This window comes from Lolium perenne, chromosome 5, assembly GCF_019359855.2.
Source record: "Lolium perenne isolate Kyuss_39 chromosome 5, Kyuss_2.0, whole genome shotgun sequence".
Lineage (NCBI taxonomy): Eukaryota > Viridiplantae > Streptophyta > Magnoliopsida > Poales > Poaceae > Lolium > Lolium perenne.
In genome coordinates, this window is record NC_067248.2 from 83513606 (window position 1) to 83585226 (window position 71621).

At 43.6% G+C, this 71621-nt stretch overlaps 3 protein-coding genes, 2 long non-coding RNA genes and 1 other non-coding gene across 6 annotated transcripts; 3 read left to right on the plus strand and 3 right to left on the minus strand.

The window, feature by feature from the left end:
- Nucleotides 1-512: 512 nt before the first annotated feature.
- LOC127304977 (small nucleolar RNA R71) lies at nt 513-618 on the minus strand. The gene has a single exon (XR_007853640.1). It is a non-coding gene; the product is annotated as a small nucleolar RNA R71 (small nucleolar RNA).
- Nucleotides 619-30461: 29843 nt separating this feature from the next.
- LOC127298018 (uncharacterized) lies at nt 30462-32015 on the plus strand. The gene is made up of 4 exons (XR_007849561.2): nt 30462-30587; nt 30671-30746; nt 31579-31611; nt 31697-32015. It is a non-coding gene; the product is annotated as an uncharacterized lncRNA (long non-coding RNA).
- Nucleotides 32016-37197: 5182 nt separating this feature from the next.
- Nucleotides 37198-41304, plus strand: LOC127300711 (uncharacterized). Its single transcript, XM_051330868.2, has 2 exons — nt 37198-37449; nt 41020-41304. Exons 1-2 carry the CDS (start codon nt 37288-37290, stop codon nt 41101-41103), a joined length of 246 nt encoding a protein of 81 aa, XP_051186828.1. The 5' UTR covers nt 37198-37287; the 3' UTR covers nt 41104-41304.
- An 8590-nt stretch (nt 41305-49894) lies between these two features.
- Nucleotides 49895-51096, minus strand: LOC127303774 (uncharacterized). Its single transcript, XM_051334478.1, has 2 exons — nt 50906-51096; nt 49895-50381 (listed from the first exon to the last, which is right to left on the minus strand). Exons 1-2 carry the CDS (start codon nt 51094-51096, stop codon nt 49895-49897), a joined length of 678 nt encoding a protein of 225 aa, XP_051190438.1.
- A 5826-nt stretch (nt 51097-56922) lies between these two features.
- LOC139831535 (uncharacterized) lies at nt 56923-57863 on the plus strand. The gene is made up of 3 exons (XM_071820831.1): nt 56923-57195; nt 57298-57581; nt 57665-57863. The coding sequence occupies exons 1-3, from the start codon at nt 56923-56925 to the stop codon at nt 57861-57863; spliced, it is 756 nt and encodes a 251-aa protein (XP_071676932.1).
- Nucleotides 57864-67333: 9470 nt separating this feature from the next.
- On the minus strand, nt 67334-68140 carry LOC127300712 (uncharacterized). The gene is made up of 3 exons (XR_011745969.1): nt 67971-68140; nt 67754-67864; nt 67334-67639 (listed from the first exon to the last, which is right to left on the minus strand). It is a non-coding gene; the product is annotated as an uncharacterized lncRNA (long non-coding RNA).
- Between the last annotated feature and the right edge of the window lie 3481 nt (nt 68141-71621).

Below are 71621 nucleotides of genomic sequence, written 5' to 3' on the forward strand. Positions count from 1 at the left end.
AAAAAACCTATGGAACCTTATTTGCATGCTAGTAGCAATGTTATTAGTATGAATGCAATTACTGCTAATGCTATGGAGAAGTCTAAGCTTGGGGAAGCTAGTTTTTGTGATCTTTTTAGCTTCCCATCTTTAGGGGAGAGAATTTGCTCTGATAATACTTTATATCCCATATGCGATAACTCTAATGATGCTTGTGATATTTTAAATCCACCTACTGAAAGTATTCCGTATAAAATACCCATGAAAATTATTGAACGTGTTGTGGATAACCGCTATGAAGGGGATGGAACTGTCCATCCTGGAGATCATTTACTCTCTTTGCATGAATTATGCGGGTTATTTGAGTGTGCAGGTATCTCTATGAATGAAGTGAAGAAGAAATTATTCTCTATGTCGTTGTCTGGTAAAGCGGCGCATTGGTATAAACTGCTGAACGATGCGCATTCTCTTGATTGGAAGGATATTGTGCCTCTATTTTATTCTAAATTCTATCCTCCAAGTGAAATTCACAAAGACCGAAACCGAATATATAATTTCTGGCCTCATGATGGAGAGAGTATTGCCGAAGCATGGGAGAGATTGAAGTCTTTTATGCTCAAATGCCCCAATCATGAGCTTCCTGGTAATATTATCATTGATAATTTCTATGCAAGACTTTCTTTTCAGGATAAAACCTTGCTGGATACTGCTTGTTCTGGATCATTTACGCGCAATAAAGAAGAGTTTAAATGGGACCTTCTTAATCGGATTCAGGAGAACGCTGAAGATTGGGAGAATGACAAAGGTAGAGAGTCAGGTATAAATTATGATTATGAATGCATTGAAACTTTTATGGATACTGATAAATTTCGAAATATGAGTGCTACTTATGGTCTTGACGCTCAAGTTGTTGCAAATCTTTATAAAGCTTTTGCTTCTCACATTGAATTGCCTAGGAGGAATTTTGATAAGTATCATGAACCTTTTAAAGACGCTTGCATAAAGGATGAAACTGTTATTAATGATTGCAATGAACATGTTCAAACTTCTGAAAATGCTATTTCCTATAAGCATGTTAATTTTTGTGGAATACATAGACCTTATGGAATTAATCAAATCGAAGAAGAATATTGTATCCATCATAGGAATGAAAAAACTAGAAAGTGGTCTAGAGCTCTAGATGATCTTGGAGAAAAAGTGTGTGCCCTCTATCCTTTTATTTGTGAACTTTGCCATAGAGTTGGTCATTTTAATTTTCAATGCTCCTCCAATGATAATTCAAACCCCATGAGTGCTGCAAATTTGTATTGTGATGATGAAATTATTCCTAATCAGCATGATGAACTTACCCTATTTTTGAAGTGTGAAGAGTTATCAAGAAAAATTTCTTTGTTAGATATTAACGATCTTGATATTGATGATGTCCTGCATGGGTGTCTTTCTTATTGCATTAATAATTGCCATACAAATACTTACATACAGAATATTTTAGAAGATGACACTTTGCCAAAATATGATAGGACCGCTGTGTGTTTCAAACTTATTAATGAAAAGGGGGAATCCTCCCAAGTTTCTTCTATTGTTTCTGGAAATAAATCAGGTTCTGTGGAGAAGCCTCCCTTCAAGCCTCTTCCTCCTAAAGAAGGAAACGAGGAGAAGGAGAAGAAGAAGAAGAAAGAAGAAGAAGAAGAAGAAGAAGAAGAAGAAGAAGAAGAAGAAGAAGAAGAAGAAGAAGAAGAAGAAGAAGAAGAAGAAGAAGAAGAAGAAGAAGAAGAAGAAGAAGAAGAAGAAGAATAAGAAGAAGAAGAAGAAGAAGAAGAAGAAGAAGAAGAAGAAGAAGAAGAAGAAGAAGAAGAAGAAGAAGAAGAAGAAGAAGAAGAAGAAGAAGAAGAAGAAGAAGAAGAAGAAGAAGAAGAAGAAGAAGAAGAAGAAGAAGAAGAAGAAGAAGAAGAAGAAGAAGAAGAAGAAGAAGAAGAAGAAGAAGAAGAAGAAGAAGAAGAAGAAGAAGAAGAAGAAGAAGAAGAAGAAGAAGAAGAAGAAGAAGAAGAAGAAGAAGAAGAAGAAGAAGAAGAAGAAGAAGAAGAAGAAGAAGAAGAAGAAGAAGAAGAAGAAGAAGAAGAAGAAGAAGAAGAAGAAGAAGAAGAAGAAGAAGAAGAAGAAGAAGAAGAAGAAGAAGAAGAAGAAGAAGAAGAAGAAGAAGAAGAAGAAGAAGAAGAAGAAGAAGAAGAAGAAGAAGAAGAAGAAGAAGAAGAAGAAGAAGAAGAAGAAGAAGAAGAAGAAGAAGAAGAAGAAGAAGAAGAAGAAGAAGAAGAAGAAGAAGAAGAAGAAGAAGAAGAAGAAGAAGAAGAAGAAGAAGAAGAAGAAGAAGAAGAAGAAGAAGAAGAAGAAGAAGAAGAAGAAGAAGAAGAAGAAGAAGAAGAAGAAGAAGAAGAAGAAGAAGAAGAAGAAGAAGAAGAAGAAGAAGAAGAAGAAGAAGAAGAAGAAGAAGAAGAAGAAGAAGAAGAAGAAGAAGAAGAAGAAGAAGAAGAAGAAGAAGAAGAAGAAGAAGAAGAAGAAGAAGAAGAAGAAGAAGAAGAAGAAGAAGAAGAAGAAGAAGAAGAAGAAGAAGAAGAAGAAGAAGAAGAAGAAGAAGAAGAAGAAGAAGAAGAAGAAGAAGAAGAAGAAGAAGAAGAAGAAGAAGAAGAAGAAGAAGAAGAAGAAGAAGAAGAAGAAGAAGAAGAAGAAGAAGAAGAAGAAGAAGAAGAAGAAGAAGAAGAAGAAGAAGAAGAAGAAGAAGAAGAAGAAGAAGAAGAAGAAGAAGAAGAAGAAGAAGAAGAAGAAGAAGAAGAAGAAGAAGAAGAAGAAGAAGAAGAAGAAGAAGAAGAAGAAGAAGAAGAAGAAGAAGAAGAAGAAGAAGAAGAACACACTATACAATAGGTAACCGTAAGTATGTTGCTATGCCCTTTACCCATATTAGTGATCTTGATTTGGAAGAGCACACTACCTTTGATATTGGAAATCTCTTTGGTACTGATTATGAAAGTAATGATGATAGCATTATTCATGTCCCCTCAAACGATGATATTGAAAGCTCTAAGCTTGGGGATGTTGTGCTTGAAGATCCTATATTTGAGACCTCTATTTTTAGTGAAAATGATGATATTACATATTCTGGTTTAGATAATCGCTATAGAGATGGATATGACACATGTTACAATTATCCTTATGAAACTTGTCATAGTTATGATGGGCTTGCCAAAAACCATTCCCTTAGTATGCAACTTGTTTACCGTGTTCAAATTCTTGATAATGATCCTGCTCCAATTACTATTAATGAGAAGAGTTTTTCTTATGTCAAAAATGATACCTTTATGCATATGAACCATGATAAGAATGTTTTAAGTGATGGTTATATTGTGGATTTCATCAATGATGCTACTGAAAGTTATTATGAGAGAGGGAAACACGGTTCTGTGCATCTTAATAATATTAAGTTTCCCCTCTTTATGTTGAGAATCTTGAAGTTACCCGTGTCTTATCTTCTTATGCTTGTCACTTTGTTCTTCATGAATTTATTTGTGTACAAGATTCCTTTTCATAGGAAGAGGGTTACGCTTAAACTTGTTTCATACTTGCTTTTTCGATGCTCTCTTTGCTTCAACTCTCATCCTTATGAGAGCATCATCATTAAAATTGCTGAGCCTATCTTAATGGCTATAAAGAAAGCACTTCTTGGGAGATAACCCATGTGTTTATTCTACTACTGTATTGTTGAGTCTTGGAAGTTTTTACTACTGTAGCAACCTCTCCTTATCATGTTTTTGTGCCAAGTAAAGTCTCTATGGTAAAGTTGATACTAGATTTGGATTACTGCGCAGAAACAAAATTGCTGTCTGTCACGAATTCGCGCAGATCTCTCTGTAGAAGAGTCAAAAAAATCTGCAAATTTACGTGCGTGATCCTCAGATATGTACGCAACTTTCATTAGTTTTGAATTTTTCCATATGAGCAAGTTAAGTGCCCCTGCAAAATTCGTCTTTACGGACTGTTCTGTTTTTGACAGATTCTGCCTTTTATTTCGCATTGCCGCTTTTGCTATGTTGAATGAGTTTCTTTGTTAAATTAACTTTCAGAAGCTTTGTCCAATGTCCAGAAGTGTTAAGAATGATTGTGTCACCTCTGAACATGTGAATTTTGATTATGCACTAACCCTCTAATGAGTTTGCTTGAAGTTTGGTGTGGAGGAAGTTTTCAAGGGTCAAGAGAGGAGGATGATATATGATCAAGAAGAGTGAAAAGCCTAAGATTGGGGATGCCCCCATGGTTCATCCCTGCATATTTCAAGAAGACTCAAGCGTCTAAGCTTGGGGATGCCCAAGGCATCCCTTTCTTCATCAACTTATCAGGTTTCTTCTATTGAAACTATATTTTTATTCGGTCACATCTTATGTACTCCCTCCGTTCTTTTTTAATTGACTCGAATTTAGTACAAAGTTGTACTAAATACGAGTCAATTAAAAGAGAACGGAGGGAGTACTTTACTTGGAGCGTCTGTGTGCTTTTATTTTCGTTTTGTTATTTGCATTCTTTGAAGAAATTCATGCTTGTGTGGGAGAGAGACACGCTCCGCTGTTGCATATGAACACATGTGTTCTTAGCTTTACTCTTAATGTTCATGGCGAAGGTTGAAAACTACTTCGTTCATTGTTATATGGTTGGAAACGGGAAATGCTTAATGTGGTAAAAGGTATAATGTCTTGAATAATTTGATACTTGGCAATTGTTGTGCTCATATAGATCATGTTTAAGCTCTTGCATCATGTAGTTTAAACCTATTAGTGGAGAACTACCGTAGAGCTTGTTGAAATTTGGTTTGCATGATTGGTCTCTCTAAGTCTAGATATTTTCTGGTTAAGGTGTTTGAACAACAAGGAGACGATGTAAAGTCTTATAATGCTTACAATATGTTCATATGTGAGTCTTGTTGCACCGTTTTATACTTGAGTTTGCTTCAAACAACCTTGCTAGCCTAGCCTTGTATTGAGAGGGATTCTTCTCGTGCATCCAAATCCTTGAGCCAAAAACTATGCCAATTGTGTCCACCATACCTACCTACCACATGGTATTTCTCCGCCATTCTAAAGTAAATTGTTTGAGTGCTATCTTTAAACAATTCAAAAGTTATTACCTCTTATTTGTGTCAATGTTTTATAGCTCATGAGGAAGTATGTGGAGTTTATCTTTCCATCTTGTTGGGCAACTTTCACCAATGGACTAGTGGCTTCATCCGCTTATCCAATAATTTTGCAAAAAGAGCTGGCAATGGGGTTCCCAGCCCCGAATTAATTAACTTTCATAAATTTACAAATAGACACTCCTCCATGGTATGTGATTGTTGGTCGGCACCCGAGGATTCGGTTAGCCATGGCTTGAGAAAGCAAAGGTGGGGAGGAGTGTCATCTAAATAAAACTAAAATAAAAAGGCACTCCTTCATGGTATGAGATTGTTGGCAGGCACCCGAGGATTCGGTTAGCCATGGTTTGTGAAAGCAAGGTTGGAAGGAGTGCCACTCAAAAATAAAATTTCATGGGAGCCGCTCTTTGAAAGTCTGTCTGGCAAGGGGGTTAGAGTGCCCACTACCATTCATTCACAACAACAAACACCGCTCAAAACTTTACTTTTTTATGCTCTCTTTATGTTTTCAAAATAAAAGCTCTAGCACAAATATAGCAATCAATGCTTCCCTCTGCGAAGGGCCATTCTTTTACTTTATTGTTGAGTCAGTTTACCTACTTCTTGCTATCTTAGAAGCAAACACTTGTGTAAACTGTGTGCATTGATTCTTACATGTTTACCTATTGCACTTGTTATATTACTTTGTGTTGACAATTATCCATGAGATATACATGTTGAAGTTGAAAGCAACCGCTGAAACTTATATCTTCCTTTGTGTTGGTTCAAAGCTTTTTACTAAGAATTTATTGCTTTATGAGTTAACTCTTATGCAAGTCTTATTGATGCTTGTCTCGAAAGTACTATTCGTGAAAAGACTTTGCTATATTTTCGTCGTACCTTCATCGTTCCACCTCTCCCGAACGCGCCGACAAGTGGGCCACTGGGCCAGTCCCGAACGCACGGGCATTTTCCTCCATCTCTCGTGCGCCGCTCCCCCACCCTCTCCCTTTCTCGTCCCCCGCGCCGGCTAGGGTTCCGCCGCCGCTCCCTTGCACCCGTGTTGCTGGTCGTTGACCTCAAAAGAGGGATCCCAGCGCCGCGCCATAGAGGCCCCATCACCTCAAGACCGAGCTCTGCCGCCTTCGTGCCCGACTTCGCCGGCTACCATATCCACCCACCTCCACATGCTCCCCTGGCTCCCGATCACTGATAACCCACAAGTATAGGGGATCGCAACAGTCTTCGAGGGAAGTAAAACCCAAATTTATTGATTCGACACAAGGGAAGGTAAAGAATACTTATAAGCCTTAACAACTGAGTTGTCAATTCAGCTGCACCTGGAAAAGCACTAGTAACAGGGGTGATGTGAAAACAGCAGTAATATGAGAGCAGTAGTAAAAGTAACACATCAGCAGTAGCAGTAATATGAAAGCAATGGCACCAGAAAATAGTTGATACTACTTCCAATGACATGTAGAACGAGTATATGATGATGAGAGATGGACCGGGGTTCCCAGCTATCTACACTAGTGCTAACTCTCCAATAACAAGTGTTGGGTGAACAAATTACAGTTGGGCAATTGATAGGATTGAAATAGCATTAAGACATAACATCAAGATTATTAATCATGTAGGCATGTTTTCCATATATAGTCATACGTGCTCGCAATGAGAAACTTGTACAACATCTTTTGTCCTACCAGCCGGTGGCAGCCGGGCCTCTAGGGAATCTACTGGAAATTAAGGTACTCCTTTTAATAGAGCACCGGAGCAAAGCATTAACACTCCGTGAAAACATGTGATCCTCATACCTACGCCTCCCCCTCCGGTTGTCCCAATTTTTGTCACTTTGGGGCCTCGGGTTCCGGACATAGACATGTGCACACAACTTGTAGATACAATCTAAGCAATAAGTATAGGGCTTAAATCTAAGATCATGCCACTCGGGCCCTAGTGACAAGCATTAAACATAACAAGATTGCAGCAACAATAACTTCACAAACTTTATAGATAGACTAAACATAATGTAACAATCCATCGGATCCCAACAAACACAACACCGATTACATCAGATGAATCTCAATCATGTAAGGCAGCTCATGAGATCATTGTATTGAAGTACATGGGGGAGAGTATACCAACTAGCTACAGCTAGAACCCGTAGTCCATGGGGGAACTACTCACGGAGCATGATGGAGGCGGTGGCGTTGATGGAGATGGCTTCCGGGGGCACTTCCCCGTCCCGGCAGGGTGCCGGAACAGAGACTTCTGTCCCCCGAATTGGAGTTTCGCGATGGCGGCGGCGCCCCTGGAGTCTTTCTGGAGTTTCGTCAATCGGTATCGCGTTTTTAGGTCGAAAGGGCTTATATAGGCGAAGAGACGGAGTCGGAGGGGGTACGGAGCCGCCGCCACACAACAGGGCGGCGCCCCCCTGGGCCGCGCCAGCACCATGTGTGTGGCCCCTGGGCCTCCCCTCTGGCCCCCCTCAGGTGTTCTCGGATCTTCCGGGAAAAATAGGATGTTGGGTCTTCGTTTCGTCGAATTCCGAGAATATTGCCCGAACAGCCTTTCTGGAACCAAAAACAACAGAAAACAGGAACTGGCACTGTGGCATCTTGTTAATAGGTTAGTTCCGGAAAACGCATAAAAACATTATAAAGTGTGAGCAAAACATGTAGGTATTGTCATAAAACAAGCATGGAACATCAGAAATTATGGATACGTTGCAGACGTATCAGCATCCCCAAGCTTAGTTCCTACTCGTCCTCGAGTAGGTAAACGATAAAAAGAATAATTTCTGAAGTGACATGCTACCAACATAATCTTAATCATACTATTGCAAAGCACATGAGATGAATGCAGTGACTCAAGGCAATGATCTATATTTGCTAACAAATAGATAACATATAGCAAAACTTTTCATGAATAGTACTTTCAAGACAAGCATCAAAAGTCTTGCATAAGAGTTAACTCATAAAGCAATAAATTCAAAGTAAAGGCATCGAAGCAACACAAAGGAAGATATAAGTTTCAGCAGTTGCTTTCAACTTTCAACATGCATATCTCATGGATAATTGTCAACACAAAGTAATATGATGAATGCAAATAAGCAAGTATGTAAGAATCAATGCACAGTTGACACAAGTGTTTGCTTCTAAGATGGAAGGAAGTAGGTAAACTGACTCAACATAAAAGTAAAAGAATGGCCCTTCGCAGAGGGAAGCAGGGATAAAATCATGTGCTAGAGCTTTTCAAGTTTTGAAATCATATAGAGAGCATAAAAGTAAAATTTTGAGAGGTGTTTGTTGTTGTCAACGAATGGTAATGGGTACTCTAACTACCTCATCAACCATACTTTCAAGAGCGGCTCCCATGAAGGACGTTATTTCTACCAGCAAGGTAGATCATCCCTCTTCTCTTTTGTTTACACATGTACTTTAGTTTCATTTATTAGATGACACTCCCCCCAACCTTTTGCTTACACAAGCCATGGCTAACCGAATCCTCGGGTGCCTTCCAACATTCACATACCATGGAGGAGTGTCTATTTGCAAAATTAAGTTGCTTACTGATGAATCAGAGCAAAACATGTGAAGAGAATTATTAATGAAGGTTAATTAATTGGGGCTGGGAACCCCATTGCCAGCTCTTTTTGCAAAATTATTGGATAAGTGGATGAAGCAACTAGTCCATCGTGAAAGTCTGTCTGAAGTAAATGACAAGATCGAAAGATAAAACACCACATACTTCCTCATGAGCTATAAAACATTGACACAAATAAGAGATAGTAAATTTTGAATTGTTTAAAGGTAGCACATGAAGTATTTGCTTGGAATGGCAGGAAATACCACATAGTAGGTAGATATGGTGGACACAAATGGCATAGGTTTTGGCTCAAGGTTTTGGATGCACGAGAAGCATTCCCTCTCAGTACAAGGCTTTGGGCTAGCAAGGTTTTTTGAAGCAAACACAAGTATAAACCGGTACAGCAAAACTTACATAAGAACAAATTGCAAGCATTATAAAACTCTACACTGTCTTCCTTGTTGCTCAAACACTTTTACTAGAAAATATCTAGACCTTAGAGAGACCAATCATGCAAACCAATTTCAACAAGCTCTACGATATTTCTCCACTAATAGGTTTAAACTACATGATGCAAGAGAAACATGATCTACTTGAGAGCTCAAAACAATTGCCAAGTATCAAATTATCCAAGACAATATGAAGCATTTTCTGTTTCCAACCAAATAACAATAAGTGCAGCGGTTTTCAACTCCGCCATGAACATTAAAATAAAGCTAAGAACACCATTGTTCATATGAAAAAGCGGAGCATGTCTCTCTCCCTCACAAGGATTGCTAGGATCCGAATTTATTCAAACACAAACAAAAATAAAGACGCTCCAAGTAAAGCACATATGATGTGACTGAATAAAAATATAGTTTCAATAGAAGAAACCTGATAAGTTGATGAAGAAGGGGATGCCTTGGGCATCCCCAAGCTTAGACGCTTGAGTCTCCTTGAAATATGCAGGGATGAACCACGGGGGCATCCCCAAGCTTAGACTTTTCACTCTTCTTGATCATATATCATCCTCCTCTCTTGACCCTTGAAAACTTCCTTCACACCAAACTTCTCATAAACTTCATTAGAGGGGTTAGTACTCAAAAAAAAAACTTTAATCCACCTTGGACCTGTAGTGACACATTGCAAGAACTCAATAAAACATTAGCTACAGCTCTCCACGTCTAGAAAGCCTCACTTAAAGTCCACAAGAGACAATGCAAAAAACAGAGACAGAATCTGCCAAAACAGAACAGCCAGTAAACACGAATTTTAAAATGGTACTTCCGTTGCTCAAATCAGAAAACTTAAAACTAATGAATGTTGCGTACATATCTGAGGATCACGCACGTGAATTGGCAGATTTTTCTGAGTTTCCTACAGAGAAATATGCCCAGATTCGTGACAGATAGAAATCTGTTTCTGCGCAGAAATCCAAATCTAGTATCAACCTTCTATTAGAGACTTCACTTGGCACAACAATGCAATAAAATAAAGATAAGAAGAAGTTGCTACAGTAGTAACAACTTCCAATACACAACAAAACAGTAGCAAAATAAACACATGGGTTATCTCCCAAGAAGTGCTTTCTTTATAGCCATTAAGATGGGCTCAACAATTTTAATGATGCTCACATAAGGGTGAGAGTTGAAGCAAAAGAGAGAATCAAAAAGAAAGTTCAAAACACATTTAAGTCTAACCCACTTCCTATGCATAGGAATCTTGTACACAAATAAATTCATGAAGAACAAAGTGACAAGCATAAGAAGATAAAACAAGAGTAACTTCAAAAGTTTCAGCATATAGAGAGGTGTTTTAGTACCATGAAAATTTCTACAACCATATTTTCCTCTCTCATAATAACTTTCAGTAGCTTCATGGATAAACTCAACAACATAACTATCACATAAAGCATGCTTTTCATGATTCACAAACACATAATTTTTATCAAGCTCAGAAATAATAGGATTAAAACTTTCAAACCCACTTTTATCAATAATATAACAAGATGATTGGTCAATCTCAAAAGATATGGGACTCATAGATAAAGTCAAGAACTCTCCAATCCCATTTTCATTAGTAGTACAATTAATATTATCAAGTAACATAGGACCATCATCTAGAGATTTATCATAAACATTTGCTAAGCAAAACTCTTCAGTACCATGCATTTCGGTATCAGGCACAAACAAAGCATTATCATAACATTTTTCGAAATAGCATGGATTATCCTAGATAACAGTAGCATAATTATTCTCACAAGTTTTACTCATAGGTAATATTTCAAAAGAATCCACAGGCATATAACATTCATCCTCTTTCGGTAAGCATGGAAGACAATCAAATAGTGTAAGAGATAAAGAGTTACTCTCATTAGAAGGTTGGCATGGGTAGCTAATCCATTCTTCCTCCTTTTGTTCATCACTCTCCTCTTCTTTTTCATCCAATGAGCTTTCAGGTTCATCAATTTCCTCCTCTTTTTCATCCAATGAGCTTTCAGGTTCATCAATTTCTTCTTCCACTGGTTCCTGCAAATTGTGAGTGCATTCTTCTGCATTAATGAGTCTCTCTTTATAATCAATGATATAAGGATTATCACTGTAGCTTTCTATGCAAAAATTAAGGATGGAAGAGACATAATCTTTAAGGTCCTTACAAACAGCACAAGTTTCATAATTTTTAGACATGAATGATTCTATCTCAGAGGCTCCCATAAATATGACAAATTGTTCTACCTCTTCGAACCCAAAATGAATATAGCTATTCCAATTATAGTTCTTAATTAAAACTTCCTCACTAAAGCCACATTGAAATTTAAGATGTTTAGTATCCTGTTTAGAGCAACAGTTTATATTATGGCGTTTAAGCAATATTTTAGCAATTGTATTTAATTTTTCTATCACAACACTCATAACTTTTCCCTTTCTTGATTCTCTATAATTATTATATAATTCTATAAGCTCCAAATAGGTTGTAGGTTCTCCCATAATAGCAGTTTTTAATTTTTAGGTTTTTCAAATTTTTATGGATTTTTGGGTATATAGGAAAACAAAACAAGACAAAAATAAACTAGACAAAAGTAAACTAAGCAAAACAATACTAGACAGAAATAAACTAAGCACAAATAAACTAGACAGAAATAAACTAGCAAGACAAAATAAAATAAAAGCAGAGAGAGAGGTAGAGTGTACTCCCCAGGTGAACTTATGAGTAGAGCTATGCCTCCTCGGCAACGGCGCCAGAAAATAGTCTTGATAACCCACAAGTATAGGGGATCGCAACAGTCTTCGAGGGAAGTAAAACCCAAATTTATTGATTCGACACAAGGGGAGGTAAACAATACTTATAAGCCTTAACAACTGAGTTGTCAATTCAGCTGCACCTGGAAAAGCACTAGTAACAGGGGTGATGTGAAAGCAGCAGTAATATGAGAGCAGTAGTAAAAGTAACACAACAGCAGTAGCAGTAATATGAAAGCAATGGCACCAGAAAATAGTTGATACTACTTCCAATGACATGTAGAACGAGTATATGATGATGAGAGATGGACCGGGGTTCCCAGCTATCTACACTAGTGGTAACTCTCCAATAACAAGTGTTGGGTGAACAAATTACAGTTGGGCAATTGATAGGAGTGAAATAGCATTAAGACAGAACATCAAGATTATTAATCATGTAGGCATGTTTTCCATATATAGTCATACGTGCTCGCAATGAGAAACTTGTACAACATCTTTTGTCCTACCAGCCGGTGGCAGCCGGGCCTCTAGGGAATCTACTGGAAATTAAGGTACTCCTTTTGATAGAGCACCGGAGCAAAGCATTAACACTCCGTGAAAACATGTGATCCTTATACCTACGCCTCACCCTCCGGTTGTCCCAATTTCTGTCACTTTGGGGCCTCGGGTTCCGGACATAGACATGTGCAAACAACTTGTAGATACAATCTAAGCAATAAGTATAGAGCTTAAATCTAAGATCATGCCACTCGAGCCCTAGTGACAAGCATTAAACATAACAAGATTGCAGCAACAATAACTTCACAAACTTTATAGATAGACTAATCATAATGTAACAATCCATCGGATCCCAACAAACACAACACCGATTACATCAGATGAATCTCAATCATGTAAGGTGATACGTCTCCAACGTATCGATAATTTCTTATGTTCCATGCTACTTTATTGATGATACCTACATGTTTTATGCACATTATATGTCGTATTTACGCATTTTCTGGAACTAACCTATTAACAAGATGCCGAAGAGCCAGTTGCTGTTTTCTGCTGTTTTTGGTTTCAGAAATCCTAGTAAGGAAATATTCTTGGAATTGGACGAAATCACCGCCCAGGGTCCTATTTTTGCACGAAGCTTCCAGAAGACCGAAGGGGAGTCGAAGTGGGGCCACGAGGTGGCCAGGTGATAGGGCGGCGCGGCCCAGGCCCTGGCCGCGCGGCCCTGTCCCCTGGGCCCCTCGTGCCGCCTCTTGACCTGCCCTTTCGCCTACTTATAGCCTCCGTCGCGAAACCCCCAGTACCGAGAGCCACGATACGGAAAACCTTCCAGAGACGCCGCCGCCGCGAATCCCATCTCGGGGGATTCAGGAGATCGCCTCCGGCACCCTGCCGGAGAGGGGATTCATCTCCCGGAGGACTCTTCATCGCCATGATCGCCTCCGTAGTGATGAGTGAGTAGTTCACCCCTGGACTATGGGTCCATAGCAGTAGCTAGATGGTCGTCTTCTCCTAATTGTGCTTCATTGTTGGATCTTGTGAGCTGCCTAACATGATCAAGATCATCTATCTGTAATACTATATGTTGTGTTTGTCGGGATCCGATGGATAGAGAATACTATGTTATGGTGATTATCAATCTATTGTTTATGTGTTGTTTATGATCTTGCATGCTCTCCATTATTAGTAGAGGCTCTGGCCAAGTTTTTACTCTTAACTCCAAGAGGGAGTATTTATGCTCGACAGTGGGTTCATGCCTTCATTGACACCTGGGACAGTGACAGAAAGTTCTAAGGTTGTGATGTGCTGTTGCCACTAGGGATAAAACATTGATTCTATGTCTAAGGATGTAGTTGTCGATTACATTACGCACCATACTTAATGCAATTGTCTGTTGCTTTGCAACTTAATACTGAATGGGGTTCGGATGATAACCTGAAGGTGGACTTTTTAGGCATAGATGCAGTTGGATGGCGGTCTATGTACTTTGTCGTAATGCCCGGATTAAATCTCACTATATTTATCATATCATGTACATGCATTGTTATGCCCTTCTCTATTTGTCAATTGCCCGACTGTAATTTGTTCACCCAACATGCTTTTATCTTATGGGAGAGACACCTCTAGTGAACTGTGGACCCCGGTCCTATTCTTTACATCGCATACAATCTACTGCAATACTTGTTTTACTGTTTTCTTGCAAACAATCATCTTCCACACAATACGGTTAATCCTTTGTTACAGCAAGCCGGTGAGATTGACAACCTCACTGTTTCGTTGGGGCAAAGTACTTGGGTTGTGTTGTGCAGGTTCCACGTTGGCGCCGGAATCCCTGTTGTTGCGCCGCATCACATTTCGCCACCATCAACCTTCAACGTGCTTCTTGGCTCCTCCTGGTTCGATAAACCTTGGTTTCTTTCTGAGGGAAAACTTGCTGCTGTGCGCATCATACCTTCCTCTTGGGGTTCCCAACGAACGTGTGAGTTACACGCCATCAAGCTCTTTTTCTGGCGCCGTTGCCGGGGAGATCAAGACACGCTGCAAGGGGAGTCTCCACTTCTCAATCTCTTTACTTTGTTTTTGTCTTGCTTTATTTTATTTACTACTTTGTTTGCTGCACCTAAACAAAACACACAAAAATTAGTTGCTAGTTTTACTTTATTTACTGTCTTGCTCTCTATATCAAAAACACACAAAAAATTAGTTACTTGCATTTACTTTATCTAGTTTGCTTTATTTACTGTTGCTAAAATGAATACCCCTGAAAATACTAAGTTGTGTGACTTCACAAACGCAAATAATAATGATTTCCTATGCACACCTATTGCTCCACCTGCTACTACAGCAGAATTCTTTGAAATTAAACCTGCTTTACTGAACCTGGTTATGAGAGATCAATTTTCTGGTGTTAGTTCTGATGATGCTACTGCCCATCTTAATAATTTTGTTGAACTTTGTGAAATGCAAAAGTATAAGGATGTAGATGGTGATATTATTAAATTGAAAGTGTTTCCTTTCTCATTAAGAGGAAGAGCTAAAGATTGGTTGCTATCTTTGCCTAAGAATAGTATTGATTCATGGACTAAATGTAAGGATGCTTTTATTGGTAGAGATTATCCTCCCGCTAAAATTATATCTTTGAGAAGTAGCATAATGAATTTTAAGCAATTAGATACTGAACATGTTGCTCAAGCATGGGAGAGAATGAAAACTTTGGTAAAGAATTGCCCAACCCATGGACTGACTACTTGGATGATCATCCAAACCTTCTATGCAGGACTAAATTTTTCTTCGCGGAATTTATTGGATTCAGCTGCTGGAGGTACCTTTATGTCCATCACTTTGGGGGCGGCTACAAAACTTCTTGATGATATGATGATAAATTACTCTGAATGGCACACGGAAAGAGCTCCACAAGGTAAGAAGGTAAATTCTGTTGAAGAAACCTCTTCCTTGAGTGATAAGATTGATGTGATTATGTCTATGCTTGTGAATGGTAGATCTAATGTTGATCCAAATAATGTTCCTTTAGCTTCATTGGTTGCTCAAGAAGAAAATGTTGATGTGAATTTCATTAAAAATAATAATTTCAACAACAATGCTTATAGGAACAACTCTGGTAATAACTATAGGCCATATCCTTCTGCTAATGGTAATGGTTATGGTAATTCTTATGGGAATTCTTACAAAAATAATAGGAGTGTACCCTCTGGTCTTGAAGCTATGCTTAAAGAATTTATTTGTACACAAACTGCTTTTAACAAATCTGTTGAGGAAAAGCTTGATAAAATTGATATTATTGCTTCTAGAGTTGATAGACTTGCCTCTGACGTTAATCTTTTAAAATTGAAAGTTATGCCTAATAATGATATTGATAATAAGATTACTACTATAGCAAATGCCATCCAAGTTAGAATTAATGAGAATATAAGATTAATGGCTGAATTGCGTGCTAGGTGGGATAGAGAAGAAAATGAAAAACTAGCTAAAGAGAATAATGTAGCTAAAGTTTGGACTATTACCACCACTAGTAATGTTAATTCTTCACATGTTGCTGCACCTCCTACTATCAATGGTAAAATAATTGGTGTTGGCAATGCTTCTACTTCTAGTGCAAAGCGAACAAAATTGCCTGAAATTGCTAAAACTGCTGAAACTGCTTGTGATAAAACTGCTGAAATTTTTTCCAACCTTGGGAACAATGATCCCATTGCTGTAGCTCATAATGATTTGGATTTTGATGATTGCCACATCTCTGAAGTTATAAAGTTCTTACAAAAACTTGCTAAAAGTCCTAATGCTAGTGCTATAAATTTAGCCTTTACAAAACATATTACAAATGCTCTCATAAAAGCTAGAGAAGAGAAACTAAAACTTGAAACTTCTATTCCTAGAAAGTTAGAAGATGGTTGGGAGCCCATCATTAAAATGAAATTCAATGACTTTGAATGTAATGCTTTATGTGATCTTGGTGCAAGTATTTCTGTTATGCCTAAAAAGATTTATGATATGCTTGACTTGCCACCATTGAAGAATTGTTATTTGGATGTTAATCTTGCCGATAATATTAAAAAGAAACCTTTGGGGAGGATTGATAATGTGCGCATTACGGTTAACAATAACCTTGTCCCCGTTGATTTTGTTGTCTTGGATATCGAATGCAATGCATCTTGTCCTATTTTGTTGGGAAGACCTTTTCTTCGAACCGTTGGTGCTGTTATTGATATGAGGGAAGGTAATATTAAATATCAATTTCCTCTCAAGAAAGGTATGGAACACTTCCCTAGAAAGAGAATGAAGTTGCATTTTGATTCTATTATTAGAACAAGTTATGATGTTGATGCTTCTACTCTTGATGTTACTTGATTTGCACTTTCTGCGCCTAGCTGAAAGGCGTTAAAGAAAAGCGCTTATGGGAGACAACCCATGTTTTTACTAGAGTACTTTGTTTTATATTTGAGTCTTGGAAGTTGTTTACTACTGTAGAAACCTCTCCTTACCATGTTTTTGTGCCAAGTAAAGTTTCTATGTCAAAGTTGATGTTATATTTGGGATCGCTGCGCAGAAACAGCATTGTTGTCTGTCACGAATCTGGGCGCAAGTCTCTGTAGAAAATTCTAAAAAATCTGCCAATTTACGAGCGTGATACTCAGATATGTACGCAACTTTCATTAGTTTTGAGTTTTTCCATTTGAGCAAGTCTGGTGCCACTTTAAAATTCGTCTTTACGAACTGTACTGTTTTTGACAGATTCTGCCTTTTATTTCGCATTGCCTCTTTTGCTATGTTGGATGAATTTCTTTGATCCATTAATGTCCAGTAGCTTTATGCAATGTCCAGAAGTGAAAATAATGATTGTGTCACCTCTGAATGTGTGAATTATTAATTGTGCACTAACCCTCTAATGAGTTTGCTTGAAGTTTGGTGTGAAGGAAGTTTTCAAGGGTCAAGAGAGGACAATGACCTTTCTTTTACTTTTATTGTTGAGTCAGTTTACCTATCTCCCTCCACCTTAAGAAGCGAACACTTGTGTGAACTGTGCATTGATTCCTACATACTTGCATATTGCACTTGTTATATTACTTTATGTTGACAATATCCATGAGATATACATGTTATAAGTTGAAAGCAACCGCTGAAACTTAATCTTCTTTTGTGTTGCTTCAACACCTTTACTTTGATTTATTGCTTTATGAGTTAACTCTTATGCAAGACTTATTGATGCTTGTCTTGAAGTACTATTCATGAAAAGTCTTTGCTTTATGATTCAGTTGTTTACTCATGTCATTACCATTGTTTTGATCGCTGCATTCATTACATATGTTACAAATAGTATGATCAAGATTGTGATGGCATGTCACTTCAGAAATTATCTTTGTTATCGTTTTACCTGCTCGGGACGAGCAGAACTAAGCTTGGGGATGCTTGATACGTCTCCAACGTATCGATAATTTCTTATGTTCCATGCTACTTTATTGATGATACCTACATGTTTTATGCACATTATATGTCGTATTTACGCATTTTCTGGAACTAACCTATTAACAAGATGCCGAAGAGCCAGTTGCTGTTTTCTGCTGTTTTTGGTTTCAGAAATCCTAGTAAGGAAATATTCTCGGAATTGGACGATATCACCGCCCAGGGTCCTATTTTTGCACGAAGCTTCCAGAAGACCGAAGGGGAGTCGAAGTGGGGCCACGAGGTGGCCAGGTGATAGGGCGGCGCGGCCCAGGCCCTGGCCGCGCGGCCCTGTCCCCTGGGCCCCTCGTGCCGCCTCTTGACCTGCCCTTTCGCCTACTTATAGCCTCCGTCGCGAAACCCCAGTACCGAGAGCCACGATACGGAAAACCTTCCAGAGACGCCGCCGCCACGAATCCCATCTCGGGGGATTCAGGAGATCGCCTCCGGCACCCTGCCGGAGAGGGGATTCATCTCCCGGAGGACTCTTCATCGCCATGATCGCCTCCGGAGTGATGAGTGAGTAGTTCACCCCTGGACTATGGGTCCATAGCAGTAGCTAGATGGTCGTCTTCTCCTAATTGTGCTTCATTGTTGGATCTTGTGAGCTGCCTAACATGATCAAGATCATCTATCTGTAATACTATATGTTGTGTTTGTCGGGATCCGATGGATAGAGAATACTATGTTATGGTGATTATCAATCTATTGTTTATGTGTTGTTTATGATCTTGCATGCTCTCCGTTATTACTAGAGGCTCTGGCCAAGTTTTTACTCTTAACTCCAAGAGGGAGTTTTTATGCTCGATAGTGGGTTCATGCCTTCATTGACACCTGGGACAGTGACAGAAAGTTCTAAGGTTGTGATGTGCTGTTGCCACTAGGGATAAAACATTGATTCTATGTCTAAGGATGTAGTTGTCGATTACATTACGCACCATACTTAATGCAATTGTCTGTTGCTTTGCAACTTAATACTGAATGGGGTTCGGATGATAACCTGAAGGTGGACTTTTTAGGCATAGATGCAGTTGGATGGCGGTCTATGTACTTTGTCGTAATGCCCGGATTAAATCTCACTATATTTATCATATCATGTACATGCATTGTTATGCCCTTCTCTATTTGTCAATTGCCCGACTGTAATTTGTTCACCCAACATGCTTTTATCTTATGGGAGAGACACCTCTAGTGAACTGTGGACCCCGGTCCTATTCTTTACATCGCATACAATCTACTGCAATACTTGTTTTACTGTTTTCTTGCAAAAAATCATCTTCCACACAATACGGTTAATCCTTTGTTACAGCAAGCCGGTGAGATTGACAACCTCACTGTTTCGTTGGGGCAAAGTACTTGGGTTGTGTTGTGCAGGTTCCACGTTGGCGCCGGAATCCCTGTTGTTGCGCCGCATCACATTTCGCCACCATCAACCTTCAACGTGCTTCTTGGCTCCTCCTGGTTCGATAAACCTTGGTTTCTTTCTGAGGGAAAACTTGCTGCTGTGCGCATCATACCTTCCTCTTGGGGTTCCCAACGAACGTGTGAGTTACACGCCATCATAAGGCAGCTCATGAGATCATTGTATTGAAGTACATGGGGGAGAGAATACCAACTAGCTACAGCTAGAACCCGTAGTCCATGGGGGAACTACTCACGGAGCATGATGGAGGCGGTGGCGTTGATGGAGATGGCTTCCGGGGGCACTTCCCCGTCCCGGCAGGGTGCCGGAACAGAGACTTATGTCCCCCGAATTGGAGTTTCGCGATGGCGGCGGCGCCCCTGGAGTCTTTCTGGAGTTTCGTCAATCGGTATCGCGTTTTTAGGTCGAAAGGGCTTATATAGGCGAAGAGACGGAGTCAGAGGGGGTACGGAGCCGCCACACAACAGGGCGGCGCGCCCCCCTGGGCCGCGCCAGCACCATGTGTGGGGCCCCTGGGCCTCCCCTCTGGCCCCCTCAGGTGTTCTGGGATCTTCCGCGAAAAATAGGATGCTGGGTCTTCGTTTCGTCGAATTCCAAGAATATTGCCCGAACAGCCTTTCTGGAACCAAAAACAACAGAAAACAGGAACTGGCACTGTGGCATCTTGTTAATAGGTTAGTTCCGGAAAACGCATAAAAACATTATAAAGTGTGAGCAAAACATGTAGGTATTGTCATAAAACAAGCATGGAACATCAGAAATTATGGATACGTTGGAGACGTATCAGTCACATGGATCTGCAACCGATGGGCCTTCACCGTGGGCGTCGCCGCCTCCACGCAGGGTGCGTCGATGGCCGTCGCCTGGTCTTCACCGCGGGCGCCGCGGAATCCTCACTGAGTGCTATTGGTGGATGATACGTCTCCAACGTATCTATAATTCCTGATGCTCCATGCTTGTTTTATGACAATACTTACATGTTTTGATCACACTTTATGATGTTTTGATGCATTTTCCGGAACTAACCTATTAACGAGATGCCGAAGTGCCAGTTCCTGTTTTCTGTTGTTTTTGGTTCCAGAAAGGCAGTTCGGGCAATATTCTCGGAATTCGGCGAAACAAAGACCAAGCATCATAATTCACCGAGACGGACCAGGACACCGAAGGGGAACCGGAGAGGTGCCAGGGGGCCCCACACCACCTGGCGGCGCGGCCAAGGAGCGGGGCGCGCCCAGGGGTGGGGAGCCCACCTCTGGCACCCCCTCGCGCCGCCTCTTCGCCTATTTAGCCCCTCGTGACCTAAAAACACGATACAGATTGACGAAACTCCAGAAAAGCTCCAGGGGCGCCGCCGCCATCGCGAAACTCCAATTCGGGGGACAGAAGTCTCTGTTCCGGCACCCTGCCGGGACAGGGAATTGCCCCCGAAGCCATCTCCATCGACACCACCGCCATCTTCATCGCCATCGCTGTCTCCTATGATGAGGAGGGAGTAGTTCTCCCCCGGGGCTAAGGGCTGTACCGGTAGCTATGTGGTTAATCTCTCTCTCTATACTCCAATACAATGATCTCGTGAATTGCTTTGCATGATTGAGATCCATATGATGAGCTTTGTATCGCTACTAGTTTATGTGCTACTCATGTGATGTTATTAAAGTAGTCTATTCCTCCTGCATGGTGTAAAGGTGCCAGTGTGTGCACCGTGTGGTTCTTGTCGTAGGCTATGATCATGATCTCTTGTAGGTTGTGGAGTTAATTATCATTATGATAGTATTGATGTGATCTATTCCTCCTTTCATAGCGTAATGTCGACAGTGTGTATGCTATGTTAGTTCTCAGTTTATTTTGCAAAGATCTATTATGCTCTAAGGTTACTTAAATATGAATACCGAATGTTGTGGAGCTTGTTAACTCCGGCTTGAGGGAGCTCTTGTAGCCCTACACAACGAATGGTGTTTGTCATCCAACAAAAGAGTGTATGTAGCACAAATGAGAGAAGTTATTAATTTATTATGCGATCAATGTTGAGGGTGTCCACTAGTGAAAGTATGATCCCTAGGCCTTGTTTCCAATACTGCAAACACCGCTTACTTACTGTTCTACTGCATGTTTACTCGCTGCCATATTTTATTCAGATTACTATTACCACTCATATACATCCATACTACTTGTATTTCACTATCTCTTCGCCGAACTAGTGCACCTATACATCTGACAAGTGTATTAGGTGTGTTGGGGACACAAGAGACTTCTTGTATCGTGATTGCAGGGTTGCTTGAGAGGGATATCTTTGACCTCTTCCTCCCTGAGTTCGATAAACCTTGGGTGATCCACTTAAGGGAAAACTTGCTGCTGTTCTACAAACCTCTGCTCTTGAAGGCCCAACACCGTCTACAGGAAAAGAAGCGTGAGTAGACATCAGTGGACATCTCCATGATCCATCGCGCTGGTGCCGTGAACTATCTAGGTAATATAGGTAAGTATATGTCTGCCCTGGTTCATGTGATTGCAAGATGTGTGGTTTTTTTAAGGGGGGATTGCAGGAGATAGTTTGGTTCGTGTGATTGTAGGACCCTATTTTTACACGAAATACTTGAAGAAATTGTCGACTGTGGTTGTCATTGCTATAGTCAGATTACTTGTATTAGGAAATATGGGGTAGTTTGAATCGATTATCAGATCTGCCGTTTTCTGTACATTATGCCCTACTTGAAACCAATATGCCAACATGAGCCCCATGTAGGCACAGTATTGAATTTCAACTTATTTCTACAATTTAACACCAATAAGCCTCTATTTACCATATGTTAAAGGATGTGTACGTTCCAAGGAATTATAGCTCATCTTAAGTTTCTTTACATTTGAGCACCAGCCCATGTCATACACATGGTAAATGAGTGATCCCTTGAACAATGCGAAACAAGTATATAAGATGCTGAATAATATATAGGGATTTCTATTTTCGTGCCCTCGGCTCCTTAGTTGTACTCAGTTTTCCCCAGATCCTTAGTTTTTCCTCAGTTTTCCCCCCCTTGTCTATAACCCGCAGAAAGAGCTCGGACGGAAGGAATCCCGTTTAGTTGACGTTGGTTGGTGCTGGCAAGTGGGGCCGCTGTTGGTGCCCCGCAGTGGACACGTCTCCACTTATCCAGATCATCGTGGGACCCACAACTTGTCCACGTTAGCGCGCCGGACCCACAGCTTACCCAGGTGACCGTTGCAAAATGGGAGCCCGAGCTAGCCCCGCGCCCGTGCCCGTGCCATTGCTTCCCCTTTCTTTCTCCGCGCCCCATTGTTCTTCTTCTCCGCCAGCGGCAGCCCTTCTCCGGCACGCGGGTGATGTCTAGTTTCTCTTCGACCTCCCGTTCTTCATGGCCGCAGTATGGACCCGTGCCTTTGACAAGATGCCCTGACTGCCCACGCCAGGAGCCTGCAAGCGGTCGATCTGTAAGACGGACGAGAACGGCAACCGTGGACGTGAGTTCGTTGCATGCGAGAGCTTGCCATATAGAGAGGGGGATAAGGTTAGATCTCGCTCCAATTTCTCTGTTTTCTCTCGATTTTCTTGTTATTCCCTCGAATTTGGGATTTAGGGTTCACGTTGTTGTTTTCAGATCTTGAAGAAATGCAGGCATTTCGAGTGGATCGATGTGTACGTTCAGAGGCTTCAGTTGCAGGAATCAATTGGCGCTATTGGGGGGCGCAATTTGGGAGGGGGGGGACTTGCTGTAGAGAATGCGGCGGAGAGAGGAGCCGTTCCGATTAGGGACCTTCCGATTATGCCTAATGCTCCCAATGCAGAACTGGTGGAAGTGAAGGGAGAACTGAAGAAAATGAACAAGCAGTTAAGGCAGCTGATCGAGTTGAAGAAGCAAGCTAATATGATGGCTGGTTGTTTTTTTTGTTGTATAATTACGATCGGATTCTTATCATTGCTCACCAGGCGCTAGAAGTTGTTACAAGGGATACCTTGTTACAAATCCATTATTCAGTTACATGTACTTGTAGTTGTTTTCAAAGTTAGTGTGTGCATTCACCGAAATTACCAACTATATTCCCTAAAAGAAAAGGAAAGCTAAAGATAGTTGATAATTGTTAGAGGGCTGACAAATAATGCAATCCCCGAAATCCGCAAATATGTATGCCTCATGTTTATACCAAAATTATACCACTTTTAGGCCGTTTCAAAATACCAATACTATATCCCAAACTATATTCCCTAAAAGAAAAGGAAAGCTAAAGATAGTTGATAATTGTTAGAGGGGTGACAAATAATGCAATCCCCGAAATCCGCAAATATGTATGCCTCATGTTTATACCAAAATTATACCACTTTTAGGCCTTTCCAAAATACCAATACCATATCCCAAACTATATTCCCTAAAAGAAAAGGACAGCTAAAGATAGTTGATAATTGTTAGAGGGGTGACAAATAATGCAATCGCCGAAATCCGCAAAAATGTATGCCTCATGTTTATAACAAAATTATACCACTTTTAGGCCGTTTCAAAATACCAATACTATATCCCAAACTATATTCCTCATGTTTATTCTCCACCGACAGAGAGAGAGAGAGATGGGTGGCCACGAAGAGAGAGAGAGAGAGAGAGAGAGAGAGAGAGAGAGAGAGAGAGGTTGCTACGAAGAGACGGATGGGGGTACACTGCCCGTTAGATCAGTGGATCAACGGTTCGTGGAGTCGATCCATGTGACAACGGCTCAACCAATCAGGATAAGTTTGGGCTTCTCAGAGCATTTGTGACAGTACTTGAGGGCAAAACTGAGTAGTACTAAGAATCCAAGGGCACATAAATAGTAAATAGACTAAGGGATTCAAACAAAAGAATTACAAAATGAAAAATGTGGGTTTTGTACAATATAATTCATATTGGGCTACATCAAATTATTTGCAATTCAAATATACATGAGTGTGACAATTATGGCATCATTTAGACAAACTATGTTTTGGGAAAGATGTTTTGCAAAGGGGTTTGGGTGGAAAACCATGCATCTTCATAGCTACACTAGTGATTCTGAGAAGTGGCAATTTGTGGTAAAACTTGATTTATATATGTTTGTTAAGGTTTTCTAGGTGGCAGGTTGCGTAGGAAGACTCCATGAGTAGTTGCCACTATGTTTTTATTTTTTTGGATTTTTTTGCGCATGAAATGACTCAATTAGCTATGTTAATCTCATTTGTTGACTCTCTGTTGACCAGCTACTTTAGGGTAAAACTGAGTATATTGCACTTGCCGGTCTAAGTCCTCGAGGGGAAAACTGAGTACAGATAAAATTTCTGTATAAGGCCTGAGGTTATAACTGAGTACACCAAACGTCCCAGGGTTAGACTCGTGTAGCGGTGCACGCTGCAGCCGTGCATAGCGGACGCGTGTTGCGGTACACGCCACCTTCGTCTTTATAGAGCCCCTCTTTCTCTCCCTCGACGCACGTTCTCACTGGCTCACTGCAACCGCCTCTCCTGTCCCATCATCTTCTCCACAACCGAAGAAAAAACACCGAAGAAAACCGCCGGCGATGGAGAAGAATGAGATGCCCATTGTCGGCGCATCGGCCGCCGCCCCCGTCCAGGCCCCTGTCGCTGCTTCCAACGTAGCAGCCGGCGCATCGGCCGCCGCCCCCGTCCAGGCCCCTGTCGCTGCTTCCAACGTAGCAGCCGGCGCATCGGCCGCCGCCCCGTCCGTGCCCCCTGTCGCTGCTTCCAACGTAGCAGCCGGCGCATCGGCCGCCGCCCCCGTCCAGGCCCCTGTCGCTGCTTCCAACGTAGCAGCCGGCGCATCGGCCGCCGCCCCCGTCCATGCCCCCGTCCATTGGGACCCGTACGAACCAGTGCAGTACGACGCGCCGAAGAACCCCTACGACACCACCATCGTCGACTACGATTCGGAGGTAACCCTTTGTTCCCTTGTTCTTATCTCATTTCAATCATTTTGTGTTAGATCTAGCGTTATTACGGTTCGTCTGTTCCTAGTTCAATCCTTTTGTGTTAGATCTTGCGTTATTACTGTGCGTCTCTTCCTAGTTCAATCCTTTTTTGTTAGATCTTGCGTTATTACTGTTCGTCTGTTCCTAGTTCAATACTTTTGTGTTAGATCTGTTCGTCTGTTCCTAGTTCGATCCTTTTGTGTTAGATCTTGCGTTATTAGTGTTTGTGATTTGCTTTTGTTTCAGATTTGTGCCGATGATGATGAATATTTGGGCATCCCTAAATTGATTCAGGGTTTGGTCAGTAAACAATTGGTGTGTACAAATTTGTTGTGCATGATCTTTGGTTTACTTACTCAAATCCTGGATATAAGTGTGTCCAATGTAACTGAGGCTACCTCTTTTTTTCGAGCCCATATTATCATGCATGATTTTTTGTTCACTCTCTGTTCAATCATCGTTGCAATTGACTCCGTGTTTTTTGCACGATCTTTGGTGCTACGTGACAGGTCGAGAGCAGCGACGTCGACAGCGACGACGAGTCCTTCCACACCAAGACTCGTCACGTCCTCAGGAGGCTGCAGGCCGGCCAATACGGTCGCCCCTTTGCTCAAGGCATTTACAAGTGCCCCTTCTGAAACAGGAGGCTCTTCGACACCAACTTCAACACCCTGCTGAACCATGCTGAATCCATTGGCAGACATGGCGCTAGAGTTGGAAGTACCGTGAACGTGCATGCGTACATGGCCAAACACAAAGCACTTGGGATTCACCTGCGCAACCTCCAAGCGAGTCACACGCGCCACCTGGAGGCGTTGAACGTGCCTACTGCACTCTCTGTATGTGACTGCTCTATCTGTAGAGCAGATTAAATTCATGTAAAATGTAGCTTATGTTGGATCTATCGGTACTACATTTGGATCTGTCCTGAATATATCTATGCTATGTTGGTTGCTGTATGCAGCTTATCCTATATTTTCTCTCTGGATTTGTGCCCTAGATTTCCTACCTGATTGGGTAAAAACGAAGGCATAAAGAAATGAATGGCGTTAAAAAACAGAAGGAGAAGCTTCTCTAGATTTGCTACCAATTTGGGCTATCAAATATGAATGAGATCGAGCGATAGAGAGGAAAAAGGTACATTGAAAACTGCTAATCTGGGCGAAAGAGACAGAAACCACTCGTGCCCCCGTCCCGGACCCACACGGCTCCACATGCTACGGCCCTACACGCTACGGCCCCACAAACACGGCCTCGTCCTGTCCCACGCGGTCCCTTCCTACCAGCCCCACACGACGCGGTCCCACACGACGCGACCCCACAAACGACACGACCCCACTCGTCAGCACGGAACGGTCAACTTAACGGATTCCTTCCGTCCGAGCTCCTTCTGCGGTTCAGACAAACGTTTGGGTAAAACTGAGGAAAAACTAAGGAGCTGGGGAAAACTGAGTACAACTAACGAAGCAGGGGTACGAAAATAGAAATCCCAAATATATATTCTATGCAGCTTGACTGATGATTTATAAAGTGCATTCCCAGATTTCCTTGCTGTGAGTCAGGTGGATATGAGGGACACATGTAATCTCAATAGACATCAGTTTTAAAAAGCAATAGTTCCTTGGGCAAGTTCTTTGCTACAACGGGGAACCCACTGATAACACAAGTTTTGTGGAATTTTTTCAGTTATCATGTGCTCATTGGTCTCTACAACTCCTCATGAGTTTTCCCTTTATTTTTGCATGTGAAGCAGAGGAAGGAGAAGCAAGCTTGGCTCAAGGATTTTAACTATGCTGTATTTTGCCCTGGGAACAGCCAATACAAGCATTTCAATAAGGTTTGCTTGATTAAATATGAGATGTTGCTAAATTTATAAAGGTTGAATGGTTTTGCGGTAATTGACACCGAGCTTATCTCCATGTAATATTTAGGTTGCAGTGGTGGTGAAGGACCTACTACTGAAGCCGGGTAAGAATTTCATTTTATATTATTTTCCAAGTAATTTTGAAGAAAACAGAACAAGTGCATTACTCCGTGTGGGAACAATTTGTTGCAGGTGTATGCAAATATATTTTCCTATTATAGCAGTTTCTAAAGCTAGACGCTTCTTGCCACATAAAAAATTAGGATTTGACAAGTTTAATTAAAATATAAATTGTTTCTATTACCTCGGAAAAACCAGCTTTGCAATGGTAAGGATATCTGTAACTTGTAACTAGTCAGTCAGGTGGGGTAGGGATCGATTAATACATCAAGTTCATGTAGTGCTCAAGATTTTAATCTTTTTTCAAGATTGCGGCTTTTAAAGCTTTATATGAACTGGATGCCACACTGAGTCGACCGTGAGGAGGGAGGGATACTATTATCTTGAATTCTTGATCTCATCTTGATCAAGTCTAGGGTGCGTGGGGCTGATGGGGCTGACAACTTTGGATGTTGCCGATTCCCAACTCATGAGCTCCTGCTCAAAATACAAATTGGGAGATGGGATGTGCTCTTACTCTCTGCGTAGGTTCACAAATCACCAGTCACGTATTCTATGCATATAATTCGTGTGCTCGTGGTTGGGACAGAATAATAATTGTCTTTTTATTTCAAGTTTGGCTCATGATTATGCTGAATCAATTGCAGCTTCTATAGGTCACCATCATGTGTGCACATATTTACGTTTCTCTCTGTTGGGGACACTCTTTAAGCGACACCACCTCTGAGGTTAGCTCTAACTTATATTTGCATTGAGGACCATACTCAAATGTCTTCCCATTGGACAAATGATACCTGGATTGTACTACAACTTAACTGACCTTATTTGTATTTTCATTTTATAATTGGTAGTTTTTCTTTGCTAGGGAAAAGTTCTTTCCGTAAAGCCTAATTTTATTAGTACAACATCCAGAAGAAAGCCAAGCTAGCACAGGGTGGTGGAGATATCTTGAATAGCTGCAAGGTAGCCGTAAGGAGCAGCTCATGCAGGTTAACAAGAGTGTGGTTTTGTGTATGGTCCTTTCCACTCTTCTTGTGCAAGAAAACAGAAGCCTGATCACTGTAAGATCGTTGAACAAAGGAAGAGTACCCTGAATCGAGAGAGTTGCTGATTCATTCTGACGCAGTACAAAAGTGGGTATTTATCAGCACTCTACTACATGGTTCTGTTTCTTGTCAAAATTTGCATGGTTTTATATAGTGAAAAGTCTATCACATTCTCGCAATGAATATTAATTTCTTATATGAAAATGCTTATCGCTTGATTAGGCTAAAAGTAGGAACTGAACTATGTCTATGAACCTAGCTTAAGTAATAACATGAAGTCTACTTAATATGGCCGACCTTTGGTTGCTATGCTTCCTATTTGGCATGCAACCACTGGTGAGTTATTTTCTTTATCGATTTTCTCTCTCTCTCTCTCTCCTGGCTCCTTGATCTACATGTACGAGAAATTGACTGATTGGTGGATTGATAGCTGGGCAGACAAAATAAAATCTTGTGAATTCCCTATTTAAAATTTTGTGCTCAGGTTTTTTGTTCCAGACTTGTAACTTATGGTTTGGTACAATCTGACAATTGAAACATTATACCTGGTATTTAGTTAGTTTAGTTAGTTTAGTTACTGAATGGGCAATGCTAACAAATGACCTCTAAAATTTGTAAGCCTAAGGGATTCACTATTTCAGCAAAAGATATCTAAGAAACACGAGAGTAGAAGCTATAGCTTGCAGATTAGATTGCCATTATCATTTAAATTTTCTGAGTAATTTTTTGGTTATTGCCATATTGAACTTGAACTGTTATTAGCTTCAATGTCCCCATTATTATTGCTTGGGAAATGCCGCAATAGTAGTGTAGTGTGCCTCCACACTTGCCCAACTAACTGCATTTAGAAGAGGAGACATCTTGCAGGAAATGGAAAGTACATCAACGTGATTATGTGTTCTCTAAATTTGTTACTGTATATATTTTTTGTGTTTGGGGAATTCAGTACATGCTGGTTTGTAGGATAGCAGTAGGTGATACCTTATTTTAGATCGTTCTATGATACCTGGTATGCAATGCTACATTTGATCAAGACCGTAGCAACTCATATCTGTTGAAGCTTATCATTTTGCATGATTACCCATTTTGTAGCTTGTATGTTTTGTATTCAAGATGCTCCACACAGAAGATGAGTAAAGGGTATTGAGATATTCTGCTGTGAAAATTGTCTCTCAAGGAATCAATTAATTTGCTAGCAGGTATATGTACAAACATCGTTAGTATGGTTCAAGTAGAGTTTTTTGGTGATTATATGGCATTGTTGTTTACTTGATGGAATAAAGAGTACCAACATGAAATAAACTGTGACTTATGTAGATAAGTGGAGTGCTTTTGCATTTTATTTTCATGCAGTTATTTGCTTCCGTACAGTACACTCTTTTTCACTTGAGGCCTCTGAAATTATTTATCTTTTTATATCCTTAAATTAGACATGCCTTTTTTCTTGTGCACGAAGATAGGTCATTTTTTCCTTCACTATTTATGGGGTTGCTTGCCTTTCAGGAAAAAGATATATTTGATGGTGTTTTCGTGCCACATTTTTACAGTTTGAAACATGGATTATATATGAGCCATACTTTGATTTGAATCAGCTCTGATGATTTCCTTGCTTGCATGGATTCCTTCATATGGTTGTAGCATGTTAAATTAACATGACAACGATGCCTTTCTTGTGCTGCTTCTTTGGATGATAATTATCTTTGCTTCTTTAAACTGTAGAAATACAAGACGGATGAACCAGGCTTTTAACTGGGCAGTGTTGCAAACATTGGGAAATCTGGGTTTACGACAGCATGGCTGCCTCCACCACCACAATCATTATCTCAAGAAGTTAAGATTGCTTATCATCGTTGCTTGCTTAACTTCGCCAACGGTTGGTCATGTTATATATGACCGTTAGCATCTCCATAGCAGTCCGTCATTATGAAAAATGACTAATATGATATTGCAGCAATTTTGGATGTGCAGTGATTTTGTTAGCAGGGAATATTGATTACAGTAGTTTCCTATTGTTTTGGTTCTTGAAATAAGTACCTACATGTATCAAGGCCACTCTATGTCAGAATCCAATAAGCACTTACCACATTATGAATGACCTCATAATGTCTCAGGTGTCAGGCAGTTTGGAATTTTGTTCTTTTATGTTTTAAGGTTATGCCATGAGAAATGACTCTTTTCACACAGGAGCGCGGTCCAATTTAAAGAGTTACAAAGTTAATCCTGGCGCCAAGAGTTGTTTGGTCAGTTGAACTGGATAGAAAATTCGTTGCTGCTGTCAACCATCTTGGAATTGACAGTAAGAACTTATCAGTACTTTCTTTGTGTCGTTATTTACTTAGAGTAACTCATGGTACTCACCATGATTTTCTGTTTATGCAGAAGCTGTGCCAAAAGAATACTTGAGCTCGTGAATGTTGAGAAACTCACTAGGGAAAATATTGCAAGTCACCAAAAGGCAAGGCACTTTATTTACTTTCTTGTAGTTATCAGTAGATCAGTACCTTGTCCGTCCCATACTGCCAAATGTAAATCTGTAAATCTCTGTGCTGCAGCCACCAGCTAGGTATTAAAGATAGCAGGGCATACAACAAGTTATACCCAAGAGATAGTTCTGATATATTTGGCACTAGGCATTGTATACCCTGCAAATTTTCATTATGCAAATGGTACAGGATACTACCATATATTATGCTAACCAATTAACATTATTAAGTTATGCTGAAAGAAAGCACCGCTCCCACAATGCTTGCTTAATTCAACAATTAATATTACATGCCTCTTATAGCAACCGATATCACCCCACGGGTGCGGTCTGTAGGATTCCCTCTATAATTGAAGTGTGTTATTATGGGTTTCAGTTAATCAATGAGGGGATGGTTGCTAGGACGTAGCTAACTGGGTAGTATTATTTAAGTTGATCTAACCTCATACTACAAAAGTTACTAATAATAGAGATTTGTTTAAGATAATTTGAGGTAAAAACTGCTAGCATTGTCTATAATTTTCTGGTTTTGCCAAATTTTGATACTGACTTTTGTACCATATAGCCTGATATTTTGTAGCAGCTGGGCTCCGAAACAGAGATGCATAGTTCCTTAAGATTTTGTGCTGCTTGAGCAAGGCACGTCAATATTTCTGACACTAACCTTTTTTTCACTTCTGCACTTCTATGTAATGTGTAACGCTTTCCCTCCTTTTTCTATCTGCAGTTTGTTGTAGATTAGTTTGCAAGATACTCTTTTGGTCACAGGTTTGAGACTTGCTACCAGATCGCTCTTGCCACCAAGGAGGTTGAGGATCCCGAAGCTGGTCGTATTCAGGTCTGTGTATTAGCTTTCTTTCTCTTTCATCATATCATCAATACGTCCATGTGGAATGTGTAAGAACGTGCTTTGGCCATTGCAGGTGATCCATATAGATGAGGCTGCTGTAAGAGAGGGTTTGCCTCTGCAAGTATCTTCTTTGAATGTCATGAGATATTTAGAGATCTTTCGTCACCCTGATACTGCAGGGATATAAGTTTGCTCTATTAATAATTTAATCTTGAAGTCCATTTATGAGCATATGAGGAAAAGAATGATTTAGCTTCAGGTTTTCTTTTGCTTCTCGTGTGTCGAAGTGTCGTTTGTGAGTCCAGAAATCCCGACCGCTTTACTGCTTGTACAATTAAAATCCGCCGTTTGTTCTTTAAAAACTGGTAATTTCAACACTGAACGCTTTTGTGTATTCGAGACCATGAACAGACCATGTTTTAAGGAACAAAAAACCTAAATTTAATTACTATGATTTCATAGGAGGTAGTTTGAAAATTGCGCCATGGTGATGGTTAGCTGATAAAGGTCTCAAATTGTTTCTGCACCATTTTTCGTGTTTGGATTTTTCTTTGCATGCCAATACGGCCCTGCTTTGGAATTGCTTCAGTGCTCATGACCATACCATGCGTAAAACAGAAATGTCTTTGATATGAAATATTTAGAATAAATAGTATGTAATGACTTAGATTTATTTCCAGTAACTTGCATACCAGTGACTTCCCTAAGATCGTAACCTATTTTATGAGGGTTTACTGCTTCATTTACCGCTTATGTGTACCCGGCTGAATGCAGTATTTATAGATGCAGAGTGTTGATTGTTCTAGCACTCTCAAATTATTGTGTATCTTGGACCCTTCTCAGATTTATGCACCCCCGTTGCATTCAGTTATTTGTGAGACCCTTTGTAGCATGAGGTGTTTATTTTCTAAACCTGATTATGCTTTTGATTGTTTGACATAATTTTTGCACCACGTAAAAATGCGACACCAGCGAGGAAAGGAAGCCATGACTAATTTCTTAAGATTTTGTTGGTATGATACATTGTGACTAATGGATCGGCAGAGAAGGAGCTGCTGTTACTAAAAAATAGTCTAGGACTAGAAAATGGGGGAGAAAGAGAATACATACCATAGCTTAGTCGAATTGTAAATTTTCTTACATGTTATATCATATGTGTTGAGGACCTTGTAATATCTCGAATGAGATAAACACCGCAATTATATATTGCTCCTCATAAAGTTCTCAATCTGTGGAATCATATCACCATACTATTCAAACTTCAAGAAATCTATTGCATCCATATGAAGACAAATCACATAACAGGTGTAGTCTGGGTAAAGTATCATAGTGGGATCTTGTTGCATGCAAGGTATGCAACAAGGTAAGTGAGTTACATACTGTGAAGTTCTTCGTGATTTCTGTGAATGGTTCTTCCTATATTATAATAAGCATTCAAAACCATTTGCGGTTAGTGATGATTTGGAGTTGGAGAGTGGTGCTGTTATTGGGGTAGGGGTTACTGGAACAAATGGGAAGAGACACGAGGAAAGGAAGGGGAGCCGGAGAAAGAGCCACAAAAGAAATGATATTTGATCGCAAAGGTGTTTCACTTAATTTTTCTTTTGCTTGCATGTGCTGAAGGGGTTTGAGGAAGCTACCTAAAAAAATTAGCATCCGCATCACCGCCGACGGAGTTTTTTACCCAAAGATTTTCTAAGCCTCTTTTGTATGTTGACATAGCAGGATACGATCTAGCTAGGGTTGTCTCCATATAGATATTTATGAATATCAAAGTGTTGTTTAAACTAATCAGAAAAGAAGTATTCTTTCAGTTATACTTATGTTCACACACGTTTTGTGAGACAATAATACATCCAAAAGGAGTGGCTGTTGAGTTAACATTATGATGGCCTAAAACACAGTTGTGGGATTGACCGCGAAAAATTAACAAGAAGAGCTAGAACTTAAAACCACACAGAGACACAACAATGTTGTCTGTTATTGCTTCGGTGTTATCGTGTTGTATATTATGTTATCCCTGATTTGTTTTAAATTTTCATAGTGAGTTGTAAATTATATATGTACATTGAAAAATAAAATATGAGGACCCGTGGCAACGCACGGGCATTTGTACTAGTGTAAGAAAGAAGAATGTAAAAGTGCTAAAGAAGGAAAAATAAAAGAAATACGTGTGAAAGAAAAAGAAGAAAAAAAAATCCTATCTAAGACCAAAAACTATGTATATGTACACACGAGAAAATAACGATCAGATCATCGAAAAAAAAGATGCTAAACAAAAGAACGACTAAAGGCACACAAATGTTTTCCTGTTATCCGATGTCGCGCTGGTACATACATCAATTACCACGGTGTGCTTTATTAATCACGAACGACGTGGTAGCGCAGTGGCAGGACCAACCTTCTTGTCGTCTCCACCCAGTACCACTTCCCAGCTTTTTCTTTTTTGAGATAAAGTACCACTTCCCAGCTACAAACTTATAGAATATAGCAAAATGTACACTCTATTTCATACAATAAAGCAATTTGTGTACTAATAGCATACATATTTTGGCCGATGAACTAACTATATTGTCTAAATATTTAGGGTTGGGCTAATTTTCTCGGATTATCCTCTTTGTATACCTCGGATAATCCGCAAAAAATGGCGGATAATCCGTATCCGTCGGATAGTATCAATACCATATCCTCTACCATATCCGCCGGATATCCGCTTGATCACTATCCGCATCCGTATCCATATCCGCCGGATTTCTAAAAATGCATACCATATCCTCAAAAACGGATATGGATGCGGATTCGGAGCGGAAATTATCCGTACCATTTACATCCCTACGCACACCCCCCACGATCTAGTAATTTAGTGGGCCGCGGCCCATTGCATCAGGTGAGTTTTTTTCCTTTTTCTTCCTTCTTTTCTGTTTTTTTCTTTTCTGTTTATATTTTTGTTTTTTAAAATCTAACACTTTTAAAAACTTTTTTCGAGAAAAAGTTTTTCATAAAATTTGAAAAGTTTTCTGAAATTAAAATAGTTTTTAAATTTGAACATTTTTGGATTTGAATATTTTTTAAAATTCGAAATTTGAACAATTTTTTAACCCGAATAATTTTCAAAATTGAACATTTTTTGAATATGAAAAAATTTCGAATTTGAACGATTTTTCGATTTGAACGATTTTCATATTTGAACAATTTTCAAATTTTCGAATTTGAACGGTTTTCAAATTTAAACAGTTTTCAAATTTGAACATTTTTTAATTTAAACATTTTTTCAATTTGAATAATTTTTAAAAATCAAAATTTTCGAATCTAAAAAAAATATAAACAAAACCGAAAACAGAAAAAAGAAAAGAAAACAGAAAAAAGAAACCAGAAAAGATAAAAAGAAAAAAGAAAAAACGAGGCTAAACAGCCACAAATGGGCCTGGCCCATACCCGACCAGGAGGTGTGCGGTGGCCGGTAGCCACCGACCTGGTCGGTGTATAGGTTTTGCCAAGGGAGGTCCTATCGATCGCTTTAAGCGATGGAACAGACTCCTATCGCTAAAGGAAACACACCTGGGCCGGGCCCATTCAACTCCGCGGTCGCACGAGCCGTGTTCAATCGCTACTCCATCGATGGATTCAATCGATGTGCTCCGGTTTTTCTGGTGTTTTTTTTTTTTGGAAAAAACAGATTTCAAAATAAAAATGATCAAACTTGACTTCTGGTGTTTTTTTGGACAAGAAATCAGATTTCAAAATAAATGTTTAAATTTGAAAACGGTTCAAATTTGAAAAATGTTCAGATCTCAAAATTGTTCAAATTTGAAAAATGTTCAAATCTCAAAATTGTTCAAATTTGAAAAATGGTAAAATAAAAAAATCAGATTTAGAAACCGTTTAAATTTTTAAAAAGTTCAAATATGAAAATTGTTTAGTTTCGAAAATAGTTCAGATCTAAAAATATTCAAAGTTCAAATTCAAAATTTGTTTGTGTTTCAAAATTGTTCAGATTTTAAAATTGTTCATATTAGAAAAAATAAAACCATAAATAGAAGAAAGATGGAAAAGAGAAATAGAAAACCGGAAAAAAACTGAACAGAAAAAAGAAAGGGGAGTGCTGAGCGTCCCCCGGGGGATCAAATCCCCCGATCCCCCGGGTGAACAGCCGCACGATGGAATTGATGAACGGTCAAACCCGCTTCCCAGCAACCTTCTAAAAAAAGAAAAGCAACCCATGAAAAGGAAACGTGGCATCGTCGTTCTCCCTGTATGGCTGTACTGCCAGCGCTCACATCGTGGCCTCGCTGGAGAAACCCCCGCCGTTCCGTCGCCGGAGAACCGGTCATGGCGTCGCGCTGCAGCAGCCTTCCTCGCGGGGCGTCCTCCTCACCGCTCTGCCTCCGCCCCCCATCCGTGCACGCCGGCGTCGCTCCACCGCCGGCCATGGCCGTCGCCGATGTAGCAGCAGCAGCCTGATGGGGCTTGCAGCAAGTCGATGGTACACCGGCGACCACCGGGAGCAACTCCGCCGCGCCATGGTAGCATCGCCGGCGGCCGCTGGGAGCAACTCCACCTCGCCATTGTAGCAACGCCGACGGCCGCTGGGAGCAACTCCGCCGCGCCATGGTAGCAACGCCGTCGGTCGCTGGGAGCAACTCTGCCGCGCCATGGTAGCAACGACGCCGGCCGCTGGGAGCAACTCCGCCGGGCCATGGTAGCAACGCCGGCGGCCGCTGGGAGCAACTCCGCCGCGCCATGGTAGCAACGCCGCCAGCTCCAAGTAGCAGCACCGGCCGCTCCGTGCAGCAACGCCTCCATGCCGTGGTAGCAACGCCGCCGGCGCCATGGTAGCAACGACGGTCGCCCCATGTAGCGAGGTTGGCCGCCCATTGTAGCAAGCCCGGGGATGGAGCACGCGGATGCGAAGTTGGAGCCGGCGAGGAAGACCTAGGAGACCGCGCCAGTGACCAACCCGTCCGGATCGATGCACCGCTTGAGCTTGGCGCGCAGATCGACGCGGAGCACGACCATCTTCTTGCGGCGCTTGATGACGAAGCCCGCAGAGTCCAAGGGCGAGCGGGAGGGTACAGGCAGCGAGCGGCCAGGGAGGAGCGGGAGCGGGCGGGTATCACGGCAAGCAGCCGGGAGAGCTAGCGACAGTCACCAGCGGCGAGCGGTCGGGGAAGAGCGGGAGCGGGCGAGGCCAGCCAGGAAAGCTTGGGGAAAAATCTGGAGGAAGAAGAGATAAGATGAACGTGGGCGGGGGCCACCAGATGCACGTGGAGTTCAGGGGAGGCGGATGATGAAGCGAGCAATCCCCCGGAGGATTGTGAGCGTTTTCCAAAAAGAAAAACCGGAGATCAACCAGGAAACACAACGACACAGTCAGAACGGGAGAAATACCGGACAAACCAACCCGTCGCTCGGAATGGGCCGGCCCAGAAATACGAACGCCTGCGCGGCGCCCCAGGTAGCGCCCGCTATAAGCGGAGTATAGGGATTGCGTTTTGCCAAACCTCGTCGGCATATAGGTTTCGCCATAAAAAGCCTTCATCTGGCAGTTTTTGGTGGCCCATCAGAGCTGGAGCCCATAACGCGCATCGTGCCCTAAAAGGTTAAATCTCCTCCGCCGCCGAAGAGTTGAGCAAGACGAAGAAGAAGCAACAGACAGATTCACAAATGGCGGGCGGCGGGCTGTTCGGCGGCGCGGGAGCGTTCTGGGCGACCCGAGCACTGGAGGTGGTGAAGAGGAACGACTCCCCGGGGCTGTTGTGGAAGCGGATCAAGCTCACCACTACCCGAAAGAACAACGCCAAGAAACGCCTAAAGCGCCTCTGGCAGGTAACACCAGGACGCATCTGCCCTCCTCCTTCTCTTTCCGATTTCAACATTCTGGGATGATCTCCTTGTCTTCCTGATTCATGTGCGGTTCTTATGGTTGGCCTGAATCACCTAAATCGACAAGTCGTTGGTTCTCCTGAATCTTCGCCATGGTAATAGTTTGCTCTCGACATATGTCCATCTAGTGGTGCTGATATGTTGCCTAGTTTATTTAGACGGCAACATCTGGCATAGAATTGGGTGTGTTGTTTTAGCAGCCAGGTAGGTTGACTGCGTCCTGTAGTTGAATTGATGTAAGCATGCACTGGATTCTAGAATACTTGTTTGTCATTTAACCAGGAGATTATGAAGCTTAGCCATGAACCTAGGGCAAAATGGACTTGTTGACAGCTGCTCGGTGCATGCCAAGTAGTGGATCTTGCTATAGTTTGTGTGCTCAGAACTAGATATACGTTCCGAGCTACTCTTGAGATTTATCATGAGGCAAATAGGAGTTTAACTAATTTGTTTCTTAGGCATGATGTGCTCTACAAGTTTGGGAGTCTAGTAAGGGCGATTCATCGTTTACTTGCCTTAGCAGAAGACTACCTTCAAACTGGAACCACGGATCTTTGTAGGGGAAACCATGCTTAACAAACAATACCTAAAGAACCACATCATAAGAATTAACAACACTCCTAAGGTTCATGATAATCAGTTAAGATCCAACTTTTTCTTTTCAAATTTTAACTTCTATAACCTCAAATTTGCGACTTTGTGTTTTATATGTTCAGTTTTCCATATTTAAATGTTTCAACTGATATCTCTACCGAATTTTGATTTATCTGATTATATATTGGAAATATCAACGAGTTGGCATGTGATATTGTGGTTTATCAGTAATAACTTCGAACTGGAACTACAGGAATTAGTTTTGATGGTTTGACAAATTTTGGTGAATTTCCTGAAGGCTTGTACTTCGTGTTCTCTTTCTCTTCTCTCTCTTGTAGTACATATGCTAGTTGTACTATGACAGAACATGAACTTAACGGACAGCTTTTGCATATGATTCCTGTTCCGTTTTGTCCCAGTGTCTATGGCTGATTTGTTTCCTCTTTTCTTCTCCTGGCTTCTAATAGCCTTGCAACTTGATCGGCGTTGGCTTCGTGTGAGGGGGCAATGGTGCTTTTATCTGGGGACTTGGTGCATATGTTGGTTCAGATCAAATCGAGGTGCTGGTGGAGTGGTTGTTGCTGCTGCAAGGCATCAACTCTGGGTCGAGTGGATATGCTATCTCCACTCCTCTACCCTCGTATTAGTTTTATTATAATCTTTATGGTGTGGACGCTAGTAAGAGGGATGCTGCAGACCGGAAGGCAGGAAGATCAGGATGGTTGTACTGGATCAGGAGATGATCATGTGTTCTGCAAGGACTTGCAACACCAAATAAAAGAGAGTCCTTTAGGAAAGTATAGGATTAGGAAAGAGTCCAATTATATTAGTAAAGATCTAATAATTCCAATCGTATTAGCCTATTAGGAGAGGTCGGAGATGGTCGTACTGTATCAGGAGATGACCAATCTTCAACACTTTCTCCTTGGTTGATCATGAACTGATGTGCACGCACATGGGCTTGAGATCATTGCAGAAAAAGAAAGGAGCATAACAATGGCTTCAGCTGCCAAGTGCCAACACAGCAGGTACGGCTGCAACAGTGTCAGCGCAGCTAGAAGTCGACACAGCAACGGCGATATATCATTAAGAAGTTGGGAGTGGAGGAGCAGCAAGAAGCAGAGAGGTTGAAACCAAATACCATGACTGTTGGACTCTTCACAGCGGTGGAGCTCGTTGGTTCGATGGAAGTGAAGCAGCTAGTTGTGATGGCTGCAACATGTGATTGCACAACGATTGACATAAACATGCCACATGTGCATCAGATTTGCAAGGAGGCGAGCCAGGAGGGCGAGCTGCAGGGCTTGGAGAGAAAGCCATGTCGACCAACAGAATTGGAGGCAGATTCGTGTGCAGCTGATTGCTGGAACAAGCCCATGTGCGTGCACATCAGTTCATGATCAACCAAGGAGAAAGTGTTAGAGATAAAATATCTGTTCTGTTCAAGCATCCAACAAATCTGGAAGACCTAGAGGACAAGATCTACTTGAGAGAATTGGGTAAGCACAATAGCAATTTGTGGAGCTGGAATCACAGTATAACATCATTGTGGGGTTATGAAGGCCTTCAACCCTGGCCGCCGCCCTACAGCTTGAGGGCAAGCTGCTTGTCAGGGAGGAGTATAGTGTTGTGGATGCTAGTAAGAGGGATGCGGCAGGCCGGAAGATCAGGATGGTTGTATTGGATCAGGAGATGATCAGGTGTTTGGCAAAGACTTGCAACACCAAATAAAAGAGGAGGGTCCTTTAGGAAAGTATAGGATTAGGAAAGAGTCCAATTGTGTCAGGAAAGATGAACGATTTCCTCAATGAAGCAGTAACCGGTAAACGATTTCCTCAACATTGGTATTAGGAGAGGTCAGAGGTCTGAGCATCCATTATGTAAGGATGACGTGTATCTACTTTTGGATCAAGCAAGAATAATTAATCTGATCTCTCCCTTGGTTACTCCCTCTTCTCAATCCCTCGCAGCCATGCCGTCGGGCTACACTTTACCTGAATTTTAGTAGAAGACAAACCTTACTTAAATCAGGTTCATCATGCACTCCAAACTTATAGACTAAAATAGGGTCTACATTTTTTATGGCATAAATGCAACCATGGTCTCCCATCATCCATCCAATCTGGGCACAGGGTCTCTGGAAAATCTGCACCTGTTTTTATAACACAAATGTAATGAGAATGGACAGCATGATCTAAAGAAAGTGTGTAAATGGAAGTGATAAACTGGTGTAGGCAGGTGGTTGACATGCAAACACATAGTAGTAGGCTGGGGCTATCATCAAAGTATGAAGTTTGAAAGGGTTGTTGCCCAAATAATTCAAACTATCATAACTAATGCTTTGCAGGATTCATTCGTTCTTGACCCTTTAGAGTTAAGATCACCAAGTACGCACCTGTATCGTGTCGCACAACATATTATTTTTACTTAAGGAGTATAATTTGTATTACCGGTTTCCCTGCACTATGCTTTCCTTTTTTTTTTGTGAAGTTTGGCCCTGCAAAATTCTAACCAAGCTTTGATATTATGCTATGACTCCGGACGTTTGGACATCTGTTACAGAACTCTAAAATTATCATAACAGTGATACTAGGATTTATGTTCCACGTTGCTGATGGACCTTATTTATTTCCAACGACATTGTACAATTCATCATGTTGATTTTGAATTACGTGAATGATGGCCATCATGCACACGTGCATTCCTTGAGAACTTGTGACTGTACACAACCTGATAATCTTAGTGAGTTGGCATGTGACTGGAGAGTAAAGCAATAACGATCTGTGATATCTCATGCTTGCATGTGTAATTCTCACTTATTAGAATTCCATTGTTCATGCAGTTTCCTTGCTATTAGCCTTCCAATCATATTCTGGAATAAATACCAAGCTAGTAACAATTTGCAATATTTGCTTTCAGAACGAAGCAGTTATAAGAGCTTGTGGTCAAGTAGAATCATCGTCGACATCAAGCACCGCAGCAGCAGCTGGGAAACAACAGTAGTTACCGAAGTCAATCTGTGACGCGTGGGAAGCTGTATGGAAGTTGAAATATGTTGTTGACCTTTGTATTAAATGCTGAAGCCTAAACCATATCCTTTTATTGTTTCATATTTTTCAGTCTGTCGGTCCCAGAAATTGGAACAAGTACATGCATGTACACATCCGCTTTCTTCATCAAAGGGGACATCATTGCTTGCCGCCATGCACTCCGTCGTGCTGACATCATGGAATTTTCGCTATTTCTTGCTCCTATGGTTTGCATCACTTGACTGAAACTAGTTCGGCCATTTACAACGGACTTGGTTTGTGAAAAAAGAACTTGTTTCTGTGAGAATGCCCTCGATTTGTTTCCTTTGCTCCATTCTGCATCCTGCAAGGTCAGTGGATTTACTGTTCTGCTGGGGTGCTACTTTATGTGCTAAATGCATTGTACCCATTCTGTCTTGGACGTTAGCTGGTCACCATTTCAAAGCTTGCAAGTTTGGTTAAGACATCATGGGTTCAGATCATGTCCCTTGTGACGCTCAGTATGCATATACTCTGCATTAGTTAATGTTTTGCAATGCCCATGTGCTCATTCGAAAGCACGCAACAAAATATCCATGTAGCACCTCGCCTGAGCCACGAGTCCATCGAGCCAGCAGCACACCCAATTACTCCGGGGCTGCTGCCGATGGAAATTTGGCTCTGCACTACACATCGTCTTCACGATAAGAGTCCGTCGAGCCCGTCGCTCACCTGATTGCTCGGGGCTACCAGTCGCTCACCCGATTGCTCGGGGGCTACCACCGACGTTTTCACACTTATAAAAAACGGCTCTGTATAGTGTATAGCACATCGTTTACACGATAAATTTTACTACGGGTCAATTGACATTGCGGATCGCCCGTTTGCACGGGCATCGCCATCAATAAATTTCAAACACAAACAATCGGCTCATCATGTTACATCGCTAGGCGATAAAAGTTGCTATGAGTTTTCATAATCTACAGCACACCCGAATACTCGGAGGCTGCAACAGAGGAGAAGTTAGATCAATTATATACAAATATCACATCCTTTGCATGATCATCCGTTACACATTGCATTGATTTACATCAATCTGACCCCCTTGCTCGTTGCTCAGCTCGAGCCAGCAGATCTGCTTCGGTGCCCTTGTCCAGGATATCGACTACAATTGTAGCAGGATTTCTCACAAGGGGATAATACTGATTTAAATCAACAGGTTTCCCATCCTCTCCCAAGGGCGGTCCGTTGGCAATTAGCTCCAAGTTAAGCGTCGGGTAGCGGGCTTGCACAAAGGCAAATGCGACTTCAGCCCCGGCAATGAGCTGATTCCGCACCAGAACCCGAACCTCAGCAGCATTCTTGAACTTAGCCATCAGAGCAAGCAGCGCCGGAGGAAGCGGGTTGAACGGAAACAAGGTTCCCAATACCATGGCCAAGGATGCATGACACCTCTCGAAGAAACCATGTACTTGCTCCACCAGATCCTAAAACTTTACGACAGTAGCAGCCTTCGATTTAACGTCGTGCGGCTACGGCAGGTTGGTCAAAGCATTGACCCTGTCATGCACGCGCTTGTTCTCTTCCGACTCGTTCAGGAAAATGACTGTCGAAAAAGGAAAATAAATTCACAAGGAACATGCACTCGAAGATTCAAGACCAAAAGCATTGGCTACTCACAGTGCAAGCTTTAGGTGGCCTTCAAAAGCTCCTCCTGTGAATATTGCTCGGCTTTGACGGCTAGTTCTCCCTTTTTCTTCAATATCGCCACCTCTGCGTGGATAACCACCAAGTCCTTCTCCATTTAAGATATTCTGCCACGAAGTTGCTTTACAAGCCCGGTTTCATCACCAACCGGATGACTCAAAGAACCTAAAGCATGCGAGGAAGTTGGAGCCACTTGCAAAAAGGCATCGAGTGCGCATATCAGAAATACAAAAATCAAAGTCCAGGGATTTCTACTCCCATCGGGAACACCAACGTCACAAAAGAAAGTGTTGGCAACAGTGCCAACATGGTTCATTACAACACAGGAGAATAAAGGTACTTATAAGTGTCGATTACAGATAAAGACAGCAAATTCAACGAACTTGGGTCTGTGCAGAGGCACTCGGGGCAATCTTGGCAGCTCCCTTCTTCTTGTTAGCCTCCACAAATAATTCAGCTCGCGCGCACATTTGCGAGCAGATTCGGTGAAGGGCCCCAGGTCGATAGCAGAATCGTCTTCCCCTGCCGTAAGTGCCTTCGACAGCTCCTCAAATTTGGCAGCGACGCCATACCCCATCATAAGTTGGAAGGCAAGGAGCGCTCCGTAAAGGCGTGAATTGCGCTTCAGTAGCTCGAGTGGGTCGTCGGTGTCGATAAAGAACGCCTCCGCCAGCTCCCCCAAGGTCTTCTCTTGGCTCAGCTTCGGGAAGACAAGGGCGTACAACTTCGATAGAACTGCATTCGGCTTCTTCAGCAACTCTTGAATTTGCTCGCCAGAGTCCACGGCGAAGGGCGTCGGTCATGGAGTCAACCCGAAGTTTATTTGTGCGGTCCATGGGGGTGTCCGCAGTACCTGAACAAGATATAAATAAAAACAATGAGTCATAGCAACCTAAGAGATGTTCAAGTGATTTACCTAGCAGAGTCTCGGTGGATTTGCGGAGCCGATCCTCCCTTTTCTTTGCTTGGGACTAGGCCTCCTTCTTCAGCTTCTGCTCATCCTCCAGCTTGGCCTTCACCTTGGCGACCTCCTTCTCTAGACCCTCAGCCTTCTTCCATGCTTCGGATGTGTGCTTGTTCGCGGTCTTGATTCGTTCGGCTGAAGACTTGGTTGTAGCAAGCTCTGTGCGAAGCTCGACATTTTCGGCCTCCAGCTTGACGAACTGGGCGGCGAAGTCACCATGGCGAAGATGGGCTGGAACAAAGATACGAAGCATCATTTATAACACTTGAACGTCTGTCAAGCCAACACTCGGCTGCAAGCAGTCGAGCATAGGCTCAGGGGCTACACCGGTAAGGATTATCACAAAGGAAAACAAAACTGCAACGACACTTACATGTCCCAGGGAAGCCAAAGTCGTGGGAGCAGTTTTCGAGAGGGTGTCCTTCGGCGGTGGAGGTTAAATGGGCGCACCTTCCGGTGGAACCGACCCTTTCTTCACCGGGTCTTCGGATTCCGTGGTCATCGTTTTCTCGGAGCTGACCCTCGGTTTCTTCGGAGGTGGAGGAGGTATCTCCCCTTCATCACTGGTCAAACAAATTCGACTACATCAACAACACAAATGAAACTGTCAAGTGAATCAACGGCGTACAAGAGAAAAGGCACTTACGACTCGAACATCATTTCTTCCTCGTCAGCAAAGACACCCGATGTCCGCTTCGATGTTGGAGGAGCCGACGCCTCGGGAGCTGCATCAACAGGCACAACATGATCAACATCATCGTCGTACTAGCCACTAGGACTCGACTCCACTGTATCGGTCAGTTGATCGGTAGCAAGCTTCCGGCGTTTGACAGTAAAGGCCCTGACATCTTCTTCTTCGGCGCTTCAAGAGCAAAGCGGCAAACTCGGTGCCGGTCATGGTCTGGCCACCATAGCTCTTCAGATCCATGACCCTTTCATACAATTTATCAGCTATCGGTTTCTCTTCGACAGCCAGAATGTTCCTCCAAGATTTCTTTGGTGTCGTCTCAAGAACATCCGAAAACATCGGCAGATCAGAGCGGTGCCCGAAGCTTGTTGGTCCCCGAGATAGAACCACTTCTGCCTCCAGTTCTGGACAAATTCCTTCATCGGGAAGTTGAAGTACTTCACCTCCTTTCGGACGACGAAGTTGACCACTCCCACGACGTATGGTCCAATGTCCCGCAATGACAGTTGACGAAGAAAATATTCTTCCACAAGCCCCAGTGCGGGTCAATGCCGAGAAATCCCTGACAGACAATGATAAAAATGGCAAGGTGCAGGATTGAGTTCGGTGTCAATTGCCAGAGCTGAATGCCGTAGGAAAAGAGGAGGCAGCGGAGGAACTCGTGGGTTGGGAGAGATAGCCCACGGTACAAAAAAGCGGTGAAGATCACGATGAACCCAGCAGGAGGCTTGGGACGAGAATCCGAGCCTGGGAAGCGAATGTCCTTCTCGTCGCTGGAGATCAGTCCCAGGAGACGCATCTTGTTCTCCTCGTTCCTCGTAATGGAGGACCTCGTCCAGTCGCACTGGGGGTCCTTGGTGGCGGCGGAGGATCTCGGCGCGGCGCCTGTCACCTTCGAACCGGTGGCGCTTGCGACGGTGCTAGATGAAGTGTCAGCCTTCTTCTTCCCCATGGCACTTGGAGTTTATCTTGTTCCTTTGGAAACTCTAGCGAGGTGACAATGGCGAGCAGAGGACGAAGGAAGGAGATGAACAAGTGAAGCGGTGAAGGGGTGGATTAACCCCCCGTATCCATTTATAAAGAACTTTGGTTCTCAATTTGGGCCGTTAGATCCGCACCGCTAAAAATGGAGGAAGATGTGCCCCTACATGTGTTGCGGAGTGAGAGACAACGACGGCCCACTACCTCCCACTACGCACGAGGATCGAGGAAACGCCTCGGTCAACGTGCAATGTTTGGTCTTTTCCAAATAACTGCACAGACGTGGGTCGGGCCCACTAGGTCACGTCGTGTCAGCTACGCCGTAGCAGTTGCCACATTACTGGTGATGTCATTGAAACTATCGGCTCCTCCATGGTGGAGCACCCGAATATATCTCGGAACTCGAAGAGATCTACGATATTCGACTCAGCCATTTACAACCTATATACATGACTACTACACAGTCATCCACATGCTCGGGGGCTACTTCCATCGGGAGCACTGATCACGCACCCGATAAAAAAGACGGAAGCCTTGTCGATAGAAAGTATTCAAGGAAAAACGAACCCGAAGGTTCTTGCTTTTTTTACTTCGGGAGACCTTGAAGGTTATGGAATTGCTCACGAACCCGAAGGTTCCAGCAATCCAGGTTCGGGCCCGGGGACTCGAACATGTGTAGGGTAACGTTGTTTTGCTTCGGTAGTTAACCAGTCTCGATTCTCGAGTAAATTGGGGTTAGTTACTCCATCCCTTACGCATGATCAATTATTCAGCTTCTATTGAGCTTGAAGACCTGATGGATTGTCAAGTATCAGCTGATACAACTTTAGTCCCTGCCCGAAGTTGGCTTCAGCCAGTCACTTGAGGGTTACAGATGTAGGCATTACCCTTCGGGTACCCGACATTATCCTACCACATTTGGCCCAACAAGGGGCCCATCTGAAGCACCGCAGCCCAAGGTGGACCAAGACGTCGGTTACATGGAGGAAAGATGGAAGGTGACGGTTTCTTGAAGTTTTTTTTAAGGCAATGAGATGTTCGAATAAGGAAAGGATAGATAGAACCCCTCTATATTGTAAGCGACTCTGAGCAGGACTCTCGGGATCTGACCTCCTATATAGAGGCCAGGAGAGGGCCTATCGGAGGCTCTCTCATAACATCACACATTCCACACGCATACACAAATCCTAGAAACCTTGTCTCTCGGGGAGAAAACCACTACGCAGTCCTTCAGCTACCCCATTGTAACCAATTTTACTCATAATTAAGATCAAACATGCAGGACGTAATGATATTATCTAATCGAGGGCTTTGAACCGGGGTAAATCTTGCTCTCTGCTTATCTGCTATCCGATGTCTCGTGCTAACCTCCAGGATTTCACTAACCCTAAGTCTCTCATGGTGAGCATTGCCGAGGAGCCACCTCATCACCCGGCCTCTGCATTAAAGTGATGCACACAATCTTATGTTCAAAATACATTCTGATCTATTTATTTCAAGTCAGAACTGCCCATATCTTGATTACTGGTGCCGTCAGTTGACTTGACCATGCAAAAATATGTCACGCACGGTACTGTTTCAACATTCAGAGGGAGCATCATTTAAAGTACTCCATGATCGAAGCCCATCACTTGATTAATAGTGCCATCCGTTGGATAAATATGAATGTCTTTCAACAGGTCCTTTCACTTGTAGCCTCCACTTTGCTAGTCACCGTTAACTCTAGTGTGCTCTGAACTCCAATGATGTCTCTTAACACTCCTGTCTTCTCTTCTCCATTGACTGGCCTGTCCACTCCGTTGTCGGTAGATGAATAGTACGTAACAATCACACTGGCAATTCAACCTGGTACGTTATCCTAACACGTAGCTTGCATCTTTCTGATCCGATCTAATCCGTCAATGTCAGGAAACCTCATATAGATCGACGCCTCACGTACGATAATTTCTTCCCGAGGTAAGAGCATCTCGAACGGACGCGACATAAACGGACGCGAAGCGACTGTTTGCGGCCGCATGGTCGAAAAATGCGTATGGTACCATGTCAGCGGCCCGACGCATAGTGACTGGGGTGTCCGCGGAGACGGAAACGTGACCCAAATATGCGTCTCGAACGCGTCTCCGCGGATGCTACGGTCGCGCCGAGTATCCGCTCGCGTCTGGCGAACGTTACGTCAGGCCCGTCTGGCAGTGACCCAGGCTCGACGCATCTTCTCAGGCGCTTCAGGTTTGGCGCCGACGCATCGATTCGGCAGTCTGCATCACGTTAATGACGATGCCTCGCCTACTGAGTGGCCGCCGCCCACCTCTACCAACGAAGTAATGGCGATGCCACGCGTGCCGCGCCCCTCGGCTGCCTCCGACGTATATAGAGGGGCGCACACTCGTCTTTCTCATCCTCTCCTCCGCATAAACCCTAACCGCCACAACCTCTACCGTAGCGCCGCCTTGCTCTTCGTGCGACGCAACCAACCCCGCGAGGTACTCCATGGCGGGTCCTGGTAGCCGGCGAGGTGCGAGGCAGCGGGCGTGGCCGCCGCGGCCAGGGCCGCCAAGGTGGAGCAGCTACGAGCCCACGCTCATCGTCGCCTACGCCGTCATCGTCTTCGCATGAGGACCTGTGCTTCGAGTTCCTCCTCCGCATCGACCAGGACCCCCTCGGCATCAAGCGGCTCCCGGAAAAATTCGCCTCTTTCGTTGACGGCGCCGAGCCGGCCGAGTTGCAACTAAGGGAGGCCAGCTGCCACTTTTGCCGGTGGCCTGTCGAGGTCTTGTTCGACGAGAAAGGCAAGATGTACATGCACATCGGGTGAGATAAGTTTGCCCGCGACCTCGATCTCGAGCCCGGCGGCCGGCTCACCTTCCTCTACGAGGGAGATGGCGAGATGATCGTCAAGGTGTTCGACGACATATCCTGCCGCATGCACTACCACACCGACGAGTCGGGCTCGGACACCGACAGTTAGATGGCCACGGGCCAATTAAAGCCACTAGTGAAGGTTTCTCTATGTTCTCCCTTGATAGAAACAACAGGGCTATCATAGCAAGCTGGGTTTTCCAGTTTGGGTGATTGAGAGTGCCAAGAGTGTTTTTTCTTGACAACAAACATAAGAAACCTGCGTGACCAACACTAGTTAGGTTTTCTTATTTTGCAATATTTTAACCATGTTTCAAACTATGTATTAGTTTGTGTAATGTTTGTATCTATGTTTAAATGAAAAAGAGGAAAAAAGTAGAAAAAATGCGGCAGGCTGCTGGGACACCCCTGGCCCAAACGAACGCGCGGTAAAAAACGATTATTTTCTTGTCTGCGATAAGATGTAAACGGACACGCGTGAACAATTTAAATATCTGAAATGCGTCACCCTGTTGAAGATGCCATGACTGCGCAACTTTCGCTCGAGATGGCTGCGCACTCGCCGTGCTTCTTTCTACCGTTAATTTTTTCCTTTAGAAATTAATCAAGTATTGGTGGTAAAGGAATGGACGGAGGCACTGGGCATCGCAGCCAGTGACCACCATTGCTTGAATCTGATGATCCCACCACTTGCTCTCTTGCTTTTGTTTGAGCGGTATATATCGAGTCAGGGAAGAAGGGGAAAGGAGGACCGAAAAGAACTGCTGCCCAAATGATTAATGTGTTGTCTGGTAGCTACTGGCTACCTAGCCTACCATGGAAAAGGTATCGCTGAAAGAAACTACTCTAATTAGTTAGGGTAGATACTCAATTCAATCATTTTAGGGCTTCTATTTGGGAGCGGCATTTGTGGCCCCAAGCTCAGATGAGCTCGTTTGCTGAACCGCTCGTCAGGTCTAGGGATCAGTGCATGTCAGCTTTTTCGGTACCCATATGAGATTATTTATAATGGAGTAACTAAGACTAGTCACAATGAAAAGTATCATACACTAGTATCATGATACACTAGTATCATGCACATGATACGTACCAGTTTATGATACTAACCCCACAATGTATAGTATCATAAGATAGTATCATGGTATCATTATTTAATGTTTATAATGTGTTTGCCATTAAGTTTTCTAGTTTTACGTGCTATGATACGGTATCATATTATGATACCACTCTGATCTCTCACCTCGTTAATTGGTGTGCCACATCAGATTTTTGCCAACATGACATGCATGATACTACTTATGATACTTCCATTGTGGCTAGTCTAAGGCTGGTGCCAATGCACCACCCCACTCTCACCCGCCACGTCAGCTTTTTTCCCTCACTCTCACCCCACGGTGCCAGTGCACGGGCTATAGTGCCAGCTCTCACTTCTCTCTCCTCCACATCAGCTTTTCTCTCTCCTCGACATCAGCATTTATTTTTCAGATTACAACATTCAAAATAATGCAAGAAAATTATTTTATTCAACTAAAATTGTTACCGATTACATTATAAAAAAAATTACATAAAAATTTGAAGAAATTACATAATCTAGGCATTAGCCCACACATGCTCAATCAAATCATGCTGGAGCTGTGTATACATCGGTGAGTCCCTCATTTCGTTGTCCATCTGAATCCTGGCTGCTAGGCTTGGTGGTGCGTGGTTGTGTATCGCAGGGCCGACATTGGAATCAACTGTCTCATAGATGTTCTCCAAATTTATATCACGCTCATCGTCGATGATCATGTTATGCAGAATGACACATGCACGCATGATCAACCCAAGAGTACGTCTCGAGTAGGAGCGTCCCGGAACTGCTAGAATGTTGAACCTAGTGTTCAGCACTCCAAAGGCGCACTCGACATCTTTGCGGCAAGCTGATTGAGCAGCAGTGAACCGTCGATGCTTTTCACTTTGTGGAAGAGTAACACCTTTCATGAACACCGGCCAGGAGGGGTAGATGCCGTCGGCAAGGTAGTAACCATAGTTGTACTCATGTCCATTCACCGTGAAGTTCACTATGGATGCTTCTCCCCTAAGCACATCAGTGAACAACGGCGACTGATTGAGTACATTGAGGTCGTTGTTGGACCCGGCCACTCCAAAAAAGGCATGCCAGATCCAACGATCATATGACGCAACGGCTTCTAAGATTATGGTAGGGTGTTTGATGTCTCCCCTTGTGAATTGACCGGCATGCGCCACTGGGCAGTTCCTCCACTGCCAATGCATGCAATCGATGCTCCCTAACATTACTGGAAAGCCACGCTCCTCGGCTTTCGCTAACAGACGCTGAGTATCCTCGATAGTTGGTCGACGGCAAAAATGTTCCCCGTAACAGTCAAATGATGCCTTCACATAATCTATCTAGACAACTTAAGCCACTCATCTATCGTATCTGCAGCGGCTCCATAAGCTAACAGACGCAAAGCCGCAGTACACTTTTGTAGGGGAGAAAAACCAGCACGGTTGAGAGCATCAACTCTTTGGATGAAATACGGAGAGTATTCACCCAATCTATCAACAATGCGCAGAAAAAGGGATCGCCTCATCCGATACCTTCGCCGAAAGAAGCTCGGAGGATAATTGCAGTCGTCGGCGAAGTAGTCCTCGAAGAGCCGATCGTGGGCACCCAGACGATCACACCTGATGAACTCTCGGCGGTGTCGCGGCCGTCTTGGCTCCGCCTCCTCGTTGAGCATCGCCTCCTCATACTCCGCCTGGAATGCAGCGATCATATCACCCTCCATTCCGTCGCTCGAACTGCTGCTACGAAGACATGGCGTTGAGAGAAGTGGAAATGGAGAGTGGAGGAGATGAAGTGAGGTGTGGAATGAGTGAAACCATATGGTATTTATAGGGCTTGGGGATGAAATTTTGGGGTTTTTGACATTTTTTTCGAATTTTTTGAGGAAGCAACGGCTACCCCAACGGCTAGCTGAGGTGGACGAATCAGATCGCGCCACCTCAGCTAGCCGTTACCCCCTCCCTCTCACCCCGCCTCTCGCCCCGACCTGCCATCGCTCTCGCCCCCCTATCGCCCCCAGCGTGGGCGGCAGCCGGGCGCTAGCGGGCGGTACCGTCGGGCGCCCGCGCCACCGCCCTGGCCTCTCGTCTCGCCGCCCTCTCGCCCGCATCTCGCCCCGACGCCGGCGCTAGCGCCCCTGCTCCAGCCCGCGTTGGCACCAGCCTAAGGTATGTAGTAATATAGAGCTACATGCATTGTCAACTAGGCAAATTAATGACATGACATGAAATTAAATGAAGAAAAAGATTGTTGTGGTAACTAGCTATGTTACCATAACATCACACTTTTCAATGTAGGATGAGTCTACAAGCTAATTAATACACTCACCCATGATACTATATCTAAATTACTATGCACTATGAAGGTAGTAACATAGGCTAGTGTCATATGCATGACACTAGTCGATGTTACTCCCCACTATGACTAGTCTGACACGCATAAATCGGTGGAGAAGGTCGATACGTGTATCCGTCGATGGGTTACGGTGGGCTAGGCTATGACGGTCGGCTATGACGGTCAGCGAACGCCGTCCCTTGACTCGGCAACGTTGACTCGTGCGTGTGGTATGTACAGAAGATAAAAAATATGTGCGCATTTGGTCGGAGTTGTAGGTGGTTGGCGACGACGGAGAGTATACGAGGGCGCCGGTCGGAGAGAGCTTTCCTACCATGGAGGTGACCAAGACGTGCGGGCACCGATCTGGACGGTGAGTAGTCCGCAGTTGTGGCAGAGATTGTCACATCGATGGAGTTGACTCTAGGTATGCGGGGGGAACTGGAGTTGAAGATGATGGAGTCAAATCTAGGGTCTCTGGTGATAGCTCAAAGAAAGAATAAGCTCAGTTCGTACTCCGTACCGAAAGCAGAACCTAATAAGCTACCAGCTGGTCCAAAAGGTGTGTCTCTAATCCTAGCTTTCTGCAATCTTGGAACTGCAGAAATCATTGTGTGTGGAATGTGGAAATCTTGGAACTCCGTAGCGAAAGCAGAACCTCAACATTTGTTGTGGGTGGAGAACAAGTGAGAGGCAGAAGAATTGAAATCCGGTGCTAAGAATACATGTTCTCTATCAAAAAAATTAGCGCTCGAGGCGGCCGACGACATGCTGGTGCGGTGGGTTGTGAGAGAGAATCCTGGTGCTAAGTGGTGGGTGATGTCTATGCACGCTTCTATTCTTGTAGACAGTGTTGGGCCTCCAAATGCAGAGGTTTGTAGAACAGCAACAAATTTCTCTTAACTGGATCACCCAAGGTTTATCAAACTCGGGGAGGTAGAGGTCAAAGATATCCCTCTCAAGCAACCCCGCAATTACGATACAAGAAGTCTCTTGTGTCCCCAAGACACCCAATACACTTGTCAGATGTATAGGTGCACTAGTTCGGCGAAGAGATAGTGAAATACAAGTAATATGGATGATTGTAAGTAGTAATTGCAATCTGAAATAAAAATGGCAGCACACAAACATGTAGCGGGAACTGGTTGTAGACGGTGTTTCAATGCTTGGAAACAAGGCCTAGGGATCATACTTTTACTAGTGGACACTCTCAACAATGATACCACAACAGAATATATAGATATTATCACTTCACTATGCTACTCTGAACCACTCTCCGGTTTGATAATAAACACAAATTCATTGCGCAGGTCTGCATAAGCATTTCTTAAATTTCGCATTTCCAATCTATGGACACCCCACACTTTCACTTTGAGCATACAAAGATGGTACTAACTAGTCACCACGATTCATAAGTATTTCTATAAATTAAGCATAAGAAACAAATACGGTGTGCACACTATCACCTTCACACCGTTGGACAAGGTGTCCCCGGAGATCACATAATAAAACCACTTGAGTAGCACAATAGTTGAAGCATAATATCTCCTTATTCAACTAGATTACAAAGCTAATGATCATATAAAGATTATACATGGAGAGATAGATAGACCACATAGCTACCGGTAAATCCATCAGCCTCAAGGGAGAACTACTCAGTCCTCATCGTGGGAGTCAGCAACGGCGATGAAGATGATGATGCATAGTTGAGCGAATGGAAAAATCGCCGGTTGCAGAGATGCAATGGGGGAGCGAAGCAGGTGTGGGGCGGTGACAATCGAAAACGGATCAAAGACGGAATAAAACGGCATCTACCGCATTGATTCAACCGACAAGTGTGGGCCATGGCACTGTTACACAATTGCTAGAAAATAGAATACGCTATGGATTACAGTTGTTGCCGGTGAATCTTGGCGTGTTTGAAGGGACATGATAATGGGCTCATCTGAGCCCGAGATCAGATGACCATTTTCCCTACTATTTCAATTTGTTTGTTACAAGCAAGCATATGCAACTGTTACATGCATGGGTTTTTAGCGCCTAGGAGTAAGGCTGGACACGAGCCTTGGCTTGCTGGCTTTTGGCTCAGCTCAGGCTGGCTCGTTTGGCTGTCGAGGAAAAGTTGGCTCAGCTTGACCCATCAATGAACTCTGAAACTCGTTCTAGATCTCGAGCCTGACGTGGTAGGTTAATAACAGGTGGGCCCATCTTTCTATGGGGGGCGCAGTCGAAAGCTACATGCAGACTGGCTGCAGGGTTGGCGGCGAGGCATCTCAGAGCTTGAGGGGAGGAAGCTCCGGTAGTTTGGCAACAATCCGGTTCGGAAGAAGGCTTTCAGCGGAAGCTAGATTGGTTGGGGATACCCTTCTTCTTCCTCGCTGGCGTCGGGTTTTCGTACAACGAGGGCATGGCTTCTGCTTCTTCGAGTCCATGGCGTCATGGAAGGACGAGGAGCGATTCTGCAGCAGAGACGCCGCTCGTGGGACGGGGGAGTCCGGTAGTGGGCTAGGAGGATGTGATTTCGTCATGTACCACCGGCGGCAGCGACATCTGAGGCGGTTGGGCGGCGGTGCGTGGGGGCTCTGTGCATGTGCGGGTTGGAGAACAGTCTCATGGAGAACAAGGTGACCGACTGTGAGGAGCGAAATGTGCCATAGTCCCTCGCTGATCCCCTCACGGGCAAGAAACGAGCGCACCTCTCCCTTTTCATAATTCATCAAAAAATGCGAGTTTTCGAGCCGGACCGAGCCGAGCTGCCGAGCCAAAAGCCCGTAGCAGTCCAAGTTTTTGGGCTCGACTCGGTCCACTTCTATTGCGGGCTGAGCTCAACTCAGGCCAAGCCAGCAAAAGGTCGGGCCGAGCCAAAAGATTTCTCCGAACGTCCAGCCTTACATAGGAGCATGTATTCTACAGAAGGTTTGGTTCCCCATAGAAAAACAAATTCATAGGACAGTTGGAATTTCTTGTTACTACGGTTATCGAAAATTCTAACCGATTATTGGACAAATTGGTGACCGAAATTTTGAATTCAAAATTTCTTAGTAAGATATAAATATTTTGAATTCAAAATTTCTTAGTAAGATATAAATAGCTTCTAAAACTGGTGCTAATAACCAAACTAGGTGTGCATTGCTCTGTTGCATTGTTCTCTACACTAATAGGTCACGCGATCTGTTACTTACGCTTGACTTTTTTGCATTATTTTCTCCAAGGAGGAATACCTTTTTTTAAGCCAAAATAAAAGTACAGCTGGGAATCAAACCAGCTGACCTACATGAAGAGGTGACACCGACAACGGAGCTAGGCACTGTGCCAAGTCGTGCTGCAATAACCGAATAGAGATACACACTTATTTATCCATGCTAAGAGCATTTCCAGCCGCGTCCCCCAAACCGTCCCCCAAAGCGCGCCGGATTGAGCGTTTGGGGGACGTGTTTCGTTGGTGCCGCGTTTGGGGGACGTCGTTCCCCAGTCGCGTCCCCCAAACGTCGTCCCCAAACATTTAAAATACTTCTTATAGATAGAATAAAACTATTTACTAATATTCAAATCGGTTTACCATAAACAAATTACATATAAAACTTCAAAAAAACATAATTAAATTACATATAAATTATTTTAAACAATTTCTTCTTCGATGATGGCCCCGCCTCGTCGTCGTCATCACGGTGGCGCTTCCTGCTCGTCACCTCTTCCGAAGAGGCGGTGTCGGCCGACGTGTCCGAGTCCTCCTCGTTCTCGCCCGTGATCACCGGCTGCGCCTTGGCCTTGGCCTTGGCCTTGGCGGTATTGGCCTTCGCGTCCGCCTCCGCCTTCGCACGGGCCACCGCCGCCTCATCTGACCCTTCTTCCTCCGCGTCCTCCTCCACGCCCAGCCATTCCTCCGCGCTGTCAGGTGGCGGGAGGGAATCGTCGCCGCTGCTGGGCGTCCGAGCTCTCTCCCACCAATGGCGCCATCCAGCAGGCTTTCCCTCGCTGGAGGTGTCGGACGGGAGCTCGGAGATGTAGCTCATCGTCGCTGGAGGTGTCGGATGCGCCGGTGAAGATCCAAAAGCGCCGACGTACGGGTCTTATTGAGCGCGGATGAACGGCGGCGCAGAAGTCGAAAAGAGCAGCGGTTGCTCTTCCGAGGAGTCCCGACTCCATTCCGGCGGTTGCCGCGTCGTCGACACGGTTGCCAATGCGACGGTTCCGCTTCCCGTCAACTACACCGTCGCTACGTAGGCGGCGGCTGAGCGTCCAAGCCGCTGATGGGTCGGCCCCGCGTCGGTTCGCCTCGCTTTTCGTTGTGTCCGGCGTGCCAGGAGCGTCCCCTGTGGGACGGGGACGGGCTCGGGACGCCGGACACCGTATCGGGGCGCGCCGGACAAAAATGGGCTTTGGGAGACACAGCTGGAACGTATTTTTTGTCCGGCGCGCCACAAATCCCTTTGGGGGACGCGACTGGAGATGCTCTAAGCCATTTAAATTCAAAAGTTTCACAAAAAAAGTTGGTATTCTTGCCTGGTATCTCTATTAAGCGGCAGGGATCTGGTTACAGAGGTAGCTGAATTTACGGCCCAGTAACCAAAATCATACCTAGGCATCAAACATCTGCTCTTTGTCTGAGAACAGAACCATTTTCTTTGACGATTAGTTGATTAATGATTAGAGCTTATAGTTGTCTGTTGCTCCGCCAACCCCTATCTAACGTCCAGCTCATGTGTCAGCTGTGCCATGTCGCCGTTGCACCTTCGGCACTTGGTGCGAAGAGCATCTCCACTAGGCTCCCCGGAACCCTCTCCTCATGCCGAACCATATCGTCAGATGGATGAAAATTCTTCAGCCGCGTTTTCAGAGCCTAATTTTTACCGGATTAGGCTTATTTTTCATCCGGCGATCGCAGGCCGAATCCAACACTCCGGGGAGCGCCTGCGAGCGCCGGATGAACAGAAAAAGCGTGTGGGCTAGGTCTGTCGGTGTCATACCCATAAAGATTTCCCTCACTCCACTCGCGCTGCCCAAACCACCTCGTCGCTGCCACCTCGCCGCTGGCACCACCCCCACCCTCTACTGTCGCGTATACGTCGGTAGAAAGGCCGCACGCCCTAGCTACTGCCGAGATCGCCATTGTAATCACCTCACCGTCATTCCGTTGCCGATCCCCGTGCCATTCTCTGTGCCGACCTTTACAGCACCACGCCCGTGAGTTGTTCGGCATTTTGATTGCTCGGCTATGGACTCCGACGACGAGGACGAGCAAATGTTTGTTTTGCTGTTGGAGGAGGAGAACGCCGCTGCCGCCAAAGATGAAGAGCACATGATGATCCTGGCATCTCTGGCCACCCTATACGCTGAGCGGAACTTAAAGCCGCAGCGTGGCGGCTCTGCCCTGGGACGCCGGAAGGCCAAGGCGAGGCAACGCTTGGATGGGCACATCATGTTGTACGCCGATTACTTTGTTGATGAACCGCTTCAACCTAAGGTAGTATTCTGGCGCTGGTTCAGGGTGAGCCGGGATCTCTTTTTGAAGATTGTGTATGCCGTCTAGGACTTGGACCCCTACTTCCGATGCAAACCGGACTGCACAACCATGATTGGGTTTTCCTAGCTACAGAAATGCACGGTCACTATGCGATTGCTTGCATATGGAGCTCCGATTGACACTGTCGATGACTATATGTGCATAGCCGAGAGCATCGCCATTGATTGCTTATACAAGTTTTGTAGGGCAATCATAGCAGTGTTCAGAGAAATATACTTGAGATCACCCACTGCTCAAGATACTGAGCAGATACTTGCAATCAATGCAGTAAGAGGATTTCCCGGGATGCTTGGAAGTATTGACTGCATGCATTGGAAATGGAAGAACTGTCCAATGGCTTGGCAGGGCATGTACAAGGGCCACAAAGGAGGATGTAGTGTGGTACTTGAGGCAGTGGCTACATATGATACCTGGATTGGCACTCCTTCTTCAGAATGGCAGGCTCAAACAACGACATCAACGTCTTGGAGTGCTCTCCTGTCTTTGCCAAGCTTGTTGAGGGCCATGCTCCCCCGGTTAAGTATGAGGTCAATGGGCGCCACTATAACAAGGGATACTACCTTGCAGATCGCATCTATCCTACATGGTCAACATTTGTGAAGACGATCTCAAGCCTGAAGCTGCCAAAGTAAGCGTGGTTTGCCAAGGAGCAAGAAGCTTCCAGGAAGGACGTCGAGCGAGCATTTAGTATCCTCCAGCAGAGATTTGCAGTTGTCCGGCTCCCAACTATGACTTGGTCGCATGATCATATGTGGGAGGTGATAAACTGTTGTGTGATAGTGCACATCATGATCATAGAGAATAATCCGATACATCCAGTTCCTGAGGTCGAGTTGTTCACTAGTAGGGAAAGACTCATCTGTGGCGCACCTAAATGCCTATTTTGTGGCGCACGGGTGGTGCGCCACAGAATCCTCGCCATAAAAATTGGATTTCTGTGGCACACCAGCCCATGCGCCACATAATATAGTCTTTCCGTGGCGCATTGCTGCCTCGGTGCGCCACAGGAATAGGTGTGCCACAGAATTAGTTTTAGGTGCGCCACATAATTAGATACATGTATACACGATTTTGTACTGCTTGCTATACACATACATGTTATATACAACAATCTACAAATATTACATAGGTTATATACAACAATATATAGATATAAAATAAATAGCATGTACATTGCACACATATAATATAAACATCATCATCACATTACTTAGAGCCTGACCGAGACACACATGTAGTCTCGATTCATACAAATTTATACATACAAGTCTTAATTCATACAAAGTTCATCATCTCGAGATACAAATAGATGAGAGTCACTACGAGCATCATCGCGATGAAAGTGGTCTTCATCCGGTTCCTCCTCTGCTCCCTCATCTCTCCCGGTAGGCTTGCTTGCACCGCCCCGAGTGTGTAGTGACTAAGATGGAAGAAAGACCAAAATAACGAAGAAGGTCAACACAAATAAGAGCCAACTAGGATCAAATAAATAAATATCTCATACATTGTTGGTCAAAACAAATATTAACAGTCAGGGATGACGTAACTGAGGCAAGGTCTGATACACAAGAGTTTGATATTTGTGCCATCTTACCAAGCTCACTTACGCCACCCCAGAGTGTACGGTGACCAAACATTCTAATTATCGGCACTATCTCGAAGAAAGAACAAAATAAACGAAGAAGATCAACACAAATTAGAGCCAACTAGGATCAAATAAATAAATGCCTCATACATTGTTGGTCGAAACAAATATTAACATTCAAGGATGGAGTCAGCGAGGCTAGGTAGGATGCACAAGAGATTGATATTTGTGACATCACACCAGACTCACTGGTTCCACCCTAGAGTGTACGAGTGACCAAGAATTTTAATCATCGGCACTAAAATGGAAGAAAGACCAAAGTTAATGAAGAATGCCAACTCAAATAGAGCCAAGTAGTATCAACTAGATAGCATATGACTCATACATTGTTGGTCTAAACAAATATTAACATTTATGGATGGTATAAGCGAGGCCGGGTAGGATGCACAAGAGATTGATATTTGTGTCATCACACCAGACTCGTTTGCACCACCCCCCGAGTGTACTTGGTGGTCCGCAGCAGCGCGAGGCCGTGGCAGGCGCCATCGACGGCCTCCCGCACCTCCTCCGCCCTGTAGACGGCCTTAGCGCTAAGCTGCATCAAGGGGGCTAAGCTGCATCTCATCCACCTCCTGGCAGACATTGCATCGAACACAGGCAGCGCCCCACGCGCAGAGAACCTAACTAACTAACCACATCGCCAGCCACGCCATACTAGACCAAATCGCACCGATGCACAAGCTCGTAGTACCGGTGTGGAGGAAGGAAGTGCACGCACCATAGCTGGCTAGGGTTTGGTCGTCCTTCAAGATCCGGCCCTTGTAGATCAGCCGCTTCTACAGCGCTGACACGTCGGAGCTCTCGGCGACGACCCTTGAACGCGCCGACGGTGGCGCCCAGGTCGGCCTGCACGGGGAACTTGTTCCCACTGGTTCCCCAGATGTGCAGCATCGCCGGCGCGGCGGCCGCCCCCGCGGGCTCGCTGCCCTCGCCCTCGCCTCCCTAGCCCTAGGCCTGATCCGTCCCGATTCGACTGTGTGTGTGAGGGGTGGGGGTTTGCGTTGTGTGTGTGATGCGTCGCCGTCGGCATTGGGTGCCATGAGAGAGCATCCCGGCGGCGGTGAGGAGGCGGAGGGGGAAGGGGAAGGAGGCGGAGGCGTGGAGGGAGGGCACGGGGTGGGACAGATATACGGACGTACGAGTCACCGAGCAATAATTGGGTCTATTTCTGTGCCGCACCAAGCAAGGTGTGCCACAAAATGTCTTTCGGCCTGTACACCACATAATGTCTTAATTCTGTGGCGCACGTGGTCCTATGCGCCACAGAAATAGTGAAACAAATGATTGAGGCTGGCCGGTTGTGGGGTCCAACTTATTTCTGTGGCGCATGAGCGTTGGGTGCGCCACAAAAATAAGCTATTTCAGTGGAGCACCATGTCTGGTGCGCCATAGAAATAGTTTTTGTGGCGCACGCAGAACTGGTGCGCCACAAAATAGCATCCCACCTATAGCTACTTTCCTACTAGTGGTTGCAGCCATATCGCCGAAAGGGTCCTCTTGAAGAGCTTGATGATTAGGTGCCGGCATCATGGGCTTCCTTCCTAGCTATGCGCCAGGAGATCCGAGATTCACGTGTTCATCAACAGCTGCAGAACGATCTGGTTGACCATCACTGGACTCGCAAGGGTGCAGCAAGAGTTGCTGCACCATGATTTATTGTGTTGTTGTCATGTTTTGTTTGTTGAACAATTTTCTTTGTTGAAATAATGCCAAATCTCGGCGAACAATGTCATAAATTTTTATATTTTGTGTTGGATTCTGAAATTGTGCCAAAAATTGTCCGAAAACTAGCATATTTTTGGCCGAATTCGCCCGCCTGGGGATCGGCCGTGGATTCACCGCTGAGAATCTCCCCCTCCCAGGCTGAAAATTACATCTATCCGGTGGTAACTAGCATCGGATTTTGGCATGTTGGATTTCAGCCTGGGTAGCGCCAACGAGTGGAGATGCTCTAACACTGTTATTTATGTTACTTTTTTTTGAAATGGGGAGTTTAACCCCGGCTTCTGCATCATGATGATGCACACAACCTTTTATTAAAATACTATAATATTTAAGTTTTACAAGTCTCACATCTCAATCATCGCCTACAGTTGATACCAAAATCAACCAGCGGAACAAATAAAACACAGTAATAGTGCACATCACTGTATTCTCCTAGTATGACGCCAGCCAGCCAGGCACAAGATATCCTGAGGAACCATCTGGAGCCATATGCATCCAGAAGCCAGGACATCTCGCTGTCCCTCTGGCGAGAGGAGGGCCCATAGCTGAACCCAATGTGCCATCATATGAATAACCTGCAAGTAATGAAAAGATTGTTTTTTTTGTTAAAGATAATATCATTTCTTGCCCTCCAAATATACCAACATAAAGCCGAAACCCCAATTCAGATGAAAGCTTTAGTTTGTCTATCTACTCCATTCAACCAATTATCGAACATATTTGTAATATTGGTTGGAGGTGGAAGATTAAAAGTGAAATTAACTGTGCGCCAAAAAAGTTTAGCTAAAGAACAATCAATGAACAAATGTTCGACGGTTTCCTGTCCACCACAAAAAAACGCATTTCATACACCATTCCAATTTCATTTAGCTAAATTATCTTTAGTTAATAACACCTTGTTACTAAGGAACCACATGAATATTTTTATTTTTAAAGGGACTCTAATCCTCCATAGATATTTTCTCAGGTATGGGGTGTGATCACTCATAAGATCCTCATACATAGATTTTACCGTAAACAGACCATTGGTTATCAGGCCCCAAACAAAGCGATCCTGCTCATTATTTAGATTTATCAGCATAAGTTTTTGGCATAGCTGTAACCATAAAGTCCATCTGTTTCCCAACAAAGTACGTCTAAAACTAATATTCAGCGGGGTTTGAGCTAACACATGAGCTACCGTTATGTTTTTATGCTGCACAATATTATATAACGACGGGTATTGATGTGCTAGTGTGGTATTCCCTAACCATGTATCTTCCCAGAATCTAGTGTTCAGTCCATTTCCAACTTTGAAGGAACCCCTATTAAAAAACTCCTCCTTCACTCTCATTAGACCCTTCCAGAAGGGAGAATCTGTGGGCTTAACTTGTACTGCCGATAAGTCTTCTGTCTTAAGTATTTATTATGTAACACTCCGTCCTCATTAAGCAATTTAAAGAGCCATTTACTCAATAAGAATTTGTTTTTGAGTTCGAGTACCTCGATACCTAAGCCACCTTGATCTTTAAGCCGACAGACACTATTCTATTTTGTTAGCCTACATTTTCTCTTATTTTCATCAGACTGCCAGAAAAACCTAGATCTATAAAAATCGAATCTTTTCCTTACCCCAAGAGGTATCTCTAGAAAGGATAACACAAACATAGGTAAACTGGTTAAAACTAAATTAATAAGGACAAGTCTATTTCCATAAGATAATAATTTTCCTTTCTAGCAGCCCAGTTTGCTTTGAAACCGTATCTCAACTGGATACCAATCACAATTTCTTAGTTTTCTGTAATGAATAGGAATACCTAAGTACCTAAAAGGAAGGGATCCAACATCACATCCAAAGATCTGCTTATATTGTTCCTCTTCATCCTTTGCCTTACCAAAACAGAATAACTCACTTTTATGAAAATTAATTTTAAGTCCCGAAAGTTCTTCAAAAATGCATAAGATTATCTTCATGTTTACGGCTTTGAGGAGGTCATGTTCCAAAAAGAATAATCGTATCATCGGCATATTGTAGTAAAGAGATACCCCCTCAACAAGATGACGAATAAGCCCTCCCAGTTGACCATCATTCTTGACCCGTTCAATTTAGATGGCAAGCATATCTACTATAATATTGAACAACATTGGAGACAGAGGGTCCCATTGCCGCAGTCATTTCTTTGTTTGAAAATAATGACCAATGTCATATTTACCTTAACTCCAACACTCCCCTCTTGCACAAATTATTGAATTAAGCTACACCATTCTGTGACAAAACCTTTCATTCTCAAAGTTTGTTGTAGAAAGGATCACTTAACTTTATCATACGTTTTTTCAAAATTACTTGTGATTGCCTAGAAAGTTTGTATGTTTGTTGCCAGTCTCAACATACAGGAGACGGTGGCACATTTCTTAGTTCATTTTGTCAAATCATGATGTTCAGCAATTTCATTTGCAAGAAAAAAACAAAGAGAAATCCAATAAAAAATTTAAATAAAGGCTAAAATATTTCTAAACAGTTTTAAATTGGCCAAAAAAATATAGTTTATCCTTAAAATCAATTTATCATGATTGCAAAACACAGGGCGTGATGGGCATCTGGTGATTATTTGTTTGACATGGACCGATGTGGGTTCGTGTGGCTCTTTCGTGGTGTGGGGTTCATCGGTATATGCCTTTTCGGTGAAGTCGGTATAACTTGCTCAACGTAGTGTGATGAAGATAACGCTTGAGCGCCATCTCGACAATGGTCTTCTTCTTTGGCCGGTCTGTCGAGTGTGCATTGGCGGTGAACTCGCGCGATGGTGCATTGTGTGGTCATGTTCCATGACAATAGTCTGGTCCACGCATTATACGGTTCTCTCATGGTTTTCAACCAACTAACTATATAAGTTTCTTCTTCTCCTTTGTCAAATGAAACTTAAGCTACTAAAGTGTTCACCACAGATATGCAAAGTAATTTCTTTGCGGCGGCATACAAAGTAGTAACGACCTACAAGTGCAACCTAAGTCGATCTTCACCATCGTGTCCATGTCAATGCCACCGAAATTAAATACTCACAAATCGCTAAAATAGCGCTCAATGCTTGCCTAGCAGGCAGTGTTCATCTTGACCAAATTAAATTTATATGAAATCTCTTCCGAACAAGAACATAGCGCACACATTGCTTTTGACAAGAGTATTGGACTAATCCGACGAACTACCACGTGTACGTGCGCTAATTAGACATAGCGAGCTCCATCACTCACACTACAAACGATAGACCAGTTTAGTTGAGCTTAAGTGCCACCACACTAGCTGGTTGGGCCAGATGGCGTGCGAGTGTTTCTTTATATAGAAGATAAGTTGTTTCTTTTTCTGGGTGGTTATGTTGCACCCAGGTGCTGAGGTCCACCCAAACCACGCGTGTAGTATATCGTCTACGGATACAAAAGATAATCTCACAAAGTGGAAAGCGCGGGTTTCTTCTATGTCAGTAGTGCCCATGCATGTTAATTTTCGTCGATGGTACTGTAGGGGCGATATTTGCAAAGTGCAGAGAAAGAACTATTTGAATAACATCTACTTCCACGCGTAGGTAAACTAACTGTCTAATGAAGGGAACACGACCTAATTAGTCACACTCGGGAGTACAAAAAAAACTACTCTCAGTGATGCGCCAAATATCACTTTTGTAACTGTACAATGTCATGATCGATCTTAGGAAAACGGTTTTGACTCTCAGTCACAAAAGTTCGTTACTAGTTTCCAGTTAAGTGTTTTGTAAGATACAATTCGGATATAACTGAATAATGGACATCCACTCTGTCCATGCAAGCTCATTTCCAAACTTAAAACTTCCCCCAAATAAAAAAATTGCGGATGGAGGATAGGAGAATGATTTTTCTTTAGTGCTGATGATCAATTGATAATTTATTGTTTTGATGACTTATCTCTCTGCCCTTGATCAGTGGCGGACGCAGAAAACGACTGAAGGGTGGGCACACTCCAAAAAAAATTGCATTATGCCTTATGCAATAAAAAAAATCCAAATAAATATTCCCTCCGTTTAAAAACATGACAAATAAAAAAAAGGACGAAGTTGCAATAGTATCGAAATTTTTTCCACCCCATCCTTTTAGAATTCAATCGAATCATCTACTCCCTCCGGTCCTAAATATAAGCCATACAATTTCTGACACGGAAATTAAGAAACACATATTTAGAAAAAATTACACCATGTTTGGCTAGGTTAACCGTAAGTAATTGCCGTGAGCTAATAGAGGTCTCTGCATAAGATAAGTAAACCTAATCAAATCTCCAAAAATATTGTCCATACAAGTAGGACAACACAATAAACCTTATATTCTGGAATTTTTCTCAAAAAACTATATGGCTTATATATAGGAACGGAGGGAGTATTATTTTTTATGTCTTGTGACAAATACTTTCTAGATGACAATCTACCAAACAAACTAAAAAGTATTGATGTTTTTTCGGCAATAAGTATTCATGGAATTGGTTTAGCTAAGGAAGGATAACACCTAGGGCCCCTGATGGTGCACTCTATGGTCGTGTTCAATGATGATAGTGTCACCAGCGCATTGTAACGATTCTCTCACGGTTTTTGGCTAATTAAGCGGATGGTTTTCTTCTTTTCCTTTCTTAATTTAGTCTTTGGATTTGGGTTCAAATGAAATTCAAGCTAATCCTTCACCACATATATGCAAAGTATAATTTCAATGTGGTGGCATACTAAGTACTAACAAATTACAAGTGCAATCCAAGTGGATTGTCACTGTAGTGTCATTTTTTTAGGGGACTGTAGTGTCATTGTTAATGCCACCAAAATTAAAAACTCACAAATCGCTAGAAAAATACACAATATTTTTCTTAGGAGACAACATTATTCATCTTGAACAAATTTATAGGCAATCTTTTCCCAACAAGAGAGTATAATTGAATGAGCTTTTTTATGGTGATTGGCACAAAACCTCGGTTGCTTTAGGTTCTATCATATCTGAATTTTTGTGACCGTTGATTAAGTCTATTGGTATGGCTCGGTTCAGGTCCTGAAAGCATGATTCGGGAACTGAATTTGGAGCGTCTTGTAACCCTTTCTGAGTAATGAAATCCTCTTTTACCCGCAAAGAAAAAAACTTCTATAGTGAACAGGAAAATGTATATATGTCGACCTAAAAAAAGTATACATGCCAGCGGACGATCAACCTTTGTCTCTCTAGATAAAAAGGAAGAAAAAAGAAAGGTGCTTCCTATCGGACCAGTATTTTACGGTAGGATTGAAAGGTGCTTGACCGTAGGATTCTCAGCCAGGCGCGGGTGGCTCTTTCCGTGATTAGTGGGATTGATTACGTGCTTGCTCTGTAAAAACTGCTCCCAATAATTACTCTGTAATGCACGCGCATGCAAAAAAATTTCTAGAAAAACTGCTACCAGTAACCGCTCCCATAATGCTCCAGGTAATCTGCTTTTCTTCCTCTTCAGGATTGCTTCTTCGTCGGAGAGGAAAGAAAAAGGACACGTAAAACTGAGTTCCACGGGAAGTCTGTGTGAAGCATATTTTTTTAGTAAGAAGCAAGACATTATTAGATCGGTAGCATTCTAATTTGTGCAAATATTTATTTTTTAGATTTCGGAGCAACCAAGTTGGCAGTAGGAAGCACACGCAACGCTAGTAGAATCCATGGTCTGGAAAGTGATCGTTAGATTTTCCGACGCATGTTAATTGGTTGTAAGAAGCATACGTACGTATATACATGGGAAGCACTGTTATTTTCTGTTGCGGCGCCTTTTATGAAAGAAGCAAAGATATGGTACGAAGTAGGAAATAGGAAGTATCGCCCAGTCATCGCTAGAGGCGGAGGCGTCCGGCGTCTCACACCACACGACGATCTGCGCAGAGAAAGCGGCATCCGTGCGCTCCGCGCTCGCCAAGGTCGAGCCCCACGAGCTCGCCGACGAGACCCATGAACCACTCAACAACGGGCAGTGCTTCCTCATCGTGATGCAGCACGCGCTGGGATGCTTCGCCGTCGTTTCCGATGCGGCAATGCTCTGCTCCTCTACCTCGCAGGCTGAAGGGCCTCAACTTGAGGTCCAGGCTATGAAGCATGCATCATCGATGAGCTCCTTCAGAAGCTCGAGCAGCATCGGCGAACTTCAACAGAAGCTCGAGTGGCATCAGAGAAAGGCCGGAAACGGCGGCGACTCTAGGTCCGGTTGAACAACCAATGGTGTGTCGCAGATCATTATATCGCTAGCACTGGTGGAAAAAACGGCTTCGATCGCGGTTCGCAACTGCCATTGGTCGCGGTTGCGCAACCGCGACCAAGCAAGCGCGACTAAAGCCCACCCACCTTTAGTCGCGGTTCCTTACGAACCGCGACTAAAGGCGCCTCCACATGGCCGCCAGCAGTCCTTCGGGGCGGAGGACCTTTAGTCGCGGTTCTCCTGGCCAACCGCGACTAAAGACCGCCGCAGGTTTAGGGTTTTAGCCCCCCTCCCCCTAACCTGGTTTTTTTTTTAGTTTGTATTGTTTTATTTTCTTTTCTGTTTTATTTTAATTTTGAAGGAGTTTCACATATTCTACGGTACTACATATACATATGCATTTGAACGTACAATTTCAAACAAATTTGAAATTAGAACCAAAAAGAATTCAAGAGGAATTGACAATATATATTCAATATCGATGACCATATATATACAATTTTGAACTAGTTTCCATACATATGATTTACTGCATATGAAGTTCTACATCCTCTACATAGTGTTCTCCTCTAGGATCGATGACTTGCTTCGCGATCCATCCAGCTAGTTCCTCTTGAAGTGGTCGGAAGCGAGCTTCTAGACTAAGCGTCCTCCGAAGGTTATTCCTGCTAATGTTGTTCGGACACGAAATCCGCTCAGAGGTGTATCTCCGGATCATCTCACAAACATAGTATCCACATAGATTGGTCCCCTTTGGCTGAATATCCCCAGTCGCAGACACTACCCTTTTAAATTGTAGCTCTTTTTTGAATTCATCGACCTTTGTGTTTACGAACCGTGTCCAAACCCTACGAGGCAAAGAAAATTAAATGAACAAGAGAGTTATTAGTTACTTGATATTAGGAAATGAACAAAATAGGCCGATCGATATAGAGCGCAAGTGAATGAAAATATATAATTACTTCTGCATCATTTTTCTCAAGTCGGCCCAAAGCTTTGCATTCAGATTCAGAGAGTCGTGGATGAGAACTGTGGAGTCATGAAATTGAATTACTAGCAGAATCCAGTGGAACCTGCGGACACGATACATGCACAGTCATGCATAATTAACTCATCGATTAGCCACATACCTTGCATGGAGTAAACAAAAGAAAATGTGCTCAAGACAGAAACACTCACCCAAAATGGTAAGGAAATAGAATATCACTTTTGAGTTCCTGCCTTGAAAAAAACATCCACAGGTCGGCCTCCATGTCGGCGGGAAAATGTTTTAACACATATGAATTAACGATATGTGGGTCAATGAACCCAACATCATGGATGTTCCTTATTATGCATTCCCGCTTCTTCATTCTGCATACACAACAAGATAGTTAGGACAATATATATATATATATATATATATATATATATATATATATATATATATATATAGTGCAGGCAATGAACGAGATGGGGTAGAAATAAATCACTTACAGAACGTAGCAACTGATGATAGATTTGTCGAGCTCGCGCAGATTGAAAAGCTGGAACAATTCACTCCGATGAATTTGTACATAGTAATGTTTGAAGTGATGCTCAGGTCTAACTTCCGCATAAATATAGTCTTTGGCGTTTTTTAATTTTATGTAAGCCTTGTACCAATTTAGCAGACCTGTCATTTGTGGAGGTAGATCCTTTTCCTGCGCAGGCTCGACGAGAGGCCCATTCGACACATATGTAATTACTACGTCCTTCATTGTTGGCGCCTCATCAAGGCCTAACACTGCACGAAGAGTCAGACCTAAGTTGGCCGCTTGTTCTGTGGCACTCGCTACAGTCAATCCCTGTCTTGCCGCAGCTGCTATGATTTCGGGGCCATCCGGACCGGCGGCTTTCACTATGAGAGGGGCGATGGATTGTTTACTCTGTTCCCCGAGCTGGGCAACTTGTTTCCCCTCTTTTTTACTTTCTAATTCTTTCTCGGCCTCCTCCAAGGCTTTCTTCTCCTGCTTCTCCGCCAAATCTTGCTTCTCCTTCAAGATGAGTGCTTGCCTACGAAGTTCATGTGAATAGTAGTCAGGCAGATTCTTCGCGGCTTGGGACGGTTCGGTAAAAAATGACTTAGCCCACTTCTTTTGCTTGTCAGAATATACTGGCTTGGGCTCGGGCTCTCTTTTCTTCTTGCAGTCCGCCATCCATTTCTCATGCTGAGCAGCCACGACCGCTGCATTTTCCTCCACACTAAGGTCATAAGGTCTCCGGATGAGAGGCTTCAGTGATGGCTCCGGTACCTTTGTGATCTTAGCTACATAAGGGTCCGGGTTAATAGTCCAGGACTGCTTCCTCTTCTTTGCTGGGGGCGGCTGCTTCTTCGCCGGAGGTGGACTGGGGGGCGGCGTCTGCTTACCCGCCGGAGGTGAATTGGGGGGCGGCGTCGGCTGACGTGAAGGAGGTGTAGGTGAACCACCACCACCACCGCCGCCGCCACCACCACCGGAGGGGGGTGGACTTGTTCGCCTTGGCGCCTCGTCTGGAAACTTGATAAACTTCTTTTTCCAGAGAATAAACTGGCGCTTGACACCTCCAAGTCTTCTCTCCCCTTCGGGTGTAGCAATGTCAATCTCCAGGTCCTCAAACCCTGGGACTATTTCCTCCACCGTGACACGAGCATAGCCATCTGCAATGGGTTTGTTGTGGTGGAGTGCTCCAGGCTCACATGGCAAAGCACTGCCGATGGCTACCTTCGTGGACATGTTCCCAGTAGGATAATGCAGATGACATTCTTTCATCTCCTTTACATCGTCCACGGGGTAGCGAGGAGGCTCCGGTGCAGTAATTTGGATCTCCGGTGCATCAGTAGCCGGCTGGACCTCCGTGGAAGCCATGCTGCTTCTCCGCTGCTGGCTTCCGAGATCCGCTGGATGATCTTCATGCGTCCCAGCTGCCGATCTCTCCTGTAATAGTATAGACAGGGTTTTCTTCACCTCATCGACTTCCGATGCCAACCGCGCCACAACATCTGCATCCCGATCCGACTTTCTCTTACGGCTTCTGTAACCGTACGGGTCATCGTCCTGGGAGAACCCTTCTTTCCACGTAATGTTCCCGGGCATGCCTCGTACACGTCCTCCGTGTTCAGGATTACCGAGGGCTCTTGTCAGCGCGTCGTTCTCTCTGTTGAACTTGATCTTCCCCTCTTGAGCATCCCTCATTGCGTCAATAAGGGCTTGGGTGGGTTTAAACATTTTGTTCCCGTAAACACACGCCCCTGTCTCCGGGTCTAGCGTTCCCCCATGCCCGTACCACCAGCTTTTGGCCCTTCGGTCCCATCCCTCCGTACCTGGACGGATTCCTCGCCTCCTCAGCTCGTTCTCCATCTTCTCCCACTTAGGCTCCCAAAAGCGATACCCTCCTGGCCCCATAACATGATTGTACTCCTTCTTAGCCGCATTTTCCTTATTTTTTTCCGATATTTCAATGAAATGCTCCGATTTCTTCTGCTTCACAAATTCTGGCCAATCATGTTCAAGTCTCTCATACTGTCCTTTGAATTCCGGAGTCTTGTTCTGGTTGACATAGTCACGGGCTAGATTCTTCTTGAATTTCCGGAATGTATCGGCCATCTTACCAAGAGCGAAGTGTTTGAGTAGCCTCCTCCTCTCCTTGTTTTCCTGAATCTTGTTACCCGCCTCATCGAATTTGTGGTATTCCGGAGGTAGGATGAAATGCTCCATAAGCTTTTGAAAGCAATCCTTTTTAGTTCTCTTGTCAACAAAAGTGAAACCAAGACGTGCCTTCTTTGGCTCATTCCACTCCTGGAGGGTGATCGAGATGTTGTCTCTAACAACGGCTCCGCATTGGTTGATAAACTTGGTGGCGTACTTCGGGGGCTCCAGCGGCCTGCCGGTTGCACTGTCGACAACCTCGATGGTATATGTTTCTCCTGGTTTGAGCGTCTTGGTTGCGCCACGCTTTGACGACGACGTACTCGATTTTTTCGACGATCCGGCCGAGGGCTAAAATAAGAAAGAGAGTCGCGCGTGTTAGTACACACATATTTATTCAAATCAGTAAGTTTGTATCACCAGAGGAAAAATGTATATATATATATACCTCGGCGCCGGAGCTAGTTGCTACTTGCAATTGAAGATCGTCGTTGATCGACGTTTCTTCCCTATCATCTTGCTGACGGCCTTCATCTTGACCGTCAAGATTCAGATAAGAAGAAATATCCTCTTCATCTTGTTCGGTCGGCACATAAGGAATATCGCCTTTTATGATGCCAAATAGCTGTTCTTCAATTTCTTCATCATAGTTGTCCATAATCGGGTCAGCTCTATCGTCCGCCATACGTCAGTCCTGAAAACATGTAGTAAAAACTAATTATTTAAGTGCGGTGTCGAAAGGGCGGTGGCAAAAGGAGAGAGGGCGGTGGCGGTGGCAAAAGGGCGGTGGCGGTGCCGAGGACAACACATAGAGGCCTCCCTCGCCGTATACGGAGGGGGCGGCGAGGCGGTGGCGAAAGGGCGGTGGCGGTGGCGGTGTGCCGATCCTCTCTCTCGTAAAAAAAGAAAAAAAACCCGCGCGTATACGGAGGGGGAGGCGAGGGCCTCGCCGCCCCCTCCGTATACACGCGGGGTCGGTGGCGGTGGCGGTGCAAATTAGTTCTTCACATAATTTACTTTGGATATTTATATGTCGCGGTTTGTGTGGCCACTTAAAATTTTATTAAGTCAAAATTATCAAGTTTTAAGTTTTTTTGTTAACTATATATATAGTTACTAATTAATTCATTAATTATAAGTGGACAAAACAAAAAATTATTAAGTCAAAATATGTTTTGTTTGT

What these genes read in the sequence shown, in the direction of transcription:
- LOC127300711 (XM_051330868.2), top strand. Translation starts at nt 37,288, where the DNA reads ATGGCGGGCGGCGGGCTGTTCGGCGGCGCGGGAGCGTTCTGGGCGACC. An exon ending in GCCTAAAGCGCCTCTGGCAG is followed by an intron (nt 37,450 to 41,019) that starts GTAACACCAGGA and finishes ATTTGCTTTCAG; the next exon opens with AACGAAGCAGTTATAAGAGC.
- LOC127303774 (XM_051334478.1), bottom strand. Translation starts at nt 51,096, where the DNA reads ATGGAGGGTGATATGATCGCTGCATTCCAGGCGGAGTATGAGGAGGCG. An exon ending in CCGAGCTTCTTTCGGCGAAG is followed by an intron (nt 50,382 to 50,905) that starts GTATCGGATGAG and finishes TGATGTGCTTAG; the next exon opens with GGGAGAAGCATCCATAGTGA.
- LOC139831535 (XM_071820831.1), top strand. Translation starts at nt 56,923, where the DNA reads ATGGACTCCGACGACGAGGACGAGCAAATGTTTGTTTTGCTGTTGGAG. An exon ending in TATTCTGGCGCTGGTTCAGG is followed by an intron (nt 57,196 to 57,297) that starts GTGAGCCGGGAT and finishes GGGTTTTCCTAG; the next exon opens with CTACAGAAATGCACGGTCAC. An exon ending in CCAATGGCTTGGCAGGGCAT is followed by an intron (nt 57,582 to 57,664) that starts GTACAAGGGCCA and finishes CTCCTTCTTCAG; the next exon opens with AATGGCAGGCTCAAACAACG.